We start from the raw sequence: 72,089 nt of genomic DNA on the forward strand, positions 1-72,089 counted from the left end.
CTTTGTTCCTTTTAATTAAACTCTCCCTCTTCCTTTAAAATATAACATGACTTTTATAGTTTTGCTTTCTTGGCTACAAAAACATCTTTCCAACTGGACCTTGCTTCCTTCACTCCAATGGTGGGACTGGTAGGGAAGGGAAAGGCCAAAGGTGGAATTTAAAGACTGGTGACTTAAACACATTATCAAACTATTTAAAAATTTTATTTGTTTTCCTTCCATGCCTGAACCAACCAGCACCATTGGCCACATTCCATACTCTAAGCCAAAGAAAGCAAATGACTGGAGGAACTGAGGTCTAGTTGACCTGTCCTGGTGGCATCCAGGTAGAATGGGGTCCTCCTGAGGGCAGGAAGGAAGATGGTAGTCAACCTGATCCTGGCATGAACTTGACTTTACTTAGCAAAAGAATCCCTGGAGCAGATGAGGCAGTATCATAGATATAGTTTGGAAGAACGATATAGAAGTTCCTCAGGTACAAGATTTACCTTCTGCTTCCTTGTAAATCAGAGCAAGTAGGAAAAGAAGCATGGAAGCAGGCAGATGGGGCTGCTATCATCGGGGCTTCAGCAACAGAAACTGGAAAGTAGATCTTGCTCCTGGGGAACTCTGGGTCTTGGGTAGCCCTTCCAAGCAACAAGACTATTGGCACACTGTGGTGTGACCAGGTACACACGCCTGGCATACCCCATAGGCAGACTTGTTCCTCTGACAAATCCTGATAACATGACCTTGGGCAAATCTTTCACTCCTGTCCTCCCAGGAAATTCTCTAAAAACAATAGATGACGGAACAATTGTAGATTTGCATTAGTGGAACAGCTAGATGGCACAGTGGGGAGAGTGCTAGCCTTGAAGTGACAGGACCTGAGTTCAAATCCAGCCTCATATACTTACTAGCTCTATGATCTTGAGAAAATCACTTAATTCTGATTGTCTTGCATCCAGAGCCATCTCTAGATATCCTGATTCATACATGACCACTGAACTCAGATGATTCTGGAGGATAAAGTGAGGCTGGTGACTTAGTACAGTATCCCTTCACTCAAATACAATTCATGTGCATGTCCAATGTCATCTCCATGATGTCATGGTCTTCTTTGAAAAATGAAGGACAAACATACATCCATCTTGCATTAGGGTTCTCTACCCTACACCAATTAAATCACACTTTCTTTTTGCAAGACAATGGGGTTAAGTGACTTGCCCAAGATCATACATCTACATAATTATTAAATATCTGAGGCCACATTTGGTACTCAGGTCCTCTTGACTCCAAGGCCTGTACTCTATCCATTGCCTCACCTAGCTGCCCCATAATTAAATCACATCTTGAACAATTTTAAAGGATCTCCAGGGAAAAAAGAATATCTATTTTCAAATATACAAATTAATCCAACAAATAGTTATTATATGTTTACTGGAAACAAAACACTGGGCTAGGTCCTAGCAGAACTGTAGGAGAGACACCTGCTTTATAGGCTGGACTGGTTTTTCTTTAAGGGAATGGGACCATTCTTGTAACTATCATTAGACTTTCTCTCTGCCTGAGGCATGAAAGGTCCAGTCTATGGAGAACTGATGTCTCAGGTTTTAGTGGAATTTCCATTGCCTCAAGAGAATGCCTTTCTGACCTTAGGTGGAAGGGAGTAGCCATTTCATCTGAATTTATTATCTTTTTAACCTTAGAAATCACATCCTTTTTATCCTTTGTTTTTAGTAAAGTTATTTTTATTGCATTTTATGGCCTAGAAACTTCTTACAATCTAACCCTGAGCTTGAATCACTGAACTGGTCGAGTTAGACCTGGAGCAGAGTAAGTAAGTACAAAGTTTAAATAAACCATGCTTTACCCCTTCCTGAGTGGAAGTTACAGTCTGATTAAATAATGATGTAATTCATTTATAGAGGATGAAAGCTGCTTCTAACTAATGCTTCTCCTTGCTGTAAGTCTTCAAGGTGGCCTCAACATCACCACTAGCCTAAGTGACAGATTGCACATCACTCATCTGAAGTCCAGTCTAGTTTAACAGGGATGCTCATTACCAGCTTCAGCTCCCAAAGGGCATTTTTCAAGATGCCACTCATAAAAGTGTGGCAGTTTGGGTCAGGGTTGGTGTAGAACTAACCCAGAGTTGCTTGACATATTATAGAGTGGTTTGCAAAGCCTATTGCATACATTATTTACTTTAATCCTTACAATAATCCCATAAGTGAGGCCCCATATATTTTCTAGAGAGGTAGAATGAGACTCAGGGAGTCAAGTGACTTGTCCAAGGTGACACCACAAGGAAGTAAATAATAGAAAAGAAGAAATGTCTCCACCTTGGTGCTCTTTGTCCTACCTTATCCAGCTTCTAATTGAAAAATAATATAGGTAAGAGTAAGATCATCAGAACTGTGCATAAAATAAATTTGTCACTCTCAGTTTGGGAGGTCCTTAGCTTTCAAACTATGATATCTTCCTATGGGCAGCTGGTGGCACAGTGGATAGAATGCCAGGATTCATCTTCCTGAGTTCTGATCTGACCTCAGACACTTAGTAGTTGTGTGATCCTGGGTAAGTTATTTAACCCTGTTTGCCTCAGTTTCCTCATTTAACAAATGAAAAGGAACTGGCAAACCACTTCAGAATCTCCCCCAGAAAGCACACACTTTTAGTGTATCATTCCTCAGAGAGATTATGGAAACTCAAGACTAGACCCTAGAACTAAGTGCAGGGCCCTATACTACAGGGGACACAGAGGTGTCAGATGGCTAGGTACAGTGGCTAGGCTACTGGACTTGGAGCCCGGAAAATCTGAGTTCCAATCCTGTCTCAGACACTCCAGGCTTGGCCTCAGCGTCCTCATAGGGGAAAAGATGGGGGTTAGATTCCATGACTTATTATTATTATTATTATTATTATTATTATTATTATTATTATTATTATTTTATTTATTTTTCCAAATACATGCAATGGTAGTTTTCAACAATCTTTTTGCAAGGTTTTGAGTTTTTACATTTTTCCTACTCATGACTTCTGGTTTTGAATCTATAATTGTCAGCTGACCCTTGCCCTTAGGGAACTCGAAGTCTGAGAGGGAAGATAAGACACATAAACAAACCTTCACAATTCAAGGTGATAAGAGCCAGAAGATTAAGGCTGGCCTCTTGACTGTTGACCTCCAGCTATTTCCCCAGTTCTGCACCTCCTATATTCAGTCTCAGATTCAGACTAACCATTTTTTTTATCTAGAATAAGAGGCATTTATCCCAATTGATTCCTTTGGGAGTTTGGGGGAGTCAGGAAGTGATGTTAAAGTGGCAATATGCTGGGAGAGTCCTCTGCCTGGGGTGCAGGGTCCGAGGGTGTGGCAATCTAGGCTACCAGCTACCAAAGGAGTTTCCTTCGTTAAATCATTATTGCTAAGTACTAAATGCTGCTTAATCATTGCAGATTATTGCAAGTTTATAATGTTACAATGTTTTCATAGGACTTGGACTGTACATTTCAGCACTTTTATTTTTTTGAAAATTTTTATATTTGATTTTCCAATTACATGCAAAAACAATTTTTAATGTTCCTTTTACAAAATTTTTGAGCTCCAAATTCTCTCCCTTCCTTTTTTTCCTTTGTGAGAAGGCTAGCCATTTGCTATCCATATATACACTAGCAAACATTTATTTTTTAAAATATATTTTATTTCTTCCCGGTACTTATTAAAACTTTTTTAAAAAAGTTTTGAGTTACAAATTCTACCCCTCTCTCACTGAGACTGTAAGCAATTAGATATGTTATACATGAGCAACCATGTAAAACATTTCAATATTAGTCATTTTGTGTAAGACTCAAGTAAAATCATAAAATATGTTCATATTCTAATATATAAATAAAAGGAAACAATGAAGTAAATCAAAGGAATAAAATGAAAGAAGGAAAGTGAAAAATAGCATGCTATATTAAAATAGGTGTCTGTATTAAGTTGATAACAGGGTGGCTAGGTGGCGTAGTGGATAAAGCACCGGCCTTGGAGTCAGGAGTACCTGGGTTCAAATCTGGCCTCAGACACTTAATAATTACCTAGCTGTGTGGCCTTGGGCAAGCCACTTAACCCCATTGGCATTGCAAAAAAACCTAAAAATAAAAAGATGATAACAGTTCTTTTGTTGGAGGAAGATAGTATGCTTCATCATGAGTTCTTTGGGATTTTCTTAGATCAGTGTATTGCTGAGAATAAATACCTATGAGATACACGGTACTTCATAGAAACAATATTACTGTTTCTGTGTACAATGTTCTCCTAGTTTTGTTTACTTTACTATGCATCAGTTCATGTAAACCTTTCCATGAGTTTCTGAAATCATCCTGCTTGTCCTTTCTTATGGCATAGTAATAGGCCATCACATTGTTACACTCTAACATGTTCAGCCATTCCCCAATTGATGGGCATCTTGTTTCATTTCTAACTTGACCTGGTTCATCCCTTTTAGAGGAAAGGGACTTTGAATCATCTTAACTTTAAATCTTCTCCACCACAGGTCTGTAATATAGTCATTGATTAATTAATCAGTCAATTGATTAGGCCTCTACTATGTGACAGCCATTATACTAAGAAAGACTCAATGGGAGAGAAAATCTGCAAACAATTATATACAAGCGAGATACCTGCAGAATGAATTGAGAGAAGTCTCAGAGGGAAGGCATCAGGATTAAGGAGAGTCCACAGAAGTCTTCTTGTAGAAAGTGCGACTTTAGCTGAAACTTGAAGGAAATGAGAAAGCAAGGGGAGAGATATGAAGAAGAAGAACAGGTCAGGTATGGGATCAGCCAGGGGAAAAGCTTGGCGTTGGAATATCAAGTGCCATGTGGAGAGAATAGTGTCACTGGACTGAGTAGATGGGCAATGGCCATAAGGTATAAGAAGGCTAGAAAGTTGGGAGTGCAGGAAGGAAAGTTATACAGGGTTTTAAAAACCATACAAAGGATTTTCTATTTAATCTGTGAGTAATAAGGAGCCACAGGAAATTATTGATCAGGAGAGTGATGTGGTCAGCCCTGAATTTTAGAAAGATCAATTTGACAGCTGAGTGAAGGTTGGACTGAATTGGGAAAGATCAACTAGTCCATATATGATAAATGTTGATTAAATTAATATTGGGTGTTCATTCATTCAAGCAATATTGTGCTTCTCATGATTCCCCCCTTAATTCTAATTTCTCTTTCACAACATGACTAATATGGAAATTGTACATGTACAATGATAATAAGATAGTTCACTACCATGAGAAGTGGGGAGGGAAGGAAGGGTAGTAGAAAAAGGTGAATGTTGGAAAACTACCCTTGAAAAAAAATTGAAAAAAGGTGCAAAAATAAAAAAAAGAAAGGCGTTTCCAGTGTTTACTATATACATGCCCCTGCATTAAAGGGCTCATAGAGATGAGTTAAAACCATCTTTGTCATTTGTAAGTTCATGAGACTGTAGAGATATAAACGTGAATAACCACAATACAACTTCATAAGGTCCATAAAAGGAGGCTGTAAACAGAGGAGAGACAGATGCAGGGCAGGAGTTAGGCATGGGGGAAGATTTCAAGGAGGTCACTTTGGAATTGAGCCTTGAAGTGTGGGGAGAATTTCAACAAGAGTACTTCCTTTGAAGGAAGAGTACTTCAGATAGAAGGGTATTCATGATAGACAGAAAGAGAAATACCATTTGCTTTTTTATTTTTTATTTTTAACATTTTTATTTGTTTTCCAAATACATACGATATGTACCCATCATTTTTTGCAAGGCTCTGAATTCTACAATTCCCCCCTCCCTTCCCTCTCCCCCCAGAAGGCTGTCTGATAGTCTCTACATTGTTTCCATGCCATACACTGATGTAAGTTGAATGTTACAAGGGTAAACATAAACCTCCCCTCAAGAAGATGAGAAACCTCAAGGAGAGAGAGATGAGAGAGAGAGAGAGATAGATAGATAGAGAGAGAGACTTCAGTCTGTGTTCAGATTCCAATGGCTCTGTCTCTGGGGTGAGTTGCTTTCTTTATCATAAGTCCACCAGAGAAGCTGCTTCAATATTTTTCCCACAGTTGCTATTACTAGCTGTACCTCCACTCTATTCCTCCCCATTCTCATTTATTCTAGTCTCTCTCTCTCCTTTCATCTTGGCCCTGTCCGAAAGTGTGTTGTATCTGAGTACCCTCTCCCTCAATCTTCCCTCCCCCCATTCCCCCTTATCCGGTCCCTTTCTTCTTATTTTTCTCCAGGGTAAGATAGAAGAAATACCACTTACAGTAACAATAAACCATATCAATTACTTGGTTATTCACACACACATCACTTAATTAAAATAACTGCAAAACAGTTTATTTTTTTGTTGTTTTTGCAAGGCAAATGTGGTTAAGTGACTCGGCCTAGGTCACATAACCTAGGTAATTATTTAAGTGACTGAATTATTAAGAGGGTGAATTTGAACTGAGGTCCTCTTGACTCTAGGGAAAGGGCTTTATCCACTGTGCCACCTAGCTGCCCCCATGAGACAGTTTTTATGAAAACAAAGAAGTAAATAATTGAAAAGATGTTCAGTGTCTATGACTATGTAGAGTCAATATAGCAAAAGAGGAGATGTATTTCAATACTTCAAGGATCTGTGCTGTCAATGGTAAGCACAGATTCTTGTGCTTATCTTCTACCAATACAGATCAATATAGAGCTGCTAGTTTGTGGGTCTGGACAAATTATTTATCTTTTTCTGGTACTTAGAATCCTCATTTGTAAAATGAGGTGAATGAACTAGATAACCTTAGGATCTACATTTTATAATTCTATGACAATCCCTCTATGATTTGATATAGTCTTGAGAATTACTGTAGCCAAAATATTCAACTTTCTGGGATTCATTTGGTGATCAGTGTCTTTGAGCCCTATCAAGCTGCTCCTTGGCTGATAGACTCATTAGAGCCATTTGTATAGTATAAAAAGCAGCAGAACACAAACAAGAGGGTAATAGTGTTGAAACCAGGGGATCTGGATCCAAAGTTTGTCTCCTTGCACTCAAAATCTGGATTGGTTGAGGGGCTTTGTCATGTCCTGTGACTCTAGCTGAAAATCAATAAGCTAATTTAGAGTCTGTATTAAAGTCTGATACCTTAGGGTGGAAACCCTTCAGTCAAGCCCTTGAAATGGAGTGAGAGCAAGGGAGTGGGGGAGGAAGAAAAGTCCCTAGACCTTGGCTTTAGCCTTAGCCTCAGTCTCTAGCTGAGTCCTCCTTCACCTCTTCTATGGCCAGAGCTTTGTGATCTTCAAAGAGTCCAGAGAATTTTTGAACTCCCCATTTGATGTCTTAGAAGTGTCTGCCTTGGGAGCTAAAGACAGATGAGACTCAAATGAGAAAAGGCAGATTAAAGACACTTCAAGAAGCAAAGCAGACAAGCTATACCATACCTAAGGGAAATTTCTTGAAGATTCTAGCAAAAGGATTTTAGAAGCTGTAAGTTACTCTTTCGACAAGGTATGTACTCTCTAAAGTTGAGGGCATTTTCTCCTGAAGTTTGTATTTGTGGGATAATGTGTCACAGACTTTGGGAGAAATATTTACTATCAATCATTCTTAATATAAACTTAGGTTGTTCAGTTATTTTTTCAATTGTACTTGATACTTTTGGCAAGATATTGGAGTTATTTGCCATTTTCTTTTCCGCTGAATTTTGCAGATTAGGAAATTGAAGCAATTAGGGTTAAGTGACTTGCCCAGGGTCATACATCTAGTAAATGTCTAAAGCCAGATTTGAATCTTTCTGAATTCAGTTCCAGCGCTCTCTCTACTGTGCCACCTAGCCCCAACATAGTAAATAGTACTTTCTAAAAGTTAATTAATTCTGGTACCTAATTCATGTCAATTGATAATCAATGATCATCAATTGATAGTGAATACTACTTTCTAAAAGCTAATCAATTCTGGTTGGCTAATTCACGTCTACTGATCATCAGTGAGGGAAACAAACCAGTGGGGGCTTGTGAGCTGTCACATCAGAAAGACAATTCCCAACCACTCAGGGCTATCCCTAGAATCTACACTGAAAGCTGTAATGGGTTCTCTCAGGAGATTCAGGCTAAAATGTGGAATAAAATATGCTGTGTTTTTGTTGTTCTAGCTCTAAGTGATTCATTACGTTTGGGCTTGGTTTGGGACTTCCTTTTCCCTTGGATTGGGCTTAGGGTTTACTACCCTTCATCCCTCAGTCTGACTCAGAACTTTAGTGAGTCCTTCTCACCATCACTCAGGTGAGCCAAGTCCTCAGCATTGCAATCACATGAGTTGGGAGCAGGAATCCTGCCACACAAAATAACCCATCCTGGCAGGACAGACTCACTAGAGCCATTTGCATGATATGAAAAGTAGCAGAACACAATCAAGAGGGTAAAAGTGTTGGAACCAGGGTATCTAGACTCAAATCTCACCTCCAACACCTACTACCTTAAAGCATTAAAGCTCTCTGAATCTCAGTTTACTCATCTATAAAGTGAGTTAAAAAGTTTCTGCACCTCTTGCCTCCTAGGATTATAGTAAGGAAAGCAAGGGCTTTGTAAAGCTTAAAATATTATAAATGGGAATCATTACTTGTTGAAGTGAGTGAAGTGGAAAGTATCTGAATTCAAGGCATCAAGGCAGCTAGCTGGTGCAGTGGATAGAGCACTAGCTCTGGAGTCAGGAAAATCAGAGTTCAAATGTGACTTCAGACATTTACTGGCTATGTGACCCTGGGCAAGTCACCTAACCTCAATTGCTTCCTCCCTCAAAAAATAAAATCTGAGTTCAAGTCTTAACTTGTCATTGAACAGATTTCGAAACTGGAAAAGTCACTTTCTCTGCTATCTACCATCATAGATTTAAAGTTAGAAAGGACTTAAGAAGTATTTAGTCTAACTCCCTCATGTTGTGAATGAGGAAGCTCAGTCCCAGCAACAGTTAGTGATTTGTCTAGGCTTGTCGCAGTTACTAGGTAGAAGAGGTGGGATGTGAACCCAAGATCGCTGATTCCAGATGTTCTTCCTTCCATTTTCACCACACTGACCCTTAGCTTCTTCCTTTGTAAAAATAGAATACTAATTGCTGCATTCCCTACCCATATAATGGGTTTTATGGAAAATGTTTTGCAAAACATGAATTAGGGATGGGAACTGTCATTAGATTGGCTAGAGCCTTTAGAGATTGTTTAGTCATTTGACAGGTAGAGCCAAGGAGGGAAAAAGATGCCTTCAAAAATCATACAGGGAGTTAGTGGCAAAGCAGAGATCTAACAAGTTCTCCTGACTCTCTGCACACTGTCTGGGATGTTTTCTTTCTACCAGTACCAGACTTCCCAGGTAGCTCCTGCTCCTTGATTGCTTTCTACTAATCCACCTGCTAGCCATGTCCTCTGAGATGTGTTTACAGCAGCGAGGTTGAGCCATCATACTTCCCCCATATACACCCTGTCATAAAATCAACTCATAGATCTAAGGTTGGAAGAGACCCTAGAAGTCATCTAGCCAACTCAAATAGTATCCCTGTCTGTGCATATTGACATAGAAAACCACAAACAAAAATTTCTATGTTTTATTGTATTTTCATTTTGTTAAACATTTCCTCATTGCATTTTGATCTGGTTTGGTCCCAAAGTGCCTGGGACCCAAGGGCTTCATGTTTGTCACCTTTGGTCTAATCCAAGCTTTCTATTCCTTCTACTTTCGATCCCCTTTGAGACTACTGAGACAGCCCATATGGATGACTGAGTTCTCTGCATCTCCCTCCTTGTCTCATCCATCATACTTATGACTGAGGGTAGTGTTAAAGGGTAGGTGGGGGAGGCTTCCTGCTCCCACAACTCTGTTAATGGTCACATCTTAAGCTCCAGGTTAATTTGTAAACCCTGGTGCATCCCTGGGGACATTTCTCACTGGTTTTCCTCATTCCTCTGAACTTACCTCAGGCTAGTATTGTTTGAGGGTGGCTGATGGCACTGGTTTCTTCCAAGGGTTTCTAGGTATTTTCCTTGCCTGAGTTTGGTCAGAGGTCAGCCCAACCTAGCCTGGTCTAGTGCAGTCCATCTACCCTCTATCCTGGCTCTGGACAATAACAGACCTTGAGACCAGAACAGCAGAAACTCCTCCCCTTCACCCCCCCCTTCTCCAAATAACAGAGCTAGTGTGACACAGTGGAAAGATCACTGGCTTTGAGGGACTCAATGCTCTTGCCACTATTGTCACTTTAACTTTTCTCAGCCTCAGTTTCCTCACCTGTACAGAGTATTTGACTAAATTACTTCTATGGATCCTTCTAGTTCCAAATCTATAGCTTTATTCAGGGTATCCTAAAAATCTCAGTGCTTAATAAGCTTGAGCTTGAATAACTTATTCTGTCTAACTGCCCTGGTTACTGAAACCTGTCACATGCCACCATCCTAGCCCCCTGCTCTTCAGTAGGGCGAAGTATTGAAGATAGAGCGGGTGGTTAGAAGTTTATGTAGTGTGAGTTGAAGGATATTGGGAACTCTCCCCTCCTCTCCAACAAATATATGTCTCCCAGATTTAGTAATTTAGTGATGATTTAGTAATTTAGTAATGATTTAGTAATTTAGTAATGATTCATTCTTAAATCAAGAGGACTGGGAAGATTCTTATCCAACATCCCCATTTTATAGAAAAGCAAATTGGGGAGTGTCTTGCCCAAGATGACAGAATCTTGGTTTGTTTGTTTTTTTGAAGATGATAGAATTTTTTAGAGGCAGACCTAGTTTTTCTCACTTCAGGACTCTGTCCAGTGGCCCAACATAATTATTATTATGTAGATCATGGATTTAGAGTTGAAGGAAACTTGCCCTGCATTTTATAGATGAAGAAAGGGAGTCCAGAGAAATTAAGTGACTAACTCCAGGTTTCAGAAGCACAGCAGAGTTAGGACTCAAATCTACTCCAATTTCAATGTCCTTTCTGTTATATTACATTGGGATTAAATTTTGATTTCTTTTTAAAATTTAGAAAACATTTTCCTCAAAACAACCCTCCAGTTCTGGAGCCAGGAGTTATTATCAAATCAAATCTGTCATTATTCCTTATGGTAATCTACAGCTTAAGACCTAACTTACTCTTCTGTAACTTTCTAAACTAAAGTGCCCCTCTTTGGTCATCACTACATTTGTATGTAATCTACCCCATTAGAATATAAACTTTCAGAGGGTAGGGGCTCTCTTACCTTTTGTATTTATATCTCCATCACTCTCCAAATTGACATATAGAGAAAGAAGCATCAAGAGAGGACTCTGGAGTGACAAATGCTCATTCTTGACCCAGGACTGATGGAAATGGAATTGATGTCCATATGGGGCCCAGTTCTGTTTTCCCAGAGGGTACTCAGGGCAAGGAGACAGGCCAGCAAACATTTTATCCTCCAATAGAGGAGGCTAAGGCATCCTAGAAGCCCAACCTTGGAAGCATATCCACCATTGAAAAGGGATGAGAGAATACAAAAAAAGGGGTTGAATACCAAAATTCCAAAAGAGAGCCTTCAATAAAATCCCCAAGCAGAAACAGCTACATTAACAAAGAAGACCTTAAAATCAGAAAGAAGAATGAGGTAGTAAATCCTCAAAGAAAACATAAACTTTTCTAATAAATATTTATAAAAAAGGAAAATGAACCAATACCAAATGAAATGCAGAATCCTATGGACTCCCAAGGAGCGTGGAAGACATTCTAGAATGATTCAAAAGAGAAATGAAAGCCATAAAAGAAGAATTTAGAAATATAGGTCAAAATTTAGAGCTCTAATGAATTTTAAAACTCAATTATTAGATTAGAAATAAAATTAATCTATAATTGGGAATTTCTCTAAAGAAATGAGAGATAAATATATTTGGAACACATCAATACTGAAATGGAGGAAAATTTTGTGGAAGAGTATCAAAACGCAAAAGGTTAAGAGTAAAAATTTAAAAGAAGATATAAATTCTTCACAGGGCAAAATGATTAACTTTCAAAATAGGATGGGTACAGACAACTAAAAGGATCAAAGGTCTCCAAGAAAAAAGCAGATTAAAAGATTTTGAACATAATAATGCATGATATAATACAAGAAAGACTATTTGGAACTTCTCCAAACAGAAAACAAAGCACAAATTAAGAGACTCCATTGGTTACTTACAAGAAAAAAAAAACAACAACCAATCCTGCATTTCAAATACCAAGACATATAATGGCTAAATTAAATGCTTTTAATGATTAATAACAAATTCTACAAGCAGATAAGGTGAGTTTTAAAGATAAAGGAAGGGATTTTGAATAATAGCACATAATTCCACAGTCCTGAGAAAAGGCCATGGGGGATGAAATAGTATGATCTGAAAAGTAATGGAAATCAAGTTGCAGTCCATATGACGTTACACCTTGCAAACCTGAGGTCTGTTAACAATGAAAAAAGATGGACATTCAAGAACAGAAAGTTATTTGAGGCATTCCTGCACAAATAAAATGATACAAGCAGAATATCAGCTTTCAAAACTTCAAATAACAGGACAACACAAGGAGAGTAAAAAGTATGATTGCTAAGGGAAAATAACATGTTTAAATGTTATTTTAAAAAAGAAAGAAAGAAGATTGACATGGAGATGATAGTTGAGCTTATTGAGGAGAACAACAATCAAGGACAGAGCAGAGGGAACAGAACTGAATCAACTGTATCATGGAATTTGGGACATGGTAATATCTACCATACAAAACTGTTTTGATTTGTCTAAGAGTAAGGCACAGCACAAAAACAGAATGATGGAAAACTATCTAGTAAAGTAAGAACCTGAACATTTTTTTAGTAGGAGATTTTGATTTTTCAGAAGTTTTAATCTCCTGAAGAATATAGAAAGATCAAAGAAGGAATGAAAAACAGTTAAAATTTCTGAATAGACTAGAAGGAAAGAGAGGTAATAAAGAGAAAAAAGAAAAGAAAAACTTAGAAAAAAGGGTGCAAATAAAAAACTAAAATAAAAGTTGGAGATAAGTAAAGGGAAGATTTTGAAATCACTTAATAGAGAGAAAAAGAAAGGACAAAAGAAGAGAAGAAATAGCTAACTAAATAATTAAAAAAAGAAATCAATACCTTAAGTAAAGACCCTAAACATAAGGAAAGGTCAGGCAACTGAGATGAGGGAGAAAAGAACCGATGGGAATAGAGTTGCATAAAAGTTCTTTAGGCAAAAGTAAATTAAGGAAAATCATTTACTTAAATGAGGAAGGAAATTAAAAAAACAACCTTTAAACTATCCTAAGAAACAATTGGAGGAAAACCCAAACTTAATTCTCATAACTGTAAAGGTTCATGAGTTAAATAATTCAACAAAATAAGAGGCGTAGAATGGATAAAAAGACCAAAACCCCACAATTTGTCACTTGCAAGAAATACATTTCGAAAGCAACAACACATAGAATCAAAATGAAAGAATGAAGTAAAATTTATTATGTATTAGATGAATAAAAATATTGACATAGAAAACCAAGGTAAAGAAATTAATATCTGTTTATAGGAGGTATAAAGAGTAAACTGACATAAATATACATACACATATATGTATACATATACATACATACATATATATGTGTATATATACATATACTTTTCCTCATACACTGAACTGAATTTCAACTTACTATGACTTTTATAAATGTATTTTATTTTCCCCAATAATATGTTGAAAAAATGTTAAACATTTGGTTTTATAAAGTTTTGAATTCTCCCTGAGAAGGTAAGCAATCAAATAGAGGTTATACATGAACTATCATGTAAAATATATCCACATTAGTCACTTTGTACAAGAAGACTAAAATAAAAGAAAAAGAATGAAAGAGAAAGACAGCATGCTTCAGACTCCCTTAATACAATATCAGTTCTTTCCCTGGAAGCAGATTGTATACTTTATGATTACTTCTTTGGAATTGCTTTGCATCCTTGTATTGCTGAGAACAGCTAAGTCATTCACAATTCTTCATTGAATGCTATTGCTGTTATTGTATACAACATTCTTCTGGTTCTTTCTACTTCACTTCACAAAACTCAAATCAATATTAAAAATATATTCAGCAAATGGAATAACATCTAAATCAAAAATTGAAAATTTGGATTAAAAAAGACATAAAGCAACACTCAGTAGGAGACATCGCCATTCTCTCAGAATTAGACAAATTTAACAGAAATGTTAAAGGGAAAATATTAAACTAAAAAACTATTGAAAATTTACAGGAAAAATTTTTTTGGCATTTTTCTGATTAGGAATTTTAAGGAACATATACATATATATTTCTTTTTAGCTTCACATGGTATCTTTATAAAATAACTATATATATATATATATGTATATACTGCTTTTTATATTTATTCATAAAAACATCCTTTATAGACCATAGAATAGGGAATGAACTGTGATTTCATTGGTAATAGGGAATTCTGTAATGCCTAAGTTTCTTCTATCAATGCAAGTTGGCACATTCTCTGCAATTGATACTCTTAGAAAGTTGTCTAAAGCACTGAGAGCTTTCAAAACTTATTCAGATTCACATAACTATCATGTGTTAAAAGAAGGACTTGAACCCAAGTCTTCCCAACTCTGTTAGTTTTCTCCTCATTCTGTTTGCTTCATTCTGCATCAATTCATACAAGCCTTCCTAGGTTTCTCTGAAGCCATCATTTTCATAATTTCTTATAGCACATTCATATTCTATCACATTTCTATACTATCTTAAGTTTGATGAACTGCCCTTTGGTTTCTAGTTTTTTGCTACCACATAAAGGGTTGCTATAAATAATTTTGGACACGTGGGCCTTTTCCCTCTTTCTTTGATCTCTTTGGGTCAAAAGGCATTTGTCAAGTGCCAGATACCATGCTGAGTATTGGGAAATATGGAGACAAAACCAAAATGGTCTATGGATTCAAGGATCTTGTTTTCTACTAATGAACTTAATTAAATTTCTATTACTGCTAGATTTTAATCAAATGTTCTATGATGTTCTTGAAGATGAGGTGAAGAAACATTGCTTTATCCTGCCTTCCTCCAAAGGCTGTTTGTGTTTATATTTTGAGGATCCAGTGAAAACCAGGATGAATGGTAAAGCATTATGTTGCCTGAAAATACCAGGTAGGGTTATTCTTTGATACTCCTTTAAGACTAAAAGGCCCTGTCCTGAGTGTTATTACTTTTCCTGGTCAAATGGTAGTACTTAGAGAAGAACCTTATCTGCTCAGGTAGAAAGCTCCCTCCCTATGGCCCTGCATGGAGTGGGGAGGAGGTCAAGGAGGAAGGAACAGGAATGGAATGAGGGCACTAAGTCAGTTCTCCCCTTTACTTTCTTGCCTGGGATGACTGTGGGTGAAAGGGGAAAAGTCTGTTTGAATTTTAGGTTGAGCTTAGACTCAAGAGTCAATAGAAACTACAATACATGAAGCTGGAATCCCTGGGTACCACATTTGCTGACTAGTCAGAGCTGCCTGGACTCAGTGAAGGGGAAAAAGAGGAAACAGAAACCAATGTAGTACCATGAACAAGTCTTAAAGACCTGGGTTCTAATCTGTCTGTTGTATTGGTCAAGTTGCTTTTCTTCTCTGGGCCTCAATTTCTTCATCTGAAAAATGGGGTGAGGATTTGAAGCCACATGGCTCTGGAATCTGCTCCTGGACTGTAGAACTGAAGACTATTTCTGATGTGGGTCAGTCCTTCTAGGGCCCTGTGTCATCTCCATATTGCTAGAAGAGTTAGAAAATCATGATTCTATACTTAGCCCCTCATAGAATGTCAAGAGACAAGTGCCTGTCTTAGTTTACCTATCTATAAAATGAAAAGTATATTCTCTAAACTCTGACATTCTAGGATTCTAGGATTGTATTTGCTTGTATCCTTTGTTCCCAAATATAATATACAGTCCTTAAGGTCAGGGATCATTGCTGGTCATCATCAAGAAAACTGTTCATCTTTGGCCACTTTGTTTTAGGAAGAGAAAAGGACATGTACAGAAAAGGGTACATGAATGGGAACAAGACTGTGGATTACATCAAATGGGGCTCGATTTAAAAGAGCTAGGGATGTTTGATTGGGAGAAAAGAAAACTTTAAAAGGTTTGGATAGCTATCTTCAAATATTGAAAGGTCTAGTTTCATATTGAAGAGGGATTAGACATGTTTGCCTGGTCCTAGAGCAGGGAGTGTATGTTGCTGAGAGATAGGTTTGATACCAAGAGAAGAAAGATGCTCCCATTGGAGTAATCTCAAAGAAGAATAGACTGTCTCAAGAAGTAGTGAGGTAGAGGGCAGCTAGGTGTTGCAGTAGATAGAGCACCTGCCCTAAAGTTAGGAGGACTTGAGTTCAAATGTGACCTCAGACACTTAATGATTACTTAGCTATGTGACCTTGGGCAAATCACATAACTCTATTGCCTTGCAGCCTCCTCCTCACCCCCAAAAGTAGTGAAATCTTCATCTCTGTGGGTATTCCAGAGGCAGGGTGAATACACAACAGAAATATTGTGGATATAATTTCTGGTGAGCTATGGAAATAACCTCTGAGGTCCCTTTCCTTCATGAGATTTCCAAAATTTTTGTTAAACTTTTGCATGGAATTGGGGTAAAGGGAGGTAGAAGGCTAAAAGGCTAAAAGCCCAGGCTGAGCAAACAGAGTTGTTAGAGAGTTTGGGGAAAAGCTTGGCTATCTAGCAGCAAATTTGCATCTGGCTAAGAGGTAGAATGAGAACAAGAGGACACTAACCATCCTGGCTGGTCAGGATGCCTTAAATTCTATCATTGGAATTTTATTCCCTTAAGAGAACCCCATCAAGTTCTCTTCTAAAATGTCATTGCTCTTGGCTGGACCTCTAGTTTCCAAGTGCTTAGTTTAAATGAATTCAACTGATCCTTCTGTGAGGGGCTCGTGCCAGGCTCAGATCTACAAATCAGAGTTTCTGGGGAGACTGCAGTTCTGATTTCATCCATATGCCCGTGGAAGAGGGCAACCTTCTTTCTATACTTCCCTAATGTCCAGCCAAGATTAATCAGTGACCAGCCTGAACTGGACTCGGTGAAAGTGAGGGAGGCCAGAAGTAGGCAGGGAGAGGGCAAGTGGGAGGCCTTCCACAGAAGTGATTCAGGGGGTAAGAGGCAGGTTCTAGTTGTTAATTGACTTTGAGATAGGCAGACAGATAAGGACCTTTATCCCCAAGATGACTCCCCTGCACCAGCACATTCACAGAAGGGCACACACCCAGGCCTACACCTGGAGCTGGGCGTTGTGCATATACAGCGCAAACAACAGGGTTCCCCAGGCAGGCACAGGCAGAAACTCCATCTCGGGTTTGTGTGTATGTGGCAGAAGGGGGATTACTGCTTGCTAGTCTTGATGGGCAGTGGGACAAATAGCAACTGGGGTGGAGGGCAGGGCCCCTAGAGAGGTAATAAAAAGGAACATAAAAGAAGTTGCTGTTCAAGGTGAAGAGACATTAGGCAAAGATAATAGAAAGCTAGGTCCAGGCAAATTCAGTGCAACTCCAACATTTGTTGAGCACCTAATTGGTCTACTACCATTAGGGTAGTAGAGAGACAATCAGCACCCAGGAACCCTGAAGATCTGGGTCTTGTCACTAACAGAAACCTCTCAGTGCCCCCAGGCAAAACTCTGGGCAGCACAGTTGATGGAGTACTAGGAGTCAAAAAGATCTGAGTTCAGATTTTACCTTGGCTACTTATTGGCAAATCATTTAATTTCCCTTGCCTCAGTTTCCTCTTCTACAAAATGAATATAACAATAGCACATATCTCACAGGGTTGTTGTGAGGGTCAAATGAGACCATATAAGAAACATACAAGTGTAAATTATTATTATTCTGAGTTGGCAATCTGTAAAGGTAGAGGGAGTTGTAATACCTGGAATATTCCACACTCTGATGTCATAGCAGTAGACTCAAAATGTTGACAAAGCATGTTTAAATCTGAAATGGTCCCTCATAATGGGATGAAACATGGATATTAAATGACCATAGTAGATAGCAAATCATAAAAACAGTTGCTGTCTTTCTAAACAAACAGGCTGGAAGTTAGAAAGTTCAGAAGTCATCCTCTCCAGTTAACAGAAAAAGAAACTGAAGCACATAGAGAGGGAAATGACTAGCTCAGGGTTATACATGGCAGTGCTTAAGGGATCTGAAGTTAGACAAGGAATGATGAGGGGTCCAAAGAAAATCAGAAGGTTATGGATCTAGATCTGGAAGGCATCTCTGAGACCATGTCATTAATTGTCTGTTTTATAGCTGAAGAAATTGAGATCTGACCCTGGGAATATTAAGTGACTTACCTAATCACACAAGTAAGTAATCATTACTGGGAGCATTCCATCTCAGGAACTCCTCACTTCAGTACCAGTGGTCTTGGCTCATTTCACCTGGGGAGATCTCAGAAATCTTTTTTTTTTTAGGTTTTTGCAAGCAAATGGGGTTAAGTGGCTTGCCCAAGGCCACACAGCTAGGTAATTATTAAGCATCTGAGACCAGATTTGAACCAAGGTACTCCTGACTCCAGGGCTGGTGCTTTATCCACTGCGCCACCTAGCCACCCCCAATCTCAGAAGTCTTTACGGAGAAAGCAGCCCCTAAATAGGGGCTTGGAGAAGGGGGCAGACTCTCAACTGGTCAATGGGGATAGTGGTGCATCCTAAGTACAGAAGGCATTATTTGTGAATTCATGGAAGTTGGAGAGGGAGGACCAGATTGGTGTTGCTATTGTTCAGTCATGTCTTATCTCCGTGATCCCTTTTGGGATTTTCTTGGCAAAGATACTGGAGTAGTTTGCCATTTCCTTCTTCAAATCATTTTACAGTTGAGAAAACTGAGGCAAACAGGGTTAAGTGACTTGTTCAGGGTTACACAGTCAGTGAGTGTCTGAGGCCAGACTGAATTTATGAAGATGAATCTACCTGACTCCAACCAGTGCAGTACCTAGTGCTCCAGGAACAGATTAAGAAAAGGTTAATCATGGTCCAACCACTCTGAAGAGCAATTTGGAGCTGTGCCCAAAGGTCTATAAACTATACATACTCTTTGATCCAGCAATATCACTACTAGGTCTGTATCCCAAAGAGATTATAAGAAAGGAAAAAGGACCCACATATTCAAAATATTTATAGTAACTCTTTTTGTGGTGTCAAACAATTAAAAATGGAAGGAATGCCCATCAGCTGGGATATCACTGAACAAGTTGCAGTGTATGAATATAATGGAATAAAATTGTTCTATAAGTCTTGATGAGCAGGTAGATTTCAGAAAAACCTGGAAAGATCTACATGAACTGATGCTGAGTGAAGTGGGCAGAACTGGGAGAACATAGTACTTAATGACAGCAATATTGTGGGTTAATCGACAATGATAGCTTTAGCTCTTCTCAGCAATTCAATAATCTAAGACAATTCTAAAAGACTCAAGATGGAAAATGTCATTCACATTCAGAGAAAGAACTATGGAGTCTAAGTGCAGATGGAAGCATGCTATTTTCATTTTTTGTGTTTTTTGGATTTTTTTCCCCTTGTGGATTTTCTCTTTTGTTCTCAGACTACTTTCAGAACATGACTAATGTGGAAATATGTTTAACATGATTACACATGTCAGATTACTTTTAGTCTTGGGGGAGGGAAAGAAAAGGAGGGAGAAAAATTAAAAAATCAAAATGTTACAAAATAATGTTGAAAATTATCTCTCTCTCTCTCTCTCTCTCTCTCTCTATATATATATATATATAATATATATATATATATATATATATATATATATATAATATATATTTGGAAAAAATGCTAGTAAGTACAAAAGAAAAAGAAGAAAGGGTTAATCATCCAGGTGACTAGGGAGTATAATATGTGAAGACTTTTTCAGTAAGGACATGATGTAAGCAGATCTCTATGCTAGGAAGATTATTTTTGTAAATTGTGGAGAATAGACTGGAGAAGGCAAGAAACTGTAAGCACAGAAAGCACTCAGAAAGTTATTTCAATAGTCCAGGGGAGAGAGGATTGAGGGTGGCAGAGTGGGAAGGGGGATACAAAGAGATATTAAGAAGGATCTATGGACAGGACTTAACTGACAACAACAGCTATACTTCTCAATTTCTTTCCTCACAATTCTTCAAGATACAAGGTGCAAGTATTATTGTTATTAATTTTAAACAGAAAGTTGTTCTGTTCTGCCAAGGAGGGTTTTGGGAGAGCTAAAATTCACTTTTTTTTCCCCCTCAGAAATGTCAGAGTCCTTTTTCCTTTTCTTGCCAGGCTTGAGGGGGTGTGACCCCCTTTTCCTCTCTCATCTCAAATCTTTGGCAGGACAATTCTGTCCTCAGGCTCTCAACAGCCCTGGGAGGTGTAGGGGGCAGTCATTTTTTATACAGGTCAACATTTTATTGACCCAGTCTGTGGTTTGAGAAAATTTGAGAGTAAGGGGAGCAAGAGATCAAGTATTCAATCTCAGGTCACTCCCACAACTGCCAGGAAAAAAAAGAGACAGAAATAGTGACAGAGGCAAAAGAACAGAAAAAATAATGGAGGGGAGAAGAAAACAGTGGATTAAGCACTTTCTACAACTCATTTGGACATTATAACAACTCTGGGAGATAGATGCTACCGCCTATTGTTGGTTGCAGTTGGGGAAATTGAGGCAGAGATTAAATGACTTATCCAAGGTTACACAGCTAGTAACTATCTGAGATCAGACTTCAACTCAAGTTTTCTTGACTCTAAGCCCAACTCCAACCACTAGATGATTTTCCAAGATCATTCAGAACTATATCAGAGTCAGAATTTGGAATCAGGATCAACTTGACTACAAATCCGGTGCTTTTTTTAGTCTACTACATTGCTGGGGTTTGGAGAAAATGTGAGTTTTAGGAAATTTGTCTGTAAAAATCACTGATGGTTCTTTGCAAGACCTTTCACAAACTGGCTCTCCCAGGGCTCCACCAAGCTCTTTGCCTCCAAATCTTTGTTGGGGCTGTTCTCCCCAGCTCTGCAGATCAGAACCAAGACCCTTGCTCCTCCAGGAAGCCTTTCTTCCCTGACTGTTCCAGCCTATACTGTATTCCTCCATTCCTGACCTCTCAGAATCTTCTCAGCCAGCCTTGCACAAGTCAACACTTGATTCTCTCCAGACTAGGATTGTTCTCTCATTAAAAAAGGAATGGAACTTGCTAGCCTGGAGGAGCTCCAGAGATCATCAGGTCCACCTGCCCCTATTTTACAGATGGGGAAACCAAGGCCCAAGAAACTTAAATAATTTGCTCAAGGCCACCGAGAAGGGTAGGAGCAGAGCTGGATTAGAAGGCAGGTCTTTTGATTCTCTATCCAATTCCATGGATGTGAGTCACACGAAGTCTCACCAGACTGTGAGGTCTCTGAGGATGGGGACTCTGCCTATTCCCTTCAAAGGTCTACTTGGTGCCCTTCACAGACTTGGGACAAAGTGGAAGAACACTCACAGTAGATGGGGAATGGGGCTGTTTGGCTGACTGGCCTGAAGCCTGGACAGATCTCAGGAGCATGGACCTGCAAAGTGCCTGCTGAGGGCCTGGCCCATTGCATAAGCCTGGTACCCTGAGGCAATTGAAGGCTGTCTGGCAGGCCCCCATCACTCAACACTTCCCAGTCAGGGTGGGAGGGATGCAGCCAAGGGGGGGATTAATTAGGCCTTGTGCCTGTCTCCCTGCCTGGCTGCCTATTCCTGGGGTGGCTGGGGGAGACCTTCTGGGCCTCATTATGGAAGCAGATTTCCCCTTCTGGCTCTGCTCCCTGAAAGGAGAGATGATCAACCTTTGATTGTAGCCTCCAGCCTGCTGGGCTAGGCTCCCTGGTTTGTAGGGTTTTATAACCAACCAGAGAGATTTAACTCTTCTAGCATAGGGGTATGCCTGTGGAGGGGGTCCAAGCAGAGGCCCCAACTGGAGTTGGGTAGAACCACTGGAGAGCTGTGGGAAGAGGGCAAACCTTTGAGCTTCAGCTTCTGAGAAAGGTGAGGGTAATCCTTGAGTTGCCTCTATGTCAAAGCAGCTGTGAGGAAAGTACCTTGTCAATCCATCAATTGACAGTCATTAAGTATATACTAGGTGTCAGACATGTGTAAGCCCTGCCATACAAAGGAAAGCGAAAACATGGTCCCCAGCCTCAAGGAACTTCATATCTAATGGGAGAGATAGCTGGCAAAAGATGAGGCTCATGTGAGATAAATACAGGGAAAATGGAAGGTAAAACCTTACAGTGTCCTGGAAATGGGCATTTTTCTTTTTATTAATTCAGACCCTTGGGAGTTCCATTAAGAAGAGGAATAGAAAAAGAGCAAGATTTCTTTCAAAATTCTGAATAGCTGATACAGGGTAAGGAAGGGCAGGTCCATCCAGAGGAGGGATCTGTCTAAGCCAGAGAAGAGGGGTTGGTTATCTGATTCTCTTCCTGACTACATGAGGTTGGGTTGGAGGGGCATAAGGCATAGCTAGCTCCCTCCTCTGGTCAAGGGTCTCTATTCTCACTGGGGGAGGGGGTCCCAAAATCAACAGGGAGAGGAGACATCTTCATGGAGCAGTTTGTTGTTGTTCAGTCATTTTAGTCGTGACCAACTCTTTGTGACCCCCTTTTGAGGTCTTATTAGGTTCAAGAAAACCATATATGGGATTACAAATAGTCAGACCCAACTGATAAAATGATTTATCAACAAAACTGGAGTATTTTTCCATTTTTTTCCATTTCCATTTCCACTTCTTTCTCCAACTCATTTTACATATGAGGAAGCTAAGGCAAACAAGGTTAAGTGATATTCTCAGGGTCACACAGCTACTAAGTTGTGAGGTTGGATTTGAACTTCAGTCTTGCTGACTCTAGGTTGGGAGCTCTATCCACTGCAGCGCCACCTAGCAGGCCCTCATGGAGGAGTTAGAGGAGTAAACAACAGAATATTCATAGACCCAGCCTTGCAATATACCCAGGGTAGATGATCTCTAGAAAGAAAGATGTGTTCTCTTTATAATTTTTTTATTTTTTCAAAACAATGGGGTTAAGTGACTTGCCCAAGGTCACACAGGTAATCATTAAGTGTCTGAGGTCATATTTGAACTCAGGTCTTCCTGATTCTGGGGTTGATATACTGTGTCACCTAGTTGCCAAATATGTACTCTTGTAGCTCAGGGACCTGGTTTCTAGTCTTCACTCTGGAACTAAATTGATGTGTGACTTTGGGTAAGGCCTTTCTACTCTCTGGGTCTCAGTTTTTCCATCTATAAAATGAAGGAGTCAGACTCAGTGCTCTCTCAGATCCCTTCTAGCTTTTACAGCCTCTGTTCTTCAGGGTCCTGGCTCCTCTTAGTTCTCCCTCCACTGTCCCCAGGGACTCCTATTAGTATTCAGAGACAGAAAGAGGACCCCCCGTTCTTCCCCTCCCTTCTGTAAGAAAATCATAGCATAGAAAATCTCCCTTGGGGACAGGTTGGAGACTTGCCAGGGACTGCTTGCCAAGTTTTGCTTCTTACTCCCTTGGGGGGGAGGTGGGGAGAGGGAGGAGGCTCTTCCTTGGGTGTGGAGGAGGGGTGCAAGAGAGAGGTGGATGCCTTAGGTTACCCTCACCCCTACCCCAATCCCCCTCCAGAACTCGTACAGTGAAAAAAGGCTGTCAGAGCCTTTGGGCAGAGAGACCTGGCTGGAGATAGGGCTGGGGGGGGGGGTGCCAGCCTAGCCCCTGGCTCTCAGAACAGAGCAGAGCAGGAGGGCAGCTTCACCTCACCTACCTTCCCACTTCAAACATGAAGATACCCTGAGGAAGGAGGGGTCTTACCTTAGGTACTAGTAAAACTCAGGAATTTGGGGCCGACTGGGTGAGAGGGAACTGGGAGACCTGAGACTTTAGAATTGAAAGTCTTGGCACCCTTCTCCAGCTCTAATTAGTTAAGAGACCCTGGATAAGTTGCCTCCTGGAATCTTAGGATCTGGAGTTAGTCTTAGTCCTATATCCTCATTTTACAGAGGCTGAAACTGAGGCTCAAAGACAGAAAAGATCTTGTCCAAGATCACACAACTTGTAAATAGCTAAATAAGGATTGAAACCCAGGTCATCTGACCTTGGATCCAGGTCTCTTCCAATGTAGTGAACTGGTTTTAGCCTTCAGGTTTTAAAATGACCCAGTTGGATTAAAGAATCTCTAAAGTCATCTCTGACTCTGCCTATGATCCTAATGCAAATCTAGGAAGTCTTGAACTTGGACTTGGGTTCATTTTGAATCTGCCACTGAGTAGCTTTAAGACCTTGGAAAAGGCACTTGATCTTTCTAAGACTTGGTTTCCTCCTTATAAAACAGATGCTCTAATGTTTTATATTCCAAGGCCTTTCAGCTCTACCAGCCTGTATTCTAAGACCCCATTCTCAGCTTTGAGGCCCTGTGTTCTAAGTTCCACACCCCTGGTCCGGCTCTGACATTCTCTATTCTAGAAGCGCCCCGCCCCCCAGCATTGACATTCCATGTTCTAAGATCCTTTTCTCCTCAGTTCTCACATTCTATGATTTCACCTCAGGTCAGACACAAGGATGTGGAAGTCGAAAGCAAAGGGAGGAAGAGGGAAAAAGCAAGGAGCTGAGAAGTGAGTGGTAGTACAGGAGGAAGACATGGGGCTGTGACGGGGAGCTGGGACAGAAGGAGCCCACTAAAGTTCTTCCTCCACTTCACACCTGGCCTAGGCCAGTTCAGGTCCTGAGTCTGGCCAGCCTACATTCCTTTGGATGCTCAACCTAAATTCACAAGAAGCCTTTTAGGCCCCCTGTTCCCTAGTTCCCCTTCAGCCTAGATGAGAAGTTAGCTCTTTTTGGACTAGAGGGTGAGGCAGAGTTCAATGGGGTGCTGGGAGCCTTCTAATACTCCCCAATCCTAATTTTTACTGCTGTCATACAAACTACAATTGCATTAGGGGATCACGGGGATATGATCCTTGTCATCTGACCCCTGCCAAGGGGCAGAAAGATTTAATTTATTCCACTTATTTTCAGAGGGCAGAACTAGGAGCAATATCTGGGGTGAGGAGAGGGAGATAGGGGAAAAGTCCAGGGGGACAGATTTCAGTTTAATTTTAAGGGAAGCAAAGGAAAAACGTCTTCAGGATCAGAGCTATCTGACTAAAGAACTATCTCCTCTGGTAGTGAGCTCTCTACCATCACTTTTCAGAGGATTCCTCCAGCAGGTAAAGGTTGATGTATTATCTGAGGACCCTTTCAGCTCTGGATTGGGGGAGTCTACTTTTCCTCTCTTAATGAGTGAGTGAATTTTCAGGCCTTTCTTTATTGGTATCCCATTGTACTTCCTGAAGTGGGATTCTAGCCAGAGTCTGTGATCTGCTCTAAACTCTGGGGAGAACTCCACTCCTTCTTAACTAACATGGAGGAAATACAGACAAATAGACCTAATGAAGTCATCTGGTCTAACTTTGGGGAAGGGGCACCTTCAAGATGGAGGTTCCTTTCTTAAATCTCATTCAGAGGATTTAGAGTTGCAAGCAACCTTAGGGATGATCACATCTAATCTTCACATTTCACAGATTCGTTGACAAAATTTTGATTGAGATTGGGGAAACTGAGGTCTACCAACTTGGCACAACTCTTTAAGCAGAAGAGTTCTCCATTTATATTGTATAGATCTTGTATGCGTGTTTATGGAAGACAGCTTGAATGTATCTCTACTATTGAAATGTGATTTTTGTTGAGGGCAGGAATCTGGTGGGGGGAGTTTTGGGTTTTTTTAGTGAGGAAATCGGGATTAAGTAAATTATCCAATGTCATACAGCTAGTTAGTATCTGAAACTGTTTTTGAACTCAGACCTTCCTGGTTCCAGAACTGTTGCTCTTATCCACTTTGCCAGTAGCTTCTGCCTTCTTTCCCTTCCTTCTCTTTTTCTTTTTACTTTATCCCCCCCCCCCACACTTTTCTTTTAGATTTTTTGCAAGGCAATGGAATTAAGTGGCTTGCCCTTTAAAGCCACACAGCTAGGTAATTATTAAGTGTCTGAGGTTGGATTTGAACTCAGGTACTCCTGACTCCAGGGCCAGTGCTCTATCCATTACACCACCTAGCCTCCCCCCCCTTTTAAAAAACTTTCTTTGTATCCCAAGTGCTGAACCAAAATGGTTATTGAATGATCTGTGGCCATTCCAAAGGATGTATGATGAAAATTACTTTGAGTAGAGATAGAAGTATATTGTTTTTACTTTCTTAATGCTACTGGCTTTTTTTCTCACCACATGGCTAATATGGAAACATATTTTGCAAAACGTCATATGTACAACTAAATAGACATTGAAACCTGTATCATAGCATGGAACTAAAAACAAAAAAAAAATAAAATTGTATAAAAATAAATGGTTCTTGACTGATCACAGCACATTGCTTTTCCCTAGGAAGGGAGATCCTAGGAAGTCCCTGAGGGGCCCATTTTGATATGCCTGCCCAGAAAAGGCTTTTCAGTACTATCTTTAATTAACATTTACTTCCCTTTCTCTTTGGTTTCCCATGGGGGAACAACAGCTTGGCCTCCTCCTTAAGGAAACTCTCAGCTGGTGGGCTTTTCCCTAGGGTCCTCGAACATCTGTAGGGCCCCCAGATGTGCATGAGGATCAACTGGCTTCCAAATGAAGGGAGTAGCTGAGAGGCTGGAAGACATATGAGTCACCCTTCCACCATCACCACCTCTTCTCCAGGCAAAACAACCCGAGGGTTCTCTTCTACTTTCCTCCCAAGACCTTTAATCTTCCCTGTTCATCCTCTCTGGAGCCACTCCAACTCCTCAGAGTCCTTTCCAGAGCTCAGCGAGTGACCAAAAGACTATTAAGGACTGACTCATAGAGGACACGAGGGATAGCATTTCTTACTTCATCCAAGAATTATGTTGGCTTTGCCCCCAAGGGAACCACATCACTGACTCATAAACCACATGTGGTCAACTAGGACCCTAACTCTTGTTCTTTAGTAGTGATAACTGGCATTTATATGGCCCTTTAAAGTTGGCAAAGTACTTTTTATTATCTCATTATCTCATTTGTGCTTCACAACAACTTTGGGAGGTAGAAGTACGAAGCATTATTATTCCCATTTTACAGATGAAGAAACTGAGTCACAGGAGATCCAATGGTAGCAAGTGGCAGTGGCAGGATTTGAATCTTGATGCCAAGTCTAGCACTTCTGCTATACTGTAGTGCCACCTACTGTGCCTAGGCAGCCTTCTGGCATCTTGCTTTGGGATCCTTGGGTCCTTGGGCCCCTAAGTAGGACTCTTAAATCTCATCACTGAATTTCAGTCTGGTTTATAGAACCATTTCCCTAAATCAGCCAGGGGTCCATCTAAAGAGGCAAACACACACACACACACACACACACACACACACACACACACACACACGCACAATTTGGAATAGTTTATATATTAGATTACTAGGTTCCTTTCCTTCTCTCTCCCTCAGTTTCCTCTTCTTTTTAGTGGACCAAATAGCACTAGATAGAGTGCTGAATTTCCAGTCAAGAAGACCTGAGTTCAAATTTGGATGCAGTAGTGGATAAAGCACCGGCCCTGGAGTCAGGACTACCTGGGTTCAAATCCGGTCTCAGACACTTAATAATTACCTAACTGTGTGGCCTTGGGCCACACTTAACCCCATTTGCCTTGCAAAAACCTAAAAAAAAATTTAGATGTGGACAATGTACTATCTGTGTGACCCTGAGCAAGTCACTTAACCTCAGTTTCCTCAACTGCAAAATGGGGGTGACAATAGAATCTACCTCCCAGGATTGTTGTAAGGATCAAATGAGATAATAATTATAAAGTGCTCCGTATATTACCTGTCCCATAGTAAGTAAATGTTAGGAGTGCTGATAACGATGATGATAATGATGACGATGATGATAATTGATAATGATGACGATGATGATAACGATGACTTCCAAAGTGCTCCTTTTGCTCCAATATTCTATGAGTCATTGAGTATTGCTATTGCCTTCTAGAAACTGGGTATGGATCAGAAGAGCACACCTTGCTTTGAGTCTTTAATGCAGAAAGAGGAAGTTTAGCATTCAAGGCCCCCCTCGACTTGCCCTAACCAATCTATGGAGTCTCATCTCCCATTTTTCCCTTCCCTGGACTCTTCTCTCTGATTGAGAGTCCTCCAAAGAATATAAACTGACTCATACAGATCTGCCTCCTGGAAGTCCCTTCCACATCTTCTCCTTGATTCTTTGCCACTCCCATCCCAGGTCCTCTTAAGCCCCCAGATCAAGTATTAGCTTCTCTAAGATTCCTTGATTCTCCAGTCCTCAGGGACCCCTCCTGGGAACACCAAGAGTCCTGTCTATACCCTGCACCTGAAACTGAACATCACCCACCACACAATAATTAAACAATATTTTTATACATATCTCTTAATATTCAAGATTTTTTGCACCCTGACTCCCACTTACCTTCAAGGTCTCATTTAATAGCACTCCCTACGCATATTCTTCAGTACTGTCAAATTAGTCTACTAGCTTTTCTTTCAATTCCATCTTCTTTCTTCATATCCTTAAGTATTTCCCTGGCTCTGCACATCCTCCTCCTCCTCCTCCTCCTCCCCCCCTCCACATCCCAGAATCCTTAGCTTCCTTCAAAACACAACTGAGGTGCTACCTAGGACTTGGCATATAATAAATACTTAAGTGCTTTTTCTTTCAATCATTCATTAACTCACTCACTCACTCCTTCTTTCTCCTGATCCTCCCCATTATTAGGGGTTTTCACCCTAAAATTACTTTGTGTGCCTTAGTATTTACTTACAGGAATATGTTTCCCACTGGGTAGAATATAAGGTCTTTGAGGTTAGGGAATGCTTTTCATCTTATCTTTGTAGCTACAGAATCTACTGGGATGCTTAGCAATTTGATAAATGAGTATTAATTTAATCTCTTTTCCTGCCTCCATGGCATGTTGATCTGGAAGGAATATCTAAGATTAACCTCAGAGAGCCTTAGAGAGCACTTATGCTTGCTTGGAATACACTAGGTGTTTAATAAGTACTGATTGATTGCTGAATTGATTATCTAATTAAACCCCACCACTATCATAATTTTGTACAGGAGGAAACTGAGGTTCTGAAATATGAAAGATTTGACCAAAATGACACAACGGGAGTTAGTCACAAGGCCAGTACTCAGATTTAGGACTCTCTAAATTTCATTTGGGAGCCTGCCATTTGGTGTTCTCAGGGCTTCGGTGGTGAAAAGGAGCCAGGATTTAGAGTTAGGAGCCCTAGATTTGAATCAGAGGCATTTTCTAACTTGGGGATTGGAACAAATCCCTTCAGCACTAGAAACCTCATTTACACCCCCCCCACTTGAAAATTACACTGTCTCTGAGTTGTAATAAATTTAAATGTAGCATAGTTACATTTGAGAGCATAAGTGTAAATACAAGGCAGGTCTAAGCCTGGAGGGCTAGGTGCTAACAAGGTTTAGAACTGTGTCTCCCTTTACTTGTTTTGGTTTGGGTTTGGTTTTTATGCCTCCCTTCCTCCCTTTCATTTTCATGGGAGACCTAAAGGATATTAGAAAGTTGAAAACAAAATAAAAGTAAGGGGATTCAAAATTTTACACTCATTGGCTGGTTTATCAAAAGTCAATCCTTAAAAGTGATCTCAAAAGGGTATTTGGATTGGCAAAAATCTGGTGGTTAAAGATTTTCTAATTCTAAATTAGCTAAAGGTTTGGAACAAAGACATTGTTCCTATTGAGTAAGAAGAAGTAGGTTCAGAGTTAGGTTAATCCTTTGGTAATCCAAAAACCTTAGAGGTGAACACTTTTCTTCTGGAGAGAGAGTTAAGCCTTCTAGGGACTGACATATTTCTTGCCTTTTGGAAGAAATGTAACTGAAGGGCTTTCCTTAGTCTGCTGACTGAGTATGTGGGCAGCTAGATGGCAGAGTGGGTAGATGCTAATCCTGAAGTCAGAAGGGCCCCAGTTCAAATCCAGACTCAGGTATTTACTCTGTGATCTTGGACAAGTCACTTAACCCTGATTGCCTTGAATCCAGTGTCCTGATTCACATCTGGCTACTGGACCCAAATGACTCTGGAGGAAAAAGTGAGGCTATGATTTAGCACAGCACCCTTCATTCAAATCCAAATTCACATGCATGTAGTGGCATCACCTCTCTAATGTCATGGCCTTCTTCAAATATAACAAATATCAAGAATCATCAAGCCTGGATCTGCAAAAAGCCTGTGTCTCTCATCAAAAGAGGGGACAAGGATTCAAGTTGAAGCCCAGAATCTGATAGCAGAAAGAAATTCCACAATCCTATACTCAAGCATGAGATCATTTACTGTCAGTGTGACCCTGGGCAAGTCATTGAACATTTGTTTGCTTCATTTTTCTCAACTGCAAAATGAGGATAATAGCACAACATAAGGTGTAATGACGATTAAATGCGATAATATTTTGAAAGCACTTTGCATGTTATAGATGATAGTCAGATGCTTATTTCTTTCCCTTCTCTTTCTAAACCCCTCTTAGAGAAACCAAGTCCAGTAGGACCTTTTCAGACATTAATAAAAAACCACTGGCAACATTCAAGGCATGAGTTTTCTCTCCATATAAGTATCCTGCTCACCTGTATTTCATATTGGTATATCCTGCTCATGAAAGTTCATTATAGTTATGATCTTCTGCATTTGCTCCTTTGATATGTTGAGTTTTTCTTTGTATACTATGTATACTGGTGGGAGAATGTCTCTGGTTTATGGGTGAAAATTTTCTATTGCTACTTTTCTAACTATGCTATTTTCTTAAAAGTCTTGCTTTGAGCTGATTGTGTCCCCTGGCTGACTAGCAAAAGCAAACACTTGGTGGGGGCTCCTGAACAATGATTGTTTTTGAGTGGATGCAGACCCATGGAGTACCTTGCACCTGGGTTTAGCTTTTAGAAGGGCCCCATGCAGGGGGGAGTGTACCCTCAGGTAGAAATGAAGCATGTTGTGACATTGTGACTGATCTCCGAGTTACTCAATATCGAATGCCAGTGGAGCAGGGTGAGGTTAGCAGAACCCTTATTTTACATGTGATGAAAACTGAGGCTCCCGAAGCAATTTGCTTTAGGTCACACAGCAAAGTGGTGGTAATGCTGAGACTGAAACCCAAGTTTTAGTTCCCAGGTTAAAGTGCTTGCACAGAGACTTTGCAAATTTGAAAACACTATACATATATAAAATAAAGTTATTATATATATATATATATATAAATATATAAATATATATACATATATATATAGTATATATATATGTATATATATCTATATATACTATATATATATATATATATAGTTATTCTGAAGCTAGAATGGCAGGGCCTGGATGGAAAGAATTTTGATCTGCAGTTCCAAGACCTAGGCTCAAACCCTGGCTTTGCAGTTTGCTACATCTCTAGAATTGAGGGGGCTAGACTAGAGGGCTCCTGAGGTTACCTAGTTCTAGTTCCAAATCCTTAAAGACCCCCCTTAGGTTTTCCTGACTCCCAGACCAGTGAATTTCCCATCACATTCCCGTCTCACATACTTCCCCTTCACACACCATCTCATCTTGCTGTGAGCCATGTCCTGTTCTCATTCTCCATCATAGCTGTAACTAGGAAGGCTTTATCCTAGAAGCACTGACAAATTAAAGAGACCAGCATCTTTCTCATGGAGTTTCCAAGCTTCCAAGATGAATAACTTTGAGTCCTCTTTCAGTCTGTGCCTCATAATAAGACCTAGCTCCTTTACCTAGACCTATCTCATAGTTCATAGTTGTACCCAGATCCTGGGCCCCCCCTTCCCCCCTGGGTGTAATGATGGGTTACGTGGCAACGATCTACCCTCTCCTGATACAATGGCAGTTACGGTTGGACCGCCTGCTACTGTAGTGGCCACCCCCTGAATGTTGGATCATACCCTGCCTCTCCACCAATGGTTTTTACCTGAGAGAGTGGAGAGGGGTTCCTAGTTATCCTTTTTCCTCATTCCTGATTTTAAGCTTCCAAGGTCAGGCTTCTACAGCTTGCCCTTCCTCCTCCCACCCTCAGCCCAAGCAGAACTCTTCCCATTGGAAGCCCCTGGAAAATGTTTACTAAATGTAACCCAGGTGAGTTCCTCCCTTCACCACCTCTCCCCGCTCCCACTCTCTTCCTCTCAAGAAAGGCCAGGAAGGTATTTTTTTCTATTTATTATAAACAGCGTTTTTCATGTAAACAATCCAGTCATTTACAAAAAAATAAATATTTGGAATGATCATATGCTGTAACAAATAATTTATATACAATCAGAGGGAGATAAGGCACATTTTACTTCATGCCAGTCTTTGGTTTAGTTTAAGGGAAAGGTAACAGTGCCTTGGAGGCTGAAACAGGGATAGAGTTGTGCAAAGGTGCCAAACAGGGAGATGGATAGATGATTGGATGATAAACTGGAGCCTGGACAAGCAAGGCCTCCTGGTTCTGGTGGAGGAGTGACTTTAGAACTCAGGATTTCTCATTACCAGCCTCCCTTGAATTTTTAAATGAAGACATAGATGGAGTGGATGAAATTTGGGTTCCATTCCTTTAAAGGGATTCTCAGGACAGCTCTGGGTTTCCCGTTCAGTCTGTGCTGAGACCAGCTGCCCCTGTCACTGCTGCTGATGAGCATCAAACATGTTCTGAGAATCTATGATGTGATGTTCTCTCTCTCTCTCTCTCTCAATAAAGCTGAGCCTAGATCCATCATTCAAGATAGAAGCAAGGTCTGGTTAGATCGGAGATGGCAGTACACTCCTGGGGGTCACAGTCTCATACCCAGGTCTATGTCTCCCACAGTACAGTCTAGCACAGAGGGATGTAGACACAGTAGGGCCTCAGTAGGATAGAAGATCTGGGCCTGAAAGGGATTTTAGAGGTTTTTCTGGTCCAAAACTGCCCCCTCCTCCCTTGATTATCAGAAGAAGAAATAGGAGGACAAGGAGAGAATATGATTGGTCCAAAAATCACGTAGTTAGTAAGTAGCAGAGTCAGAATTTGAACCCAGGATCTTCTGATTCTACATTAGCACTTTTCCCACTGTATCACATGATCCCCTGAAGGAATGGAAGAAGGAACACGGAGCAGAAAAGTATCTTGGTTGATGAGCAACACTGAAAGAAGAGCAAGAAGGAGAAATAACACTCCAGGGTAGGCCTTCCTGCTGCAGGCTGGGGTGGACTGTCATTGTGATTCCAGACCAAACTGTCCAAGTGCACCCCATAAGTTGGCACAATCCACATGGACCCTTCTAAGAGTTGCCCAGGATGAGTGAGATACTACAGAAGAATGAGACCTTGCTAGTCCCAGCAGCAGCATCATGTTGAAGGTGGGGAGCCAGGATGTCCAGTGTCCGGCACTGGCTCCACCCTCTATATCTGGCTCCATTCTCTCACACGTCCACACGTTGCTTCTCCAACTTCCTTCCTATGTGCATCTAACTGGACCAGGAGCTTGGAAGCCTTTGGGAGCCTGGGGTTCTTCAGGCCAATGCTACTCTCTTTTTTATCGTTTCCTCCTCTGAGACAGCAGATTGAGTCTGTAGCCTCCAGGGGCCCTGTGCTGCCATTGAATAAAGTGGGTCCGGGTTTTGGCGATGTCCCTGTGAATAGAAAAGAGCTGGTTTAGAAATTTGTGCACCCAAGTCTTGGAAACAGTACAACCAGAACATCATAAACTGAACTCTGGGAAAAGGCCCAGTCTGGAAGGCGAGTGAGGTCTGAACCCTTTCTTCTCAAGATGTTTGTAGTGACCCAAGGCCATATGACTGTGTCACAACTGGACTTCAAGGGTTGAATTGGGATCTGGATGTTTCCTAACTATGGGAACATGAACTGGGATTTGAAGTGGGGCCCAGATGTTTCCTATGAGACCATGAATTGGGATTTGAGGTATGCTTTCTCTCTATTAACATCATCATGAAGGTATGATAAGAGGAATAAACAAAGATAATATTAGACTGAGAGCCTTGAATGTCAAACTTTGAAATTTGGACTTAAATTTCTTGAAGACAGAGACTATTACTTTTCTTTTTTTTAATCCCTTGTGCCCAGATGTTTTCCTTTTTGGACCGGATGCATCATTTCATAGGTGTAGGGATCCCTGAAATGAGGAAGCCTTCTCTATCAATACAGATACAGTCATTAATCTGCAGTTCAGAGTCCTAAAGAGTTGTCTGGGGACACTGAGCAGTTAAGTGAGCTGTTCAAAGTCACAGAGCCAGTACTTATCAGAGATGGAGCCAAACCCTGCTCTGTTAAACTTCAAGGCCAGTTCTGGATCCAATACATCACATCTGTCTTTATACCCAATTCATATTAGGTAATTCCAATCAGTAAATGTTTGTTAAGCTCCTTACTATTCGCCAGAAAATGGACTAAGCAATGGGAATACAGAAAAAGCCAAAAGACAGTCCCTGCCCTTGAGAAGCTTAAATAGATGTTTGTTAAATTCAATTGGATTTTCCCATGGATGATAGGAACCCTGAATCTGGGAGAGCCAAGAAAAATAATAAGTCATTGAATATAGTCACAGAATCTCAGAAGTCAACTAGTCTGATCTGAAAGCAAATCCAACTCTCCAACATTCCCAACAAGTGATCAACCAAACACAGTTTGATTTTCTCCAGAAATGGGGAGCTCACCATCTCCTGAGCCAGTTCAAACTGTTAGGATCCACCTAGTTTCTGTCTCTCTGATATTTCATTTTAATGAAAAAACATTTGTTGTTCCTACTATAAAATGTTAAGAATTATGAAGGTGCTTGGGATACAAAGGTAAAATTGGGCAATGCTGCCCTCAGGGAACTTTCATGTTATCTGGGGAATCCTATAACCTGTATACTAAAATGTGAATATTTTATCTATCTAACTACACATGCATATAGCCTTATTTATCAAATGTTCTAGATGCATATATGTATATATACTACATACACACATCACACATGCCATATATGGATATATGCATATTATACATGTATGCGATTTTATGGCATATGGGGGGAATAGTCAAAAAAAGGTTGATGGAAAAACCATAGTTAAAAGGGAGACTTCCCATTATTGCTCCCAGCTCTTCCCTCTGGGCCTTAGCAGAACAAATCTTATCTACTTTTCCTGGTAGCTATGAGGCTTAGTGGATAATGCACTAGACCTGGGTTCAGGAAGATGTGAGTTGAGATCCAGCCTCAGAAGTTTAAATAACTGGGTGGCCTGTGGTAAATCACTTAATTGCTCTGTGCCTTAGTTTGCCCATCTGTGAAATGGGGATGATAGTAATCCTTCCCTTCCAGGGTTGTTGTGAGGATAAAATAAGAGAATATTTGTATAGTACTTCGCAGACCTTAAAGTGCTATGTATTCTTCCATATAAGAGCTCTTCTAAATTCAACGCATCTCTCCTCCTTCATCCAATTCCATTATGAGCTAATCTCTGACTCTGCTTTGTCTGGACACCCAGAGGCGCTTCGGTGACCCTTCCAAAACTCAGCATAGACTGTTCATAGGGCTGAAGATGTTTCAAACAGAACTGAACCAAGCAGAGGCCATCACAACTCACCTTAGTGCTCTGAGGAGTCGACTGCCTGCATCTGCCCTCATGTCCTGAAGAGGAGGGGTAGCTGATGACCCACTGTGGGAGGTCATCTTTGGCTTAGCCAGGTACCTGAGGGAAAGAATGTCTATGAGACTGGTAGGTTCTATGGGAGGCTGATATCAGACCTGGTTCATCAGGGTAATCATTAGGGGCTGCTCTGGCCCTGAGCAGATCAAGAGATCGGGAATTCCAACCTCAGCACATGGGAAGCCTTCCCTGCACCTGAGAACCCTCAAAAGTATCTGTGTATTCACTGAGAAGTGGGGATTGGTGTGCAGGAGGGAGAAGGAATAACATTAACAGGAATTGGGAATCTATTTTCTGCTTCTAAAAAAAAGAAGGTTCTTTCTTATCCTCCCCATAAACTGCCTACAAAGGCTGCTTCCAGCATGGGCTGCCTCTCCACCAACAGATCAGTTAGTTTATTCTCTCTAGGAGAGAGAGTAGCAAGTTTGGAATTGGCAGAAATGAGTTCAAATCCCATTTCTATCATTTACTCTCAGCATTTCACTTAACTTCTCTGGGCTTTGAGTTCCTTTTCTATAAAATGGGTGGGCTGGACTAGCTGGCCCCTGAGATCCCTTTCTGCTCTAAATCTTCAGTTCTGAAACATTGTAATGGTCAGAATGGAAGCTGGGACCTTTCAGGTGTTCAGAGTAGTGGGGGGGGGGTCTGCTCCTCCATCAGTCCTTAATAGGTAACTTGCTATATGGGTTGGTGCTTTTTAAATGTGCATTGACTTGACTTTTTCGTGTTTTACAATGGGGAAATTGAGGCTCAGAGTTCAGTGAGGAGCATAAAGCTTCAGAAGAGCTCATGACAAAGGTTGGGGCCAGAATGCTGGAAGGCCTCCTGACCCCTGACCCTGACTCTATGAAAGTACACTGATGCCCCAAGCTCCTTGTTCTTCAGCCCTTCATCCCTTTAACTGGAGGATTTCCTGGAGGAGGCAGAGAAAGGCTGTTCTGAGGTCCCATGGACCTCCATGACTATACCTCTCATTCATTTGAGGACTAGAGGCTTTTTCTGGCCTTCACGCACAGTGGAGATTGTGCTAGAATTAGAATCAAGAAGTCGAGTTCAAATTCTCAGACAGGCCAAGCTTAACCCAGTCAACCTCTTCAGTCTCAGTTTCCTCATCACTAAATTGAGGGCAGTGATGGCAACTATCTCCTAGGGCTGCTGTGAGCATCAATTGAGAATATTTGTTAAGGGCTTTGTAAAATGAAAGCATTATATAAAAGCTACAACGATACCAACAGCGATAATAATAATGATGATAGTTAACATTTAAATAGAACCTGCTGTGGAGCAGGCCCTATGCGGAGTACTTTACAATTTTTGTTTAATTTGATCCTTGCAACAACCCAGGTGGATAGATGCTTTTATCCCCATTTTACAGTTAAAGAAACTGAGGCACACAGAGGTTAAGGGATTTTCGTAGGAGTCACAGATCCAGTAAATGTCTAAGACTGGATTGGAATCCGGTCCTCTAGTCATTGGATCACCTCATTGTCATTATTTTTTGTCATTGTTGCTATTAATTATTGTTATTATCACTGAAAGTTATCATCATTATTATTATCATCCTCTTTCTTCCAATATGTTTATGAGACAGACTAAGAAGGACCCATTAACATCATTTGACAGAAAAGGGACCTGATATTCAGAGAGGTTAGGTGATTTGTCCAAGGTTACACAGATAAGTGGAGGAGCTCTGATGAGAAGCCAGGCCTCCTGATTCCTATTACTCTTGCCACTGAGCCACAGGTTACCTATCAGACATGTTAGGAAATATTGACATGCTCTCCTTAACTCCATTCTCCCCAATTTCCGCCTGTAGCAGGCCAGGAAATCAGTGCTGAGGAAGCTAGGTGGGAGTGGGGAGAGTGATGGCCTGACCTTTGCAAAGGCTACCACTCTACCTGGGATCCCTATTTCCTGAATAGGGTATAAGCAAAAATCCTGCAGTCTCTAGGAAGCAAGCCTGGAGAGGATAAGATAACTTCTGGCTACCAAATACAGATTATACTTTCATGTTCAAAAGATGGCTTCTGCATTCTGGGGGAGGCCCCTTTCTTGGCCCCCAACTTTGGGGCCCAGGAGCCAGTCTCCATTCTCTAGATCCCCACCTGCAGCAGGCCCTCACCTTGGCTGGGGAAGGTGACAGAAGGTGGCACAGGTGTGGTCTCTGGAGCTGGCACACTCACACCTGCTCAGGGATCTGCGGCGACGGCGCCTTGGCGGGTTTCCCAGGCCGTAAGGAGTGGTCTGTCTGTTAGCATGGGGAGAAGGGGAGAGGAAAAGAGGACAAGAGGGAGGGAGAGAGAAAGACAGGAAGAATTCATTAATTCAGTGTTCTGTGGTTTCTCCCAGTGCAGTGAAGGGAATTGAAGAAGCCTCCAGCTTGAAATAAGGAGGTAAAGAGGACATGGATACATGGCAAGCTCAGCAAAGCACTCTCTAACATGTGCTCCACCCAGCTCAGGCTTCCTTTTCCCAGGGCCCCAGGGAAACAGAGAGAGCTTAAAGGTATTGGAGGAAAGGCCTGGGCTGAGAGTAAGGAGTTGCAGTTTCAGATCCTACATTGGGTACTTATGACCTGAGAATCATAGAGTCCTAAAAGGAGAACAGATACTATCAAGTCAAACCTCATTTTGCAGATGAGGAAACTGAGACCCAAGGAGTGTGAATGATTTGCCCAAAGTCACATAGATGACAGTTAAATTCATGGTGGTGGGAGCTGAACTCACTTCATGCTCCCTAGACTTAGTTTCCTAATTTGAAACATGAGAGGATTAGACTAGCTAACCTTTGAGGTTCTTTCCAGCTCTACTTTCCAATTAGATAGATCAGTGGACCTGGCACCTTTGGGCTTTCAGCTACTGACTTTGTTCCCTGTTCTCAGTGAGACCATGGATGAGCCACATGACTCACCTGGGCCTCAGTGTTCTCATTATAGACAAGCAGGGGAGATTCTCGGTTTAGAACTGGAAAGAACCTTAGAGGTTCTTCTCATCCAACCCCCTCATTTTACAAATGAAGAAACTGAGTCTCAGAGAGTCTCAGTAGCTTGCCTAAGGCATCAGGTAGGAAATATCAGAGATGGATTGGAACCCAGGTCTATTTGTAGGAGTGCTGCCAACTCTGAGACCCAAGCATTCTATGAACTCCAGAGGGAGCCAGGTTTGGCCCTGGTTCCTGCCTCAGGCTGGATCCAAGGGAATTCTCCAGCTCCTGGGTGGCCACCTTCCCCAGAGGGCTCAGGGCAGGGGGCAGGGACTGCTTGCCAGGTTGGGCCTTCTATTCATTCAGGACTCCTGGGGAACTTTAGCATCTGGTGGATGGGGAGTTGGTGGGGAGGGAAGGGAGGTGCAGTCATTACTTGAAGGATCACTGATCAATCAAGCATTGATCCATTCTATTAACAGTGATGGAGAAGCCCCAGACCAACGTGTTGCACAGAAGGGAGAATCGACGATTCAGCACCTCTCCCAAACCCACCTCCAGGGGTGGGCAGCCTGGCTCTGGTTCAGGGCTCTGCCTTCTCTTGACTGCCGGAAAGACAGCAGCCAAGTTCCCTGCCCAGTTGCTCTCTCAGCTCTCACTCTGGCAAGGAGGGAATTCCTGGCAACCCAGGTGAGCCCACACCCAGGGTGCTGGGCCTCTGTTTGGTCTGCTAGGGCAGAGACAACAACAGAGTCACGTGGGTCGGCAAGGTCGCCCAGGCTGGGCTGGCAGGGAGTTAGAGGTGGGTGGAGAATGGGGCAGTGAGTTGGGCTGGCTTTCTCACAGTGAAGTCCAGGCCAATCTGTGCTGGGAGGTGTGTGTGTGTGTGTGTGTGTGTGTGTGTGTGTTGTGTTGATGTGTATGTGTATGAGTGTGTGTGAATGTGTTTATGTTTATGAGTGTGTTTGAATGTGTATGTGTTTGTGGTCTGTGTGTATGAATGTGTGTGTGTGTGTGTCTGTGGTGAGTGCAAATGTGTTTATGTGTGTGAATGTCTGTGTCTGTGTGTCCGTGATATGTGTGAATGTGTGCATGTCTGTGGTGTTTGTGTGTGAATGTGTGTGTGAGAATTTAATGGCCCATGGGACAGGACAAGACCACAGCAGGGTTCAAGAGTAGGGGGAGGGTACCTCTTCCCTTATAACCCAGTGACCCAAAGAAACTGGTCCGGCACTTTGTAGCCACAAACCTGGCATCTGAAGCAGTCTGAGTCACTTAGATAGCAAGCAGGAACTGGCAAGGCCACCTTCCAGGAGGAAAGGAGTTTTGACCGAGATTAAACATACATCTATATGAAAGCTAACAGCTTCCTTCTTCTTGATCAGATGGCAAAGGCTGCCGTTTGCAAATATGAAGAAAGCCTCTTAGAAGCCACTTCTGTGACCTCATCTTGTTTATTTAGATAGCATTGTGGAGAGAACACTGAGGTGAAGTCAGGAAGACTGGAGTTCAAATCCATCCTCAGATACTTTACTAGCTGTGTGATCCCGGGAAAATCACTTCACTGCTTCAGTTTCCTCAAGTGTAAAAATGAGGGTAATAAGAGCAACTGGATTGCAGGATTATTGTGAGGATCAGATGATTTCAAAATGCTACATAAATAGGTATGTGTGCTAGGCATTATTATTAAAATAATTGTATTCATTATTGAATTCATTATTATTAACTATGATTATTTTATAGGTCAATCTATATGTATTAATATAATTATTTGTATTCATTATTATTAACCAAGAATATTATTTATAGATAGTAAACTGACTCAGGGTAAGGAACTGACTTGCTCAAGGTCAAAACTCAAGCAAGTAGCAGATCTACATCTCAGGTCTTTGAACTCTTGCCTCAGTGGGATAAAATGGGGGAAAAAAAGCCCTGAACTTGGAGACAAGAGACCCGAGTTTGAATCCCAGCTCTGACATTTAAGATCAAAGCAGCAAGGCTGTAGAGCTAGAAGGCAATTTAGAGGTCATTTAGTCTAATCTTTTCATTTTACAGATGGGGAAACTGAGGCTTAGAGTAGTTAAGTGGTTTATCTAAGGTCACACAGGGAGTAAGTAGCAAAATTAGCATTAAAATCCAGTTCCTTAGACTGCATATCCAAGACCTGAGTCTCTCTGAGCCTCAGTTTTCCCATAGAGTAGAGAATGATAATCCGCATAGCATCTAACTCACAGGAGTACGGTGAAAAAAATACCATTGCAATGAGAGCTGAGATTATTATTAGTATTTTCCAGGGTCTTGGATTTCAGAACTTTGTGCCTTTTTTTCCTTTAATAAAATCCCCCAGGCAGCCAAGGCTGAGGAAGCCCCAATCTGAAGGACTCTCTCTAGTCTCTTCATTCATAGACCCTCACACAGGTTAAGAAAGCATCTAGCCAAAATTTCCTAGCTTGATCTGGGCATCCACTTACCCTGGAGTGTTCACCCAGATGATGTCCAAGTGGCAAAAGTAGACACATTCCTTGTCCAGCCAGCTGTTACAGGAACATCTCTTGATGCGCAAGTGGCTGCTTTGGACTACCGCAGCAGGTGCGGCAGGTGCAGATCCTGGAGGCAGATGGCCCTTTCCTACACAGGCAAACCAAAGATAGGAGAAAAACAATGTGTCTATTGTGCCATAAAGTTTGCAAAGTACTTTTCTCATAGCGACCCTCTGGACTAGGGAATGAGAATGCTGTTCCTCCCATTTTACAAAAGAGGAAACTGAGATTAGGTAAGGACAATGCCTTGCCCACTGTTCTTTGAGGAGCTAATGACCTGTGCTCTTGGTCCTGCACTGTTTCTACCCTACCCAGGCTGCCTTTCCAGGAGAAATGGGTCAGGTGTGGTGGCTCCTCCCTTTGCCAACTCTGGAATGTAAACGGGGCTGGAGCCTCCCTGCAGAGGATTAGGGCCATCCCGGCCTGCCTGGCAGGTCTTATTGTAGCAGCCAGCAATGTGCTGGCTCTGGCAGGGCTATAAAGGCCCTCCCTTGCATAATCTAGGAAGTTAGAAAGTTCATGCCTCAGCCCCAAATATTAAGTGGAAGGGGAAAAACACCCAGGCAATAACTGAGACCAGGAAATAGGCAATAGGCAACAAAAGATCCCCAGAAAGAAGGCAGCTGATGCATGAGGGTCCAGGCAGGAGGGGGGTGGAAGACTGCTGACCTGTGGTCATTCATACATTCACACAGCATTCAGAAGAACCTTTGGCCAGGATCAGGGACTAGTCTATTTTATGTAACTGAGGGACTCTGCTAGTATTCCAGCTTCTTCGCAGGGCTACATTCTCCCCCTCCTCAACCCCCAGTTCTGGCCACAAGGGTGCAAGAGACACCAGATTCCTGGGACCTGGGGCTAGATGATCCCTATTTCCCCAGTCATTGAAGTGGTAGCTTGCTAAGGTCCCAAGGGAGTGTCTGTAAGTAGAAGACTAGTTTGCATCCCCATGAGATTAACTTGTGAAAGGAGATAGAAACATTGGCATTACTGAAAATGCAAGGGGCAACCAGGACTGGTGGGAATGGGGGAGAAATTGCAAGCAAGAGAGTGGGGGGAGACAGATGCTGAGAAAATTGGAGCACAAATGGCTGGTCAGTGGGCCAGGGATGAGGACAGACCTCAGACACAAAGGGAGAGCCAAGTGAGTACAGACAGACAGAGACACACAGGCAACCAGAGACAGCTACCCACAGAGAAAGAAGAATATGGACAGATGCAGAGATTCGAAGACAGGCAGAAAGGCAGCCAGAAACAGATGCAGACACACTGAGAGACAGGCAAAGAGACACACATAGACAGATGCACAGACAGGCAGATAGAGCCAGATAGAGATAGACACAGATGCAGAGACACAGAGAGACAGGTAAAGAGACACACATAGACAGATGAGCAGACAGGCAGAGAGAGCAAGACACAGAAACAGATGCAGACACATGGAGAGAAAGGCAAAGAGATACAGAGACAGATGCACATAGAGACAGAGACAGAGATAAATGCAGATGCAGAGACATGGAGGGAGAGACAGGCAAAGAGATGCACAGAGAGATGCACAGATGGGCAGAGAGCGAGATAGACACAGAGAGGCAAAGAAACACACAGTTATGCACAGACAGGCAGAAAAAGTGAGACAGAGACAGATGCAGAGACACGGAGAGAAAGGTAAAGAGACAGATGCACAGATAAGCATAGAGAGTGAGGTACAGAGACAGAGACATGCAGGAATAAATATGAACTAAGACATGCACAGATAGTGACAGACACAGATGTACTGACAGTGGCAACAGCACAGGTAGGAGACAGAGAGAGAGAGAGACAGAGACAGACAGAGAGAGAGGCAGACAGGCAGAGACAGGTAGAGACAGCGAGAAGCAGAGACACAGCAAGAGAGAGAGAGAGACTGAGACAGAGACAGGCAGAGACGGAGAGAGAGAGGCAGAGAGAGAGACAGAGACAGACAGAGAGAGAGGCAGACAGGCAGAGACAGGTAGAGAGACAGAGAGAGGCATAGGGAGAGAGAGAGAGAGAGAGAGGGACAGAAAGAAAGACAGGCAGAGACATTCAGACAGAGAGACAGAGGCATAGAGACAGAAAGAGACAGAATCAGAGACAGGCACACAGACATACACAGAGATGGCGAGACAGCGCGTGTGTCCTGGAGACCGGCCCAGACGCGGGCAGAGGGGCTCGGGGCGCAGCAGGGGCTCGGGAGCCCCCCTCCGGGTCTCACCTTCGTGCAGGAGCAAGAGGAGGAGCGCCAGGGCGCCCCAGCAGGCTGCGGGGGTGAGCATGGCGAGCCCAGCGGGAGCTGCGGCGGCTGCAGACTGGCTCGGAGGCTGCGGGCTGGGCCGGCGGCTGCCACCTGTCCCTCTCGGAGCCCGGAGCCCTCTGTGAGCGCCCAGGCTGCACTCTCGCTCTCTTATAGCCGCGCGTGCTGGCAGAGAGTCCCGCCCCTGCCGTGGGCTGGGGCTCGCCCTGCAAACCTGGCTCTCGAGCCAGTCCGGGCAGCCCCCCCTTCCCCTCCCACCGGGCTCATTCCAGCGCCACAGCTCACCCAGCCCGCGCCGCCTCCCCTCCCTCCCCTCCCCTCCTTCCCTTCTCCTTCCCTAGGTTCCCTGGCTCGCCCTGGGCCCCAGCAGCTCAGCACCTCCTCCCTGTGCACCCAGGTTCTCCCACCTATCTGTCCACACTTCAGCAGGAGGCCCCGGGCTGGGGGTATGGAGGCAGCCAGCCTGTTCGGAACAGCCCATGGGACTCCCCAAAAGGAGCTCTATGGAGACACACTTGGGACTCAGTTGCTTCCCCTGTCAAATGCTGAGATTGAATGAAATGATCCCTAAAAACCCTTGCAGATTTTCCTTTCTGTGTTGTCTGTTCTAAGATGTCTGCAGCTTCTAATATTTGACTTTCGAAATTCTAAGGTTCCTTCTATGTCTAACAGAAGGCAGTCTATGTTCTAAGGCACGGGGTTCCAGATCCTGGAAGAGAATTAAGGGAGAAATTCTTATTTTCCCTAACCTTTGGCTTTGTAATTCTGTGTGAGTGTGTGTTTCTGTGTGTGTGTGTGTGTGTGTGTGTGTGTGTGTGTGTGTGTGTCTGTGTGTGTGTGTGTGTGTGTGTGTGTGTGTGTTTAGAAGGGGTCCATAGGCTTCACCAGACTGCCAAAAGGAGTCAGATGCCACCCACAAGATTTAAGAATCCTTGACTTTAGGGGTCTCTTCCAACTCTGACTTTCTTTGTTCTTTGTCCTAAGGGCCCTCCTAGCTCAGACACATCCCCTAATCCTGTGATTCTGAGATGGAGAGGGTGAGAAAAACGCATGGGGGGGGGGGGAACCTCCTCTCTGATGATGCAGGAACAGAGCTCCAGGAAGGATCTATAAAGTAAACACTTCTTTAAAAGTGTCCCTCAGGAAGTTAAAACATTCACTAGTGGAAAGAACACTGATCTAAGAGTAGAAAGATTTGACTCCCTTCCCACTGACAAGAGGCCAAACCCTACTATCCATGTACCCTTGCACAAATCACTGCTATTCTCTGGTCCTCAGTTTCTCAAATTGTAAAATATCCTAGCTATCCAGTTAGATTGTAAGCTTCTTGAAAGCAAGGAATGTATTGTATCTTCCTATGTCCCGGTGCTGAGAATAGCATCTGATAGTAGGAAATCACTGTTTATTGAATTAAATTGAGATTGGACAATCTTTTGAGGCCCTTTCTAGTTCAAACTTTCAATTTAACACAGCTGTTGGGGGAAGGGGAAGGGGAAGGAATTGTAGGGAAAAGCCAGGGAAGGGATGTAAAAGAAGAAGGGGGAGCTCTAAGAAGGGCAGGAGATGAAGGAGAGAAAGGAATTCTAGAGGAGAGAGGTGAGCTGTAGGGTAGAGGGGGGATCTTCAGGAGAGAAGAGAGAGGGGACTGTTCATAGGAAAGTTATCCTTCTCAAAATTTCTTGCCCCCCTGAAACTGGACAAGAACTCTACATGGAGAGTTTCCAGGGAAGAGCAAGGTCAGATCTTAGTCTCATAAGAGAGGGGACTGCTGTCCCTAGTTCAGAATGAAGGTTAGAGATCTGCTTTTTCATGAAGTCTAAGAGCAATAGTCCCATTTCTATAGTACTTGAAGGCTTACAAAGTTCTTTTCTTGCAGCAGTCCTGAGGAGTGAGGGAGGCATTGTTGTCCCCATTTTAGAGATGAGGACACTGAGGTCAGGAGAGGTTAGGTAAATAGCTGGTAAGTGCCAGAATCAGGAATCAGATCCAGTTTTCCAGATTCCTCCTACTCATCAAATGATGCAGCAGGCTGTCCTTATAATGGTCTTTGGGAAGATTTGAGCAGAGGAGGAAAATATAGACCATCTGAATGACTTTCACTGAAAAGGAGGAATCCAAGGGACCAAAAGCATTCCTCCTTCCCAGACCTAATCCCCTAAACTTGCATGAACATGACATATCACTGTCCTGGGGAATAGGGGCAAGGGAAGTAGGGGATGCAACAAATCCTATAAAGTATCCTGTCCAAAGAGTAAGCCTAAAGATATGAAGGAAAGGGGGGGGGGTTGTTGGGTTTGGATCTGTGGATGGGATGCTTCTCAGAGACAGCTGCTCCAGCTCCTCTGGGTTCCACAGGAAACAGAGAACCAGGCCCTGTGGGCTGGGTCAGAGAGGAGCCAGGCCTACCAGGCTGAGCTGACCCTAGTGCATCAATAACTTTTATTTGCCTTTGTCATTTATGAGGGAGATTGTTTATGGCAACAAATACCCAGGAGATTACAATTCTTCCAGATAAAAAGGCAGCTAGAGATAAAGTGAATGGAACCCTAAACTTGGAATTATTCAAGATAGACATGAGTTTGAATTTTACCTAAAAATAAATGTTCTCTCTCTCTCTCTCTCTCTCTCTCTCTCTCTCTCTCTCTCTCTCTCTCTCTCTGCCTGTCTCTCTCTTTTCTCCCCTTTTCTCCTCTCCTCTTCTCTTCTCTACTCTCTTTTCTAGAGGATGGCAGGGTGACAGTGTGTTTAGTGGTGGGGTTGGGAAGCCTAATCCAACCCAGGCAGCCTGGCAAAAGAAGGAGGCAGAGTAAAAGCTACAGCACAGGCAGAGCCAGGAATACCACAAACATAGTAGTCTCTAACTACTTTCCCAGCCAGACTGTGGGTGCTGGGGGAGACAGAAACTTACTGTGTTATCTCTTCTGGTATCAGATCAGGACTCAGGATTCTGTAGACAGTAAGTGATTAAGCAAGTACCCACTGAATCTAACAGTAGCCCATCTTACCTGGATCACCCTGCCCTCTTCGTTTCTGTGAAATACTTACAAAGGTTGCCTCCTCATATTGGGGATTTCTTTTCTCCCCCTATGAAGCCCCTTTCTTCTGTGCTAGTCCAGTTCTGATGCTGCTGTCTCCTCATGAAGTCTTTGCTGATAGATACTGGAGAGAAGAAAGCCTGGAAGTAGGGAGATCAATAAACTGGACATCTTGAAGAAGAGAACACTGGGATCAGAGAGGCATGATGATCATCTTTAAGTTTTTGAAGGCAAGAGAAGGCAAGAGTGGACTGGACAAAGGGGGCCTCTGAACTAGGAAGATATGGGCTCAAATCCCACCTCTGACACATCCTGGCTGTATAATCTGAACCTAAGCAACCCTCTTAGACCATCATTGCCAAGAGGGTGCTGCCAAATTCTGCTAGGGGTGGGGGGTGGGGGGAGTTGCATTTCACTTCCAATTGGAGCTGTCCAAATGTGTTCTAAGAAGCAGAGCACAGAGATCCCCACCCTAGGAGACCTGTGAAGATAATGACATTTGTCCTTCATTCTCTAATAAGACCTTGAATCAGAGAGGTGATGCAATGACAAGCAAGTGAACTGGATTTGAGGGAGGGGCTGTGATAAGTCCCCAACCTCACTTTCTCCCTCCAGAGCCCTCTGGATCCAGAGGTCAGACATAGAACAAAATGACTGGAGATGGCCCTGGATGTGAGACACTCAAGGTTAAGTGACTTGATTAAGGGCACACAGCTAGGATATATTGTGGTAGGGATTCTTGGTCAGGTTGAGTTTGGTCCTGTCTCTTTCCACTCTGAGGTTCTGGAATCCCCCAGTTTTGAAAGTGATCTCTTCCTTCTTAAATTTTCTTAGAGTATTTTATCTGGATCTTGCCTGCAAGATACTGCAAATTTTGTATCCCTTCCCTTAAACTGTAAGCTCTTGGAGGCTGGAGAATATGACATTTCTTATTTTTGCATGCTTGAGGCCAAGCATAAAAATAGTTGTTAAAATACATATAAGACACATTAGATTATAAGCTCCTTGAGGGCAGAGATTGTCTTTTGCATCCCTAGAACTTAGCACAGTGACTGGCACAACATTTAGTAAACATTGAATTGAATTGATTTGATAGAGATTGATGGAGTCGCAGCTAGTTGAGGTCTCTACTCTAGTTCCAGTTTTGCTTCCATCGCTCTGTGTGACTTTGAGTAGTTCCCTTCCCATGGTTGGGGCTTCGAAAAGTGACCTCTGTAAAGAAGGGCTCAATGTGAGGCCAGAAATCCTCTCAGGATATGTAGAACCAATGGGAAAGTGAGGAGGAGGGTCAGAGCGAAGGCTCTGGAGCGTCTAATCTTGCTACAAATGCTTCAAACTTGGAGAGGACAATAGGGGAGCTGGAAGCCTAGAGTCTGGGAAACATAATAGGAGACTTAATTCCTGTGAGAGGAGGGGGAGGAAAGCCTGGCCCCGCTTGGAGGGGGTGACGCCACCAGCACTGGTGATACCAGCTTGCTGGCCCCCAGAGCCTTGTAGGGGATGGACCTGAGAACTGGGCCGGCCCGTCCCAGCTCCAATTTCTTTGCTTCTGCCCCACTCCAGGTGATTGGGCGAAGAAAGAATATTTTTGAAATGGAGATGGCAAAACTGAACCGACCAGGCCTTATAAGACAGAAAAGTTACGGGAAAAGTAATCATGCTATTGGAGAGAGGAGACTTCCAGGTAAAGGGAATTAAATGGAGTTAAATATACACCCCACAGTGCCTGGGTGCTTTCGAGGTCCATGTGGGAGCTAAACAAAGGGGCAGGAACATGGGAGGCTTATGTCTACCAGAACAGGGATAGGATTTCTTTGTACCCAAAATAGTTTGGTTCTGTGGATGTGGCTCCTCAAAGCCAAAGGGGGTGGTGCCCCTAAGAAACAAGTTGGAGGGAAGGATGATTTGGCTGAAAAGGCCCTGGCTTTGGAGTCAGAAAGTCTGCTATTTATTTAGCAGTGTGACCTTTGACAGGTCACTTTCCTGCCTTGAGTATCAGTGACCACTGTCAAATGAGGGAGTTCAACTCAATCATCTCTGCCATCTCTTCCTCTAATCCATATATATTTTGGTATGTAATTAGTTGTTTGCATATTTCTCACCCCATTAGAATATGAGCTTGTTGAGGGCAGAGACCTTGTTTTTGCCTTTTTTTTATATTTCTACCTCAACACAGTGACCGGTATACAATAAGAACTTAATAAATGTGGTCAACTGATTGATTGAGTCATTGGAAGAGAATGCTCCTGATGCATTCTTAGAGTTAGGTCTGACTTGGAAACATTCTATGGACTCAGCTTGGTTGATATGCCAAATGATTTCTAAAGAAGGCTACATTGAACACTTTTTTCCCTGAGAGTTGATTGGGAGGAAAAATGTCTCCAGAGATTCAGGAGACTTTCCCCAGTCCCTCTCCATGGGTAGAATTACCTGGGATTCTCTGGTATCCATCAGTGTTGGGGGATGTAGATGTCAAAGGTCAATGGGCACATACATTGATAAACCCATGGAGATAGGGCTAGTAAACTCCTACTGTCCATTCAAAATTATGGACAGTAGAGTCACCGGAAGAGGCCATGGAGAACATGGAGATTCTGAAGAGAGAAGGTCTTGAATGCTTTCCTGGTAATTCAGGACAGGAAGAAGTGATGCTGTTTGAGACTATATTTCCCATTTCACCTGAGAACTGGGTTCTGCTTCCAAAAGAACCATTCTTCCCCAAATCTCCTATACTTGCATTTTACAGACAGGGTCCTAGGGAAGGGAAAGAATGTGACAAATTTACATTTATGTTATAAGGGTAGAGGGGCAGCTAGGTGGCACAGTGGATAGACCACTGGCCCTGGAGTCAGGTGGACCTGAGTTCAAATCTGACCTCAGACACTTAATATTTAATAATTACCTTACTGTGTGACCTTGGGCAAGTCACTTAACCCCATTGCCTTGCAAAAAGAAAAAAGCAAAAACAAAGTTATAAGGGTAGAGAGGCCACATGAATTTACACTCACCAATCAGGATAACTCACCTATAGAGCAGGGGCTTCAAAGCTGAGTCAATGAATCCCCCTGGGCAATGGAGACATTTTTTTCTGGTGGTCTGGTCCTAAGGTACTGTTATAGAAGGAGCAGGGAAGAGGCTCCCTGCCTCAATAGGGAAGATGGCCAGAAAGGACCATTTCTGTAAGGTAAAAGCCTCATAGCTAGGTAGATCATGAAGGCAGTGCTTTGGTCTCCATGTCCCATTGGTCTCTGGGAGCAAAAAGCAAACCATAAAAGTGTCCAGGAACTCTTAGGTGCCTGGCAGGGCAGGGATAAAGATCTAAACTTGGGAAAATGTTGCACATGATGGGCAGAGTCTCTGTTCGAGTGTGGAAACATCTGGGTTCTAAGCCCAGCTCTAACCCTGGCTCAAATAATGATAGCTAATATTTCTATAAAGCTTGAAGGCTTGCAAAGCATTTTATCTAGGTTAACTTAAGGAAGTCTTTTATTTTTCTGAGCTTCTGCTAACCTCCTCTATGAAATGAAGGTATTGCTAGTAAATAACTTATCAGGGGATATGAGCAAATAGTTTTCAGGACATGAAACATCCTTATGAAAAATACTTTAGAGAAAAAAAAGATGAATGTCAATTAAAATCATGCTGAGAAGTAAAGGTAATAAGTGACCTGGTGTAGAGAGAAGAGGTCATGGGAACTCAGGCACATCAATATACCATTAGTGGGATGGTGACTTGGTATAACATTTCTGGAAAACAACTTTTTACTACCTGATAAAAGTCACTAGAGTTGCTGCCATTTACCCTAGTGATTCTGCTGCTGGATGTTTGTCCTAAAGAGAACAAAGACAGTGAAGAAAGTCCCATGTATATAAAATACTCACAGCAATACTTTCCATGTCAGCAAGAAGTTAGAATCAACAAATAAGTGTCCACCGATTGGGCTGAAAAGATTGTGGGATATGGACTAGCCTGGGTCATAAGAAGAATGAAGAAATGGCTAGATAAAATATCTGTTAGTATATATTCTAGACTCTTTACTCATTTCTGATAATAAAACTACAAATATAAATACAAGACAGTTTTTGCCTCCAAGGAGTTCACATTCTAAGGAGGTAAGTGATAGAGCAAGGAAAAGGAGGAAGAAGAAGAAGAAGAAGAAGAAGAAGAAGAAGAAGAAGAAAGAGAGAGAGAGAGAGAGAAAGAAAGAGAGAGAGAGAGAAAGAAAGAAAGAAAGAAAAAGAAAGAAAGAAAGAAAGAAAGAAGAAAGAGGGAGGAGGAGGAAAATTCAGGGAACCTTGGGAAGAGTTGGATAAATTGATGTAAAAATAGGAAAATAGCATAGAATAACATACATCATGACCACAACAATAAAAAGGAGATTAATACTAAAGCCGTTAGAATTCAGAGCAATATATTGCTCATTCTTGAGGCTAGAAGGCTGGCAATGAAACAAACATCTCTTTTTCCAAAGAAAGGTGGTAGACTACTGAAGAGGAATGAGGCATGTGTAGACAGGGAGGAGCAATGAATCAGTTTGTTTTGCTTAACTGTTTCTTTGTCACAGAAGAGTTTACCATAATAGATAACCATGACAAGGGAAGTGCAGGGGAGGCTTAAATATCAGGGTTTTGAGATGTGGGATAATGCTGAGGGGGGATGGTATTAGACAATGTAGGAATGTACAAAAAATATCAGTAAAACATCTAAAAAATTAAAAATTTTATTTAAAAAATTTATTTAAAAAATTAAATGAAATGATTCATCTATTCAACAGACAATTCTGCAGAGCCGGGCACAGTGCTAAGCTCTAGGAATTGAAACACAAACAACGAAATACTTCTTGCCCTCAAGGAGTTTATATTCTATTGAGAGATACAAGTGTGACATAGAGGAAAAAATGTTTTGCTTGAGGTTTGAGGATGCAGGATCAAACCTTGATTCTTCTGTTTGTTACATAGCTACTTTGGTCCTCAGTTTCCTTATGTAAAATGAAGGGTTTGAACCAGATGGCCTCTAAGGTCCTTTTTTGGCTTTAATGCTATGATATGATACTAGCATAGTCATCCAGGTGTGTTCTGGAGCCAGCTCATGTCCAGTTGGTAAGAGCAGAAGGTGAAATTATCATTGTGAGCATTTACACCTCAGAAATCAACAAATTCTATAGAAATGGTAAATTTTGATTTATTGTTTTGTTGATTTCTAGACTTTAGAAGGTGATTGAGAAAATGCTAGTGATAGAAAACTTTAAAGTGTGCTATGTGCACTTTCTGGAGAGCCAGATGTTCACCATTTACCAGTACATCCATGATGATAATATTCACATGCACACACACATACAAACAAATACATATCGATATAAGGATAGGGATTTCACTGCTATAAGGAACTCCTGGGGGAAGTAATCCCTCTACCAATGCAGGCCAGCACTTTCTCTACAACTTCTAGTCTCAGAGATGTCCTTAGAACACAAGGAGCTTGCCACAATCATAATCTATGATAGAGGTTGGATTTGAACCCAAGTTTTCCTGGCTCTGCATCTTCCCTATATAGGATGGCTCAATGCTTCTGATAGGCACATATGAATACACACATACATATGCATGGGTCCACAAGAACACATAATCATGTTATGATTTTTCCCCCAAACTCACACCCACCCAGAGAGTAGAGAACACAGGTTTTCACTGGCCCATCCTGCTCCCCAGCAAGGCTGCCCTTCCCCTTCCCTTCTGGGAAAAGGTGAGCTATGGGCAGGTCAAAATCAAGTATTTCATTTTCAAATTAAATACTAGCTAAAAATATTCCTAGTGCAGTGGAGTCATTAATGCAGATTCCTACCCAGAGGGCAGGAAAATCCTCCCGGCCTGGCAGACCTATAACTTCATAAAGGTATTCTGGGTGTCATAGGGTGCACTCCACCCAGTCCATGGAGCTGGTGCCCATCTGAAGAAGGAGCCAGATTGGTGTGGCGGGAGAATGTTAAATGGAGAGCAGGGAAACCCAAATTTACCTCTTGGCTTGACCTCTCTCTACTTGGGTAACTTCAGGCTCCAGGCTGAGTTATTTTCCACATCTTCCCATGAAGGGGCTAGATTAGAGGATCCCTCCCATGTCTCCTTGCTGATGAGTCTGTGAAGGAGTAGGGAGGTGCACTTACAACAGGGTGTGAGGCAGTTCATTGCCAGCCCTGCTGTTGTCATGGATCTCTGGGGGTTTATGATGCTGAGCCCATGGGAGAATGCAGCAAGCAAACTTATTATGTAAGTTGTATGGGGAGCAGCTTCCAGCTGGGACAAGCTCTGGGCTGCTCACACTCTCCCAGAGGGGCTTGGACAAGGAATCTCCTGGATTCACCTGCTACAGCTGCTGCCTTCAAAGTCCTCTGACTCACTCCTGAGACCATGAAGACCTAGGAAGGAAGAGGGCCCTCCCCTGACCTTTCCAGATGCCATCACTGGCTCCAACTCTGATAACCTCAGGGATGAGTCAGTGGGCATACCGTCCCTCCTAAAGGATTCTGGTTTGTTGTAGCCTAGAGTGCTCCTTTCCCCACTCCAATAAATGACAAAGTACCCAGGGGAGAAAGATAGACATTTTTGTTGCCCTTGGGTGGGAGGGATTTGGGCTATTTCTCAGATGTTCACTAAGCTCCCTTTGGGCTCTAAATATCATCTTCCCATGATCCCTAGGTTGCTGTGCAGGTCTTGTTACTTGTGTGGGAGGAGGAGGATGCCAGTATCCTTTTTGTCTTCTATCATTGGCTAGATAAACTGTCAATTATCCCTACACCAGTGATATTGCTGATTGATGGCTGAAGTAGGAAAAGACACTGATGGAGAAAGTGAAGGGGGTGGGGTGAGTGAAGGGGTAGTCGTCTTATACTTAAAATGAAAAGAACTTTGGATAATTTGTAGTTAGAAGATTTGGGTTTGGATCCTGGCTCTGCCACTCTATAGCTATGGGATCTTGAGTAAATCATTTAATAGTGGAAAGATTGATAGCTCTGGAGCTGGCACCTGGAATCAGCTCTTACCTCTAAGTATTGCTATTGGTGGAACATTGGGCAAGTCCCTTAATGCCCATGGTTTCCTTAGGCAGCCAAGCAGTAAAGTGGGTAGAACACTTGTCCTGGAGTCAAGAAGACCTGAGTATTTGATAGAAGAGGAGCAGAAGGAGGAGAAGATGACAGTGAATAAAGAGGAGATGATGATGATGATGATGATGATGAAGGAGAAGAAGAAAGAAAAGAAAGAAGAAGAAAAAGGAGGAGGAGGAGGGCTGTGAGACTTGGGAAATAAGTCACAAAGCAATAAGGTAAAGAGAAATAGCGATGGAATGGGGAGAGTGACTGGGGTAGAAGCTAGTGAATGGGGGTAAGGGGAAATTAGGCCAGCAATTAGTAAGAGACTTGAATGTCAAACTCAGGGGTGTTGACTTTAATTGGCTGGCAATGGGAAGTCACTGAAGTCTCCTGAAGGTAATGGGTATCTCCTCAGTATTAAAATGAGCATTGAATATTATTAGAGGAGACACCATCACTAAAGGGGACAGAGCAATGAAAATAACTCCAGGCTGGAAGCCTACGTTCTAAGCCCAACTTGATACAGACCGAAAGACTTTAGACTGGTTTACTCTCTGAGCCTTTCATTTGCCATCTGTAAAATGAAGGGCTTCAAACAGATGATCATTAAGGATCTTCTCAACTCTAACATTCCATATTCTAAGGACCCTCCCAGCTCTGACATTGTGTGTTCTAAGGACCCTCCCAGCTCTGACATCCTATGTTCTAAGGACCCTTTTAGCTCTGACATTCTGTTTTCTAATCCCAGTTCTGACTCCTGTGTTCTAAGATCCCTCCCAGCTCTGACTTTTAAGAGTTCATGATTCTTGAAGGCTCTGGTGAAGGCTTGGACCATACAAAGCTAATCTGTAAGAGATCAGTAATAATCCTGTCAGTGACACATAGGATCATAGGATATGGAGCTAGAAAAGACCCTTAGGGATCAACTGGTTCAGCCCTATTGTTTTACAGGGTAGAACCAGAGACCTGAAGTCACAGAAGCTATAAGAAGATTCTGGATTTGGACTCAGGTGTGATGGAAGAGTTCCAGAGGCCACCAGGGAATGGTCCTTCTTGAAATGGAAGCCCCAAGTCCATGGATGGGTTCCCCTATCCAGGGCCTAGCAGATGGCAGGGAATTAGGGGTAGGGAGAGGAGTCAGAACCAGAGACTTTTGTTTATAGTCAGGGGCAGATGAATAGACCCAAGTTGGTCGGGTGAGGTGAGGGATGACTAAAGGGCCTGTGGGGGGAATGAGATGGGTGTGGTCACTGAGGAAGGGGAGGAATTCTCTGGAATGGTACAAAGGAGGCTTAGTGGGCTGGGCTGGCCCCTCGGCCAAATGAGGGCCCTGACCACTTGGGGATCCCTGCCCTCCCAGGCAGCTGCCTGCCAGAGTGTCCTCTAGAGATGGGAGCTGAGGAAGGCCCCAGGCCTGAGTCATCCCCAACTAGACTGGACAGGGCTCAGGGCAAGCCTGTGGCAGAGGGGTGGCCCTGATGACCTCATGGCGTTTTTCATCTGGGACGTGTAAGGAGCTGCCAACTAGGGTGGGATCTGGGGAAAGACCATTAGCTCCTGATGGAATCCCCTTGGGAGTTCCTACTGCCAGGGTGGGGCCCTCCCTTCCTCCCTTCCCTCCACCCTGCCAGTCTACTCCTTGGGTTCTCTAAGACAGACCCTTTTCCCTGGATTCTCCAAGGCTTCAAGAGGGAAAACCCCATAGGAAGCTTGGGCTGAGCAGGGGAGTCAATACAGGTGTGGGGTTCCAGCCTCCACTCTGCTACTCAACAGTTTCAGAGGATTCCACACTAGGATTGGTCCAGGACATATCCTGGTCCAAACCCTCATTTACCAAATGAAAAACTGATCTAGAGAAGTCCCCAAGGTCAGCTGAGTTGGCCTACCCAGGGTCGCACAGAAGATAAATAACAGAGCAGGGTTTCCAAACCAAGCCAAGGCACTTTTCACTACCAGTGTGTGACCTTGGTCAAGTCACTTCCCTCCTTTTACCCTTCCTGATCCCTGAGGTTATTTCCCTTTCCTATGTTCTAATATTCTTCCCTGTCTCTTGTTTCCTATAGCCAGAGACCAGATCTTCTCATGGCTTTTGTAGGAACTGCCCAATATCATAGTCATTGTGCCTTCCTTATAACTGGACTCTGTCCGTAGTGAAGAAATAATCCACTCCCTTGTGTAGAGGTGGTAGGGGGCATGGTGGAGAGGGAAGGAACAGAGGGTGCTATCATCCTCAACATTCTCTGAATTTCTGGGAGTGTGTGTGTGTGTGTGTGTGTGTGTGTGTGTGTGTGTGTGTGTGTGTATGGGAAAGACTTCTATGCCTAACATGTGAGATCTCCCACCCTTCCCAACAAATCTTATAGCCTATTTCCCCTCATATAGGAGTAGGGACTGGACCTGTGGACTCTGGGGTGAAGGAACTCCCTCAGCACTTTTTCAAAGGCATAGAGTTGTCTATAGTCCTGAGAACCTCAGTGACTTATACTGGGAATCACACAGTCAATGGTTATCAGAGGCAGGATTTGAATCCATGTCTCCCTGACTCCAAGGCCAACTCTCTCTCTTCTGACCCCCAAATGGGCCAGACCATTCATGACCCCCCAATATGCCCTGTGCTCTCCTGTATTCTATTTCTATCACAAGATTATCCAAACCTGAAATGTGTTCCATCTCCCTCCTCTTGACAGAGACCTCCCTCATTATCCTATTGCTTATCTTTTCAGTGGATCAGGATGGAGAGAATTTCGAGCTCAAAGTTTTAAAAAATGAACAAATTAAGAGGCAATAAAGAAAATAGGCAATTCTATTGCCTCTTACCCCAGAAAACTCTCATTGATTTCTCCCCAAGCCCAATTAGAAGTGGGCTCTACCTGCTCTGGACCTCCATAGTTCATTAACCTTCTCTTCCATGTCTATGTCTGATCCCCCATCCCACCCTACAGACTGTGACCCCCCGCCCCATGGACGGAAATACCTTGTCTTCTATTATAACATCTCCCCTTACCCTGGATTCAGGACCTGGTAATCATCAAGTGCTGAATGGATACTTGTGGAATGAGTGTAGAAATGTAGCTAAGGTGGGCAGGAGCCCAACTCAGTTCTAGTGTTGCAACAGGCCCCGTTTTCAGAGATCTTAACTTTTATTAGCAGGAAAAACTTGGACACAAATAACCGTGATCTACAGGAGAGGAAGTAGGCCCAGGCGTACATAAGGGATTGTTACATTTTGGGCAGGAACATTTACTTCTCAAAAATCAGCTATCACTGTAAATCACAGTGGGATTTATTGTTTTGTTGACTGACTGTACTTAGGAAAGTGATGGAGAAAATGGGAATAATGCTATTTAAATGTAAAAATGTGTTATGCTTTGTGGAGAGCCCATTGTTTAACATTTACCAGAACACCACGGGTTAGATCCCAACTTCTGAGATCCTATAATCTTCGGTATAAAGAGGAGGCTGAGACAGAGTGGTCTGAGGAAGATGAAAAGCAGGATTGTCCTGATGGATGTTTAACAACCAACTTTCAAAAAAAGGCATGCACAATTCCTTTTTAAGTTTAATATGTGCTATTAAAGAATCTCTATCACTTTTCTAAATCTAGATAATCTACAAAGCAAAGAATCAGTCTTGACTTGTAGTATTTACCGATTTTTGAGGTATGGAAATTTTACAATGGGCTTTAGTATCTTCCTTCCTGAGGAGGGAGAAGTCATTTTTATCTGAGAATATGTGGTGGGGAGAGGGAGCTAATTAGGAAAGGGCTTATAGAAATGGCAAGGACCTTCTCTGAGATTTAAAGAAAGAAAAAAATTCCCTAAAGGAGAGAGTAGGGTTGGAGGAAATGAGGAGGAAATCCATTTTAGGAAGTAGCAAAGGCATATAATGATTAGAGGAAATGGAATAGAGTAGTCAAGTTTGCTAGAATTACAGGACACAGATTGGAGTCAGATGATGGAAGGCCTTGAATGCCAAGAAAAGAAAGCAATTTTTTATTTGGTAAACCACTGGAAGGTACTGAATAGAGGAATGATGGGTTTGAGATAGGAAGATGTTCCTCCTTGATCAGGAGAGGGTCTCTCTGGCTTATTCCTGATTTCCTTAAAGGGGCCAAGCCTATGGTCCCATCTGAGCCCATCTCTCATGTTGCAGCTGCCTTTGCCTGACCTCAAAGTCAAGGTCAGAGTCAGATCATCAGCCTCCCTGTGTATCCTTTGGTGACTAGAGAGGGAGGAAGGATCCTCAGGAAGGAAGTGGTCCAGGGGGACTCTGTCCACCCACTACAAGCCCAACAGCCTACCCACAGCCTTGGTAATGTCTGACCAGTTAATTCAATACAATGATCCTCTTCCCATCCCAGAGATGTGGGGGAAACATTATCAGCCTAGATAAGGGAGATACCCAGCAATAGAAACGTCCCCTCTGTGGCCTCCCTACTCAAGGCAGACAGAGGGGGATGGGTTCCCTGGATCCCACAAAGTCCCTGAAAGAGGCTCCAGTTGCCTCTGGTCTCCCTTTATGTTCACTCCCACTAGAGATTAAATGGAGACTACCAAGGTATCTTGTAAAGAGCCAGGAAACTGGGGTCAGAGGGTCTGGCTTCTTTTTTGGCCACTCCTTTGGAACCTCAGGTGTCCTTGTTAAAAAAAATGGAAATAATTATAATTATCAGTAATACACTTCCTGCCTTGAGGCAGGGCACTGCACATATCTGCAAGTGTTTTTTTTTTAACCAATGTGTATTTGAAGAGGCTGTTACATGGTGTAGTAGAGGTAACTTCCTGAAAGCAGGAAGATCTGAGTTCCAATCCCGCTTTGGATAGCTATATGACTCATCCCTTTCTATGAAATGGAATTGATGATAATACCATATAGGATTGTTGAGAGGGCCAAATGAGTTAGTAGATACAAGTGTTTGGCAAAATTTAAAACTCTTCATAAATAGTAGCCACTGTTGTTATTATTTAATTCTACTTTCTGGAACTCAGTTTTCTTATCGGGAAAATGGGGATGACAATATTGGCAGAACCTACTCCACTGTGGCTACGAGGAAACTGTTTTGTAAATTCCAAAGCGTTCCAGGAGTGTGGGTTATAATCCTAATGACAACAATTATTATTTTGATGCTCAAGGCCACATAGTCAGGCCTGGGTATCAGCCCAGAGCTGGGGCTTAATGTTCAATGTGAGTCAACAGCTAACAGAGGCTAATTCAGTCTTAGCTGCAGGAAGAAGGACAAAATGTCCAGGACATTAGGAATGAGCATCCTGCTGCCTTTCACCAGAATCCATGTGGGTTTTTACACTTAGGTTCTGCTTTTTAGGAAGGACACTGGCAAGCTAAGTCGCAAACCAAGGAGGGAATCTAGGATGATGGGGAACTATGACAACAGTGGATTTATGTATCATACAAGCATTGTATAAGCTGGAGCAGAGGGTTTGTTTTTCTTTTTTATCATTTAATGATAATAATCTTGTTAGCATTTAGAGAGTACTAGAGCTTTATAAAAATCTCATTTGATTTCTCAACAATCCTGGCCATAGATGCTCTTATTTTCTCCATTTTACAGGTGGGAGATAGAGGCAAATAGAGGTTAAGTGACTTGCCCAGGGACATCCAGTCAGGTCTTCCTGGCTCCAAAAAGCACCAAGGAGCTTAACTTGGTCCTTGCAACCAGGCAAGCTAAATGTTCATCATACAAAGAAAGATCAATGAGAGTCCCTCCTCATGAGGAACCGGAAAGGCTTACAATTCAAACCCACATCCTCCTACTCCAAGGGAGGAAGAAAAGTCCAATGCAAAGAGCACCAGTTTTAGGGTCAGAAGGGTCTCCTCTGGTGCCTATAATCACAGGCAAATCACTTAATCTAGAGTCTCTGTTTTTTTCATTTGTAAAATGAGATGATTGGATGCTATGGTTCCTTGTAGCTTTAGAGTTAAAACCATTCTGATTCTACATCTAGTGTTTTTTTTCTATTTCTCTGCATTGCTGTTGTTTTGGGGAGGAGAGCAGGAGATACCATTTCATTGGTGGAGGAAACTCCCTTTGCCAATGCATGTCAGCCCAATTTTGAATTGACTTAGAGAGTTCTCAAGGGGGCCTGCAAGTTAAGTGACTTATCCATGGTCATACAGCCACTAATGGGCAAAGGCAGGATTTGAATCCTCCTTCCATTGTACTGTGCTATCTCTTTCAATTCTGAAACAGAGCCTATTATTTGGAGAGAAAAGTAGAGAATAATTGAGATTTACCATTCCCACAGTACTCGTGACTTCATTTGCCCTTATCAATTCATCAATGTGTTCATTGTGTGCCAAGCTATGCCAGGGCTTTGGGGAGGGGAAACAAAAAAGACAGAGTTGTGGATCTCCCCTGCAGGGAGGTGAAGAGGGCAGGCGGGGTGGTCCTAGATGACACACAGAACATCAAAAGAACAAAATGAGACAGGCTGTGTTCAGGGCTGATGAGGAGGACAATCAGTTCTGAAGGAGTTTCAGAGGGAGATCCCAGAGATTTTTTTTTAATTATAAACTACCAGGAAAGGCCCTGAAAATTCAGAAGTGTTCTTAGGCCTGGAGAGTGGACTTTCTGGTCTATGAGGGAACTCAGGGAACTCCAACCAAAGATGAGTTGGCAAGCAGACTGAGGTCCAATCAAGGGAAGTTAGAGAATCTATTACTTGGGAGGCAGCATGATACAGTGGGACCAGCTGGGGTTAAAGAGCCTGGGTTCAAATCCCACCTCAGCCACCCACTATCTCTGGTCTTGGGCAAGCATTTTAACTTCCCAGGCCCCAGTATCCTCTTCCGTAAGATGAGGGAGTTGAACTTATAGTGTCTGAGGTGCCTTCCAGTTCTAAACCTGAGGGTCTGTGATTCTTGATTACCAGCAGCTTTCTCCTTATTTCTCTGTTTATGCTTCCTCTTAGTGAAAGTGAACACCTATAGTGGGAGGAAGTGAGGACAGTATAGATAATGCTTTAAGATTTGCAAACATTTTTAATCCATATTATATTGCTGGATCCTCATCACAGTTCTCTGGGGGAAACTTCTATAGGTATCATCATTTTACAGATAAGGAAACAGAGGCTCTGAAGATTAAGACATATTCTGAATCATACAGCTAGTGGGTGGCACAGGTGGGATTTGAATCTAGATCTCTTCTGACCCTCAAGTTCATTCTTCTTTCCACAATTTCTTACTCAAGGAAGAAAAGAAGGAGCAAATTCTAGGTGGTGGAGTGGAGAGAGCAGCAAGTCTAGAATCAAAAAGACCTCAGTTTAAATCTGATTTCTGACACTTTCCAACTGTGTGTTCTTGAGCAGATCACTTTACCTCCGTCTGCCTCAGTTTCCGCAACTGTAAAATAGGGACCATAATATCATCCACCTCCCACAATTATGAATATCAAAGATGAAAATATTTGTAAATCACTGTTTATCACAGTGTCTGGAAAACAATAGGGAATATAAAAGGACTAGTTATTATTTCTAATAATTATAGTCTGGCACAATGATTCCGTGAGCAGTAGCAGGGGGAAGAGGAAGGAAACTTGGGTCTGGAGGCCAAGGCCCAAGGCTGTTCAGGACCAAGGATGTTTGTGGATCTCTGGAGCCTGGGGAGGGACTGATAGGTGGAGATCAGAGATAACGAAAGGAACAAGCCTTGGGATCCAATGCAAGAACATTGGTTCTGAGAAAGAGCTGATGCCCTTGGGCAAAGCCAGGTCCTTTATAATGCCCTTATTGATAGAAGTGATTAAGATCAAATAGGGAGGAAGAAAGGAGGAGGAGGAGGAGGAGGAGGAGGAAAAAGAGGAAGAGGAGGTAAAAAAGAATAGGAAACAGAAGAGGAAGAAACGAAGGAAAGGAAAAGAAGAAAAAGAAAAAGAAGAGAAGGAAGAAGAAGAGAAGAAAGAGAAGAAGGAGGAGGAAGAGAAGGAGGAAGATGTTATTATTATTCACATTTTACAGACAAGGGAATTGAGAGAGATAGAGGCTGGAGACCTGCCCAAGATCACAGTGTCTGAGGCTGAATTTAAACTCAGAAACAAAGATATGTATATGTATATATATATATATATATATATATATATATATATATATATATACACACACACACACAGAGATAAAGAGACACACACAGGCAGAGAGAGAGAGAGAGAGAGAGGAGAGAGAGAGAGAGAGAGAGAGAGAGAGAGAGAGAGAATTTTTGCACAGGGTCACACAATGGGATGAAGGAGCAGACATTGAAGCCAGGGTCTAGAGAGCCAGTATTCTTTACACTGAAGGCCACCTGCCTTCTGGAGATGAGTCATAGAAACTGGGGAGGTTGAGGAACTGGGATGCCAGAATGTTTGAAGAGGGCAAGGATGGGGTAGAGGAGAAGACTTTTTGGCAGATATTGAACTTAGTGAGGAGGAAAAAGTGACCTGGAGTGTGACCAGGATCTGGTGCAGTGACCTTGAAAGCACTCAGCTGTACAGTGATGGCTGTAGGAGGGTCTGGAAGCAGCAGATGGGAGCACAGATTATGGTTATCCTCTTCTGTGCTTTTTGTGACCAGGGAGCGAGAAGGAAGGAGCAGCATGCCCGGGGGAGAGGACCAAGAGAAAGGACATCCTCAGATGACAGCTTCAAGAGATGGAGCAGCAGAAGACAGCAGGAAGATCCTCTAGGATGAAGAAGAATGTAAACATAAAGGAGGGTTCTAGAGGAGAGAACAGAAGAGGGCAGGGACTGAGAAGGGCGAGGGCTCTGTTTATTATGGATTAATTAGAGAGGGTGGCAGACGCTGGCACTCTGAGAACTTTCCCATAGTCTCTTTTGCCTTACTGAGAGCTGATCCTCAGCATCTATCCAGCCAGGACAATTTCCCAGGCCAGCTATGGGGATGGGAGATTCTGCTGAGGGTGAACAAGCAGGATTTGGGAACTGGGAGTGGTCATCACAGGACCTTGGGGGCAGCAGCCCAAGGGGTAACCTTTGTTTCACTGTGGTTTTGGGGGGAAGAGAGAACCATGTAACTCTGTCAATGGTAGTGCCTGGGACAAAGCCCCCAGTGCCCCATGCTAGTTCCTGCTATCTATTGGTCCTTGAGTCCATTTTCATTATCAACCTTGACTTTGTTTTGAGGGCCTCAAAGGGCTTCCTTGCAATTGAGAGTTGGAAAGCTGTGCTGGAGATACCTGAAATCCTGCGAATGACTGCCCTTCCCCTCAGAGAATAGCAAAAGGATCCCAGGCCTAGTGTGTACAGTCCTGAGTACAATAAATGTGTGTACCATATGTGCTCTGGGAAGGCATGTCTGAGTCCTGCCCATACTTCAAAGCCTGGATCAAGTGCCACCTCTTTGTTGAAGCTTTCCCAGATTTCTCCCCAGAGAATCTTGAACCCTCCTTCCTCTGGTCTCTCACAGCCCCTCATGACTGTCTCATTTTCCTGGCCCTCCACACACCTTGCCTGGCATCATTATTGGCCCATCTAAATTCTCTCAGGAGAGCAATTCTATCAGCTACTTCTCTCTGAGTCTTCCTCAGCCAGGGATGAGGTCTCACCCAGAGGAAAGGCAGCACTAGATCATGTATCGCCTACTAGATATGCAATAGCACAGGGTTCAATTCCTGTGCCATTGGAAAGTTGTCTTGGATCCAACGATTCCCAAGTCCCAATTTTCCTTTTTTTTACAGGGGAGGAAACTGAGGCCCAGAGAAGGGAAGAGATTTACTCAAGGTCACACAGGTGGTAAGGATCATGAGTGACAGGATTCAGATTGATGGACTGCTCACAAGCTATAGAGTTGTGGGCAAGTCACTGGACCTGATACTACTGCTTGTAAATGTGGTGGGGACCTGACCGGAATCAAGAAAATGTGTGATATTGGTGCGCTGATTAGATTCCCTTTAAACTCTAAGTCTTTTAATATTATAAGCGCCAATTCAATGCTTTTCCTTGTATGTGTGCTTATGTCTATGCATACATGTATCTGCTTTATGTTTGTGTCGATAAAGCACTGACCTTGGAGTCAGGGAGGAAGGGAGTTCGAATTCAGTCTCAGACACTGGGCATTTACTAACTGTGTGACCCTGGGCATACTTAACCCTGACTGATTCACATCTAAGGCCATCTGCAGTCATCCCGATTCAGATCTGGCCACTGGACCCAGATGACTCTGGAGAAGAAAGTGAGATTGGTGACTTAACACCCCCCCACACACACACATACATTCAGATCCAATCCATGTGCTTGTCATGGTATCACCTTCCTGATGTCATGGTCTTCAATAACAGAGGACAAACATCATGTGTGTGTTGTGTGTGTGTTCATGTGGGCAAGTGTGTGTGTTTGTGCATGTCTTTGTGTGAGATGGAAAAAATCTTGGCTTGGCAGTCTGGAGATCCAAGGTCAGGATCACTGGCAGGGTCTGCTGCTGGCTCTCTGGGTGACCTTGGATGACCCTCTTCTCTTTGATTTCTACCATTGCATTGGACTCTACCATCTGAGGCATCTTGGGTCTGCCTACCAGCCGAGAGGCCGAGATCAGCCTGAGATCTGCCAGCTTCCAAGGCTGGTCCCCCCTTTCTTTCCAAACCTCAATCCCCCTTTCCATCTCTCATCTCAGACAAAAGATTCGTTTTAAGTCTCCTTTGCTCATTCAGAAGGTGGGCGGGTAGAGGAAGCGCTATCTTGCCTGTTTTTGGAAAAACAAAAACAAAAGCCCTTGGTGAGCCAACGGCCCCCCTGAAGAATGAGGGCAGCTCCCCTGGTGGTGAGGGGAGCAGGGGGGGCCCATCAGCCCTCCTGGGGAGAGGAGCAGCCTCCTCTTCCCACAGCTGCCCCAGGCAGCCCGGCCGCTGGGCAGCCCTGGCTGGCGGGGAACCTCCTCGTACCAATTTTGGTAATAGCACGCTACGTGACTAGAGGCTGAGTCAGCTCAGAGGAATGAGTTGGGACGCTTTGTTCTCCAAGCTGCACTGTAATATGAACGTGAACGTGCCCGATGGACCAAGCCAGCTCTTGGCAGAGAGGGAGACAGAGGTTAACGAGTGACATAATTGTGTATCTAGCAATGCCACCCAGCCAGGAATGAGAGCGATGTAGAGAGAGACAATGCCTGCCCTGCGGCCCTGCTGGCCCCTGGAAAGTCCAATGGGCCTCCCTGGATGGGACAGGCTTAGCCAGTGCCAACCCTGTCCCATACCACATATGGAGCCTTGGCTCCAGGCCAGGCTAGGAGCAGATGGACCCAGCTTTGGCTTGACCTCCCTCCTGCCTTGGACAGATTGAGGCAGGGGGCTAGGTGGGGAAAGGGGGGAAGGTATAGGCTATCCTGAACATTGCAGGTGGGGGAAGACGGGCTACTGGTCTCCTCTGACTTACAACAACCCATTCTGGGTCAAGAGGCTGCTGAAGTTTGAGTTCACAGTGATGAATTTTATTCTAGCTCTTTTAATCATTTTTGACTAATCCTTTTCCAATGAAGTTCCTTAGTTTTAGCATCTGAAAAATGGGTCTACTCACCCCTGCCCTGGTTTTCTTTCAGGTATGTTTTGAGTTAGTCAATGAGCATAGACTCATAGAATGTTAGAAGCATGAGTCCTTTAGACTTTCCCCATCCCCCTCATTTTACAGAGAAACCCAAAAAAGAAAAATGATCTCAAGGATCCACAAATTATAAATGGCAGAGCCAGGATGGAAACTCTAGCCATGAGATCATAGGCTTTCAAGTCAGAAGGGAACTTTAGAAAGCAGAGAGGTTTACTGCATTATCTTACAGATGGGAAAATCTAAGGGGCTTGTCAAGTTCTACCCTTTCAGATTTGCACCCTAACTGTGGCATTCTTCTTGATATACTCCAGGTAGCTTCACTTCCAGAGTATATTCTAAGGGAACAAATTTCCCTCTCATTTGGGCTTTTGGATCAAGTCCCTGGTATGAAGACATTTGTTGATGGCTTGGAGTGGAAGCCAAATTTTGTCACTTATGGTTGTATAACTATGGGCAAAAGATGAAAAGAAAGCAAGGGGCCTGGGTGCAAATTCCTACTGTTTCCTATGACCCCCAGAATTTTTCTTTCTAGTCAACTAGAACAATATTGGAAGTATATGTGTGAGGGAGTAATCCACCGTAATTTCATTTATCTTCAGGTGGGGGTTCGGGGTCAGTGCTTCAGGGTTAGGGGAGAGGCTTGGATTCAAGAATGTCTGGGTTCAAATCCTATTAACTTCCCTGGGCCTCAGTTTCCTCATCTGTAAAATGTAGGGGCTCAACTCCCATGTCTCCTAATCCCTTACTCACTTTCTTACACCCTTTTGTCTTGGCTTTCCTAAACAAGAGCTTCTCTTTGAGGTAAATAGAAAAATGTCAAAGATGGACTCCTCCCCTGCTCAGGGCTGATCTCAAGGAATAAATTCTCTTTTCCATAAAAACCACCCCTGAGGGCTCCCCCAACCCCACCCTGGGAGAGCCATGGATTCACCTAGGAATGTCCTTCATGGCCTCCAGGCCCAGAGAGCCTACAGAACCTTCTAGAGTCTCTGAGTCACAACTAGGGAGGGACAGAGGCCCTGAAGGTTATTCCTGAGTTATGCTGGCATTGCCTTCCTATTAGTATCTATTCATACTTTACTCCCAATGGTCCTGGAAGAAGGAGACAATATAGTTTTTATTAGACTTGTTTTCCAGAGAGGAAACTGAGTTATAGAGAGTAGAAGTGACTTAACCAAGGTGATACAACCATCTGGCGGCAGAGCTAGGTGGGGGTTTATGTGAGATTGACTTTAGAGTTAGGAAAGACCTGATCCAGTCTCATAATTTTATGGTCACTTTTCTCTCTATGCTTCACTTTCCTTACCTGTAAAGAGAGGGGATTGGCCTACACATGGTCTATAAAGTCCTTTTCCAGCTCTGAATCTATGATTCCTCCCCCCGCTTCCCAGAATCAGGACATAGCTGGGCTAGGCCACTGAAGATGTCATCATTGATGAACCTACCAGGATGCCTATTCTATTGCTGGACAGCTCTGATTGATGGGAAGTTCTTCCTCATCCAAGGTTAAGATCTGCCTTTAACTTCTACTCAGGTCCAAATGAATAGTTTGGAGGCCTCATAGATGGTTCTAAGAACATGTGGATGTTATGGGGTGGGAGGGCAGAGGCTTCTAGATGCATCTATGTAACAGGCATCTCAATGGGTCCCCTCCTTTCTCCTCTTCTTCCTCTCTTCTAACAGTGATGGATGTGAGTTTGCTATTCCATGAAATAACATGTCAATGTCAGTTAAGTTCTTTTTTTTTTTGCAAGGCAAATGGGCTTAAGTGGCTTGCCCAAGGCCATACAGCTAGGTAATTATTAAGTGTCTGTGACCGGATTTGAACCCAGGTACTCCTGACTCCAAAGCCTGTGCTTTATCCACTGTGCCACGTAGCCGCCCCGTCAGTTAAGTTCTAAGGTAAACTTGGATTCCACAGGAAGGAAGATGGGAGGGAGGGAAGAAGAGCTGGATGAGGGAATATGGATAAGAATGGCATCAGGGATGGGCAATCTTTCACAGAAGAGGCTGAGGTCTTTATCTGGATGGCCTATACATGGGATGCTGTTTGCATATATTGGTATCTGTGGACCAGGAAAGTGAGGAGGGCACCCCTGTGAATTCTCCCAATTGGTGGGTGGGAGCAGTAGCTCTCACAGATTTCTGGAAAAGAAGTGAGGTAGTAGAGATACTAAAGGCCAGTGGTCAGAGATGTAACTAAACTGAGACAACTAGGGTTTTGACTCAGGGTGCCTGTATCCTAAGCAAAGAAGATACTTTCTTCCCTCAGTAGTAGACCTAGGTTAGTTGGTAGAGAGAAAGCCTTCCCCTATTCATTTCTTAGCCTCTACTCTCTCATTTGGACCTTGAACTGACATTCAGTGAAGCTTCTATCAGCATCACACCCTCTCTCTCAGGTCTACTTTTCCCAACCAAGACATCCACTGGTCATTGCATCCAATGGGTCAGACAATCTGAGGATGAAACTCAGTGGGGGCAATGGTGCTCACCACCCTCAGTTGAATTGTGATGGTGGCATTCAGGGTTCCACAGTGCCTCCAGAGCATCTCTGAGCTCTCTCTGGGCCAGAGGTCCTTTGTTGAGGGATGGACCAAGGCTGATCTGAGGCTCAGAGGTCCACAGGGGTCCCAAGGGAAACTGAGATACCAGATCATGATGGATCAGTGAAATACCCATATGTACCACTTCTGAATTTCAGTAAGGATCAGCTGGAGGAAGAAGGAATGGCTAGTCAAAAAAAAAAACCCTACTTCTGGTAGAAATATTGACTTCATGTCCTTGAATAGTTAATATGTAAAGAAATGCCCCAGAGGTGACTGGACCGAATTTTCGGTAGAGGCTTAGGTAGTCAATAAATAAAAGTATTAAGAGACCACTTTGCGCTACAGACATTGAAGCAATAGATATAAGTGGATGAGAAGTGGACCCTGGATCTCCTTAAAGAAAAAAACACTTTCTGATCATTAGCCTTGTTTCAGGAGATAGTGAGCTCCCCATCTCTTCGAGGTCTTCACCAGCTCAAAGAAAAGGGAACTTAACTTCACCAGAGTTAAAGAAGAGGGAATTTTTCCTCTACAGACTGCATGGACTTCAGTGATTCTTCCAGGGCTAGAATTTAATTTAATTTTGTATTTCCCAAGAACAGGAAACTGAACATGGGGGAATTTTGGAGGGGACAGTAACTCTCTGTTCCTAAGATCGAACAATGTGCAGAAAGGACTAGGAATCCCCATAGGATATGGACTGGAAAGGCTTCAAATTCCATCAAGGAGCCACCAGGGGGCAGCAGTGCACAGAGCATGCCAACATTTCCACTCTTTCCAAAGAATGGAAAATAGTCTACACAAGGCGCTGGTCTCTGTTGGGTCGTGGAGTCTAGCTTTGTGGCTTTGGGCAGACCATTTCCGCTCTCTGGGTCTCCGTTTTTTCCTCTGACAAAAGAAGATAATGACCCCAGTGTGGACAGTAGCAAATAACATGATCCTAAGAGGCTTTATAAATGTCATAGCTCTTGACCCATGAGAATGCATTTTTTCTTTTTACTATACCTCAAACATAGTTGGAGATTAATAAGTGTTTATTGATTGATATCAGAAGTCATCTAGTCTAACCCCCTTCCCTGTTTACAGATTGGAAAACTGAGACCCAGAGAGGTTGTTAACCAACCAACCAGCAACAAGTCAAGAAGCATATATTAAACACCTACTGTATGCATCATGCTAAATACTGGAAATGCAAAGAATGACAAAAAAATATCCCTACTTCCAGGGAGTTGGCAGTCTAATGGAAGAAAGCAACAGGGAAACTGCTATCTATAAGGAAACCATTGACAGACTACATTGCAGTCAATCATAGACCTAGCAATAAAGGGCATTGCAGAAAGGCTTTGGAGATTTTTAGTGAGACATGATGGAAGCATCTAGGTCTAGGGAGGGAGGTAAATGTGCTGTCAGTCAGATCCAGCACTCTATCTGCTCTATGGTGTCCTATAATAACCATCACAAATAGTCTCTTATTTTATGATTACAACAACCTGGGGAGTAGGTGCTACTATTATACTCATTTTACAGATGAGGAAACTGAGGCAGACCATATGGAGCTTATCTAGTCACAATGTTCATATCTGGTGGCAGATTTGAACCCAGGTCTTCCTGATTTAAGATCCAGCTCTCTATTCCCTGTGTCATCTAGCTTCTTTTGACAACTTGGCAGTAGGAGCAGAGGAGACAGATCAGACTTATCTAGGCCTGAGGGTAAATTAGGTAGAAATAGGGAAAAGAGAATAACATAGTCAGGAAATAAACATTTCTTACATATTGACAGTGTGACAGTATATCAGGAATGACAGAATCCATACTCTTGGGAAGCTGAAATTCTCTCCTGCCATGGAGGGAAGCTAGAAGGGAGTTGTTCAACCCCTGAATTTCTCTTCTCCAACTTTTATTAATAGTTGAGAGATCATGAAAAAGATAAAAAAGGCAGGTATGGAAGAATCCATTTAGGGCTAGAAGGGACCTTGGAACTATTCAATGCCAATCTCATTTTTAGATGAAAGAATTCAGGTCCAGGAGGGTATGGGGACTGTGCTGATGTGAGATTCCCAGGAGGTTCTGACTCTCTTTGAGACCCTCGTTCCACTATAAGCAGGGGGAGAGGTGGCCATGTATTCTCAAAATTTGGAAGGACCCTTGGTGGCCATCTAGTCCTCTGACAAAAAACAATCCTTCTCAAGTGTGTCTGACCAGTGGTCAGTCATCCAACCCCTGCTCAAAGACGTTCAAGAACAGGGAGCTCTTCCCCTCTCCAGGAGGCCCACTTTTCTCTGTTAGGAAGTCTTCCAGATATCAAGTCTAAATTTGCTTCTTTGCTCCATTCCTCCTGATTTCAGCCTGGAAGTCTGAACAACAATAACAAAAACAACTGCTAGCACTTACAAGGCACTTTTAAGATTTATCACTTTATTGTCTTGTTTGATCCTTTAGCAGATAGGTGCCAAGATCATTCCCATTATACAGATGAGAAAACTGAAGCAATAGACACGAATTGACTTGCTTAGGGTCACCCAGTGAGCAAGTGCCTAAGGTTGGATTTAAATTTGGGTCTTTTTGACTCTAATACTCTATCCACTATATGCCTATCTATCCACTGTGCCATCTCGTTAGCCATGCTCTTTATTTTCATGGATGAGAAAATAGACTCAGACTGGAACTCAGATCCTCAGAGCCTTGTTATACTGCTGTCAGGGACCAACAGAATAAGTCAAATTGTTCTTGCATACGATGCCCTTCCCAGCAATCAGACAGCCACCATATACCCCGAGTATTCTCTTTTCTTAAGTTAAATTTCCCTCAACTTATCCTCATCCAGCATGAATTCATGACCCTCCCCTAACTTTTAGTCCTAGATGAAAAGTCAGGCTAAGATTATGACTAAGGAGAGGCAATGCACAGTTGTCACTAGAGAAGGGACTGGCCTGCGTTGCTGGAAGGAGTTTCCCAAGCAGAGAATATTACAGGTGTAGTTTCAAACCTATATACAAAGTACTTGAATACATATGAACAAAGTCGGTCTCCTCTTTGAGCCTCTGTTTCTCCATCTGTAAACTGATGTTAATAGGAGTTGCACTGGTTAGGTCCCTGAAAAGTATTTCACAAAACTTAAAAGGTCAGAGGAATTTGAACTGTTAACTTAAGCATTACTTCCATTAGCTCATGGAATGCTCCAGTTAGAGCTCCTCTGTCCCAATCACCTTATTTTACATTTGCAACAATTGAGACTCAGAGAAGGTGGAGAGTTTCTGCAGTGCCACATCGAGTTGGTACCAGTGCCATGTGCTCTTTCCAGGATAGCACATTGAGATGGTGGTGATCATAATTATTCTCCCTTTTCCCTGAGCTCTAAGCTTGCTGTGTCAACACTTCTCCAGTTGCACCGAATTCTTGCCCCCATGCTTGGCCTTGGACAAGATTCCTCGACTGCTCGGGCCCACTCCTCCCAGAGGCTGGCAGCTTCATTCCCAGCTGCCACTGTTTCTCACGTACGCCTGGGCCGCAGGGCCCCGACTGCCACCTCCTCCCCAGGAGCCTGATGCCTAAAAAGGAGCGAGCTCACCACTGTCTCAGCTGGTAGCTTGTGTCCCGCCCCTCTGGGCCAGCCCTGCCAACCTCCAGACAGTCAGTGTGAGTGGCAAGGCCTGGCTGTGGTGGGGCGGGTGCAGCCTGGCTGCCAGCCTCGGGGCACCTTGCATTCTTGTCCCATGAGGCCCCACCAGACTGTGCCACTAAACAAACAGACAGGTGGGAGCAGCAAGCACTGGGGGAAGCCAGGGTTGAGGTTGAGCTACCTTGTCTGTCCTCAGAATGCCAACAGACATGGACTCTGGCCTGACCAGGCCAGGTCCTTCATGGAAAGCAAATTTGTAAGAGACCTGGGGGGTGTAGCATGGAAGCCAGGAGACTTTGGCTTGGTTTGCAAGCCTTTTATTCTCTATGCCCCTCACTTTCCTCATCTATAAAATGGCAGTGATGATACTTGTACTTCCTGTGTTATAGAGTTGTTAGGAAGAAAAAACTTTTTAAATCAGGATATGATGAACATGGATACTGTCGTTCTTAATACTCCTCATATAGAACTCCTATGCCTCCTAACCTCTTGCTTCCACCATTAGTTGTCCATTTTAGACAAGGATATAGTCTTTGATAGGCCTAAAGACACTTCTCCAAACTCCAGGACATGTGTATTGGGAGGAACTTTTACCACCAAGCCCCACTCCTTCATGGTATGAGCACCAGAAAGGACAAATCCTTGCCCAGTCACATAAGAAGCTACTGGCAAAGATGTTACTTGAACTTGGGCCTTCAGAATTCAAGTCTAGAGTTAATTTTCATTGTACCATTCTGCTGTTTCTGAGGAAAAGATACACATGTCTATGTATGACTATATGGATGACCTTATGCAAAGATGGGGTACACTCAAGTTATGTGCTAG

General features: G+C 43.0%; 1 protein-coding gene across 1 annotated transcript; it reads right to left on the minus strand.

The window, feature by feature from the left end:
- Positions 1-32,298: 32,298 nt before the first annotated feature.
- EDN2 (endothelin 2) lies at positions 32,299-43,700 on the minus strand. Its single transcript, XM_074191303.1, is given in 6 exon segments — positions 32,299-33,672; positions 33,674-33,691; positions 35,645-35,749; positions 37,830-37,955; positions 41,101-41,257; positions 43,400-43,700. Coding segments are annotated over 6 exon segments (678 nt in total). The 5' UTR covers positions 43,461-43,700; the 3' UTR covers positions 32,299-33,461.
- Between the last annotated feature and the right edge of the window lie 28,389 nt (positions 43,701-72,089).

Source organism: Macrotis lagotis, chromosome 1, assembly GCF_037893015.1.
Source record: "Macrotis lagotis isolate mMagLag1 chromosome 1, bilby.v1.9.chrom.fasta, whole genome shotgun sequence".
In the NCBI taxonomy this organism is placed as follows: domain Eukaryota; kingdom Metazoa; phylum Chordata; class Mammalia; order Peramelemorphia; family Peramelidae; genus Macrotis; species Macrotis lagotis.